General features: G+C 42.2%; 12 non-coding genes and 4 pseudogenes across 12 annotated transcripts; all 16 read left to right on the top strand.

Annotated features, from left to right (window-relative positions):
- The first annotated feature begins 27,252 nt into the window (after positions 1–27,252).
- On the top strand, positions 27,253–27,465 carry LOC130130195 (small nucleolar RNA U3). The gene has a single exon (XR_008812113.1). It is a non-coding gene; the product is annotated as a small nucleolar RNA U3 (small nucleolar RNA).
- A 3,174-nt stretch (positions 27,466–30,639) lies between these two features.
- Positions 30,640–30,852, top strand: LOC130130194 (small nucleolar RNA U3). Its single transcript, XR_008812112.1, has one exon. It is a non-coding gene; the product is annotated as a small nucleolar RNA U3 (small nucleolar RNA).
- A 3,536-nt stretch (positions 30,853–34,388) lies between these two features.
- LOC130130217 (small nucleolar RNA U3) lies at positions 34,389–34,597 on the top strand. Its single transcript, XR_008812131.1, has one exon. It is a non-coding gene; the product is annotated as a small nucleolar RNA U3 (small nucleolar RNA).
- Positions 34,598–37,666: 3,069 nt separating this feature from the next.
- Positions 37,667–37,882, top strand: LOC130130204 (small nucleolar RNA U3). The gene has a single exon (XR_008812122.1). It is a non-coding gene; the product is annotated as a small nucleolar RNA U3 (small nucleolar RNA).
- A 1,001-nt stretch (positions 37,883–38,883) lies between these two features.
- Positions 38,884–39,009, top strand: LOC130130237 (small nucleolar RNA U3; annotated as a pseudogene).
- Positions 39,010–41,185: 2,176 nt separating this feature from the next.
- LOC130130205 (small nucleolar RNA U3) lies at positions 41,186–41,397 on the top strand. Its single transcript, XR_008812123.1, has one exon. It is a non-coding gene; the product is annotated as a small nucleolar RNA U3 (small nucleolar RNA).
- Positions 41,398–47,051: 5,654 nt separating this feature from the next.
- LOC130130220 (small nucleolar RNA U3) lies at positions 47,052–47,262 on the top strand. The gene has a single exon (XR_008812132.1). It is a non-coding gene; the product is annotated as a small nucleolar RNA U3 (small nucleolar RNA).
- Positions 47,263–48,717: 1,455 nt separating this feature from the next.
- Positions 48,718–48,930, top strand: LOC130130196 (small nucleolar RNA U3). The gene has a single exon (XR_008812114.1). It is a non-coding gene; the product is annotated as a small nucleolar RNA U3 (small nucleolar RNA).
- A 1,617-nt stretch (positions 48,931–50,547) lies between these two features.
- LOC130130200 (small nucleolar RNA U3) lies at positions 50,548–50,768 on the top strand. Its single transcript, XR_008812118.1, has one exon. It is a non-coding gene; the product is annotated as a small nucleolar RNA U3 (small nucleolar RNA).
- A 937-nt stretch (positions 50,769–51,705) lies between these two features.
- LOC130130214 (small nucleolar RNA U3) lies at positions 51,706–51,881 on the top strand (annotated as a pseudogene).
- Positions 51,882–55,704: 3,823 nt separating this feature from the next.
- On the top strand, positions 55,705–55,920 carry LOC130130222 (small nucleolar RNA U3). The gene has a single exon (XR_008812134.1). It is a non-coding gene; the product is annotated as a small nucleolar RNA U3 (small nucleolar RNA).
- A 1,021-nt stretch (positions 55,921–56,941) lies between these two features.
- Positions 56,942–57,117, top strand: LOC130130218 (small nucleolar RNA U3; annotated as a pseudogene).
- Positions 57,118–59,458: 2,341 nt separating this feature from the next.
- Positions 59,459–59,670, top strand: LOC130130225 (small nucleolar RNA U3). The gene has a single exon (XR_008812136.1). It is a non-coding gene; the product is annotated as a small nucleolar RNA U3 (small nucleolar RNA).
- A 3,978-nt stretch (positions 59,671–63,648) lies between these two features.
- Positions 63,649–63,866, top strand: LOC130130187 (small nucleolar RNA U3). Its single transcript, XR_008812106.1, has one exon. It is a non-coding gene; the product is annotated as a small nucleolar RNA U3 (small nucleolar RNA).
- Positions 63,867–66,530: 2,664 nt separating this feature from the next.
- Positions 66,531–66,752, top strand: LOC130130211 (small nucleolar RNA U3). The gene has a single exon (XR_008812128.1). It is a non-coding gene; the product is annotated as a small nucleolar RNA U3 (small nucleolar RNA).
- A 935-nt stretch (positions 66,753–67,687) lies between these two features.
- On the top strand, positions 67,688–67,864 carry LOC130130226 (small nucleolar RNA U3; annotated as a pseudogene).
- The last annotated feature ends 2,274 nt before the right edge of the window (positions 67,865–70,138 follow it).

The raw sequence follows: 70,138 nt of genomic DNA, 5'->3' as shown, positions 1-70,138 counted from the left end.
CTCTGTTGCTGTGGTATTCTCTGTGCGATTGTCTGTCTGAGCTTATAAAACCCTTACACTAAGCGAAACGTATAGAAAGAAACGTCCAGTAATTTTATCCAAAACTTTTACTGTGAGAAGTTTGGTACTTTCCATCAGAAATGCCATTGCCGTGGTTAGCTTGGCTACTGCGAAGAGTTAGTCTGTTGCTGTGGTATTCTCTGTGCGATTGTCTGCCTGAGCTGATAAAACCCTTACACTAAGCGAAACCTAAAGAGCCGTCCATTAATTATATCCAAGACTTTCACTCCGAGAAGCTTGGTACTTTCCATCAGAAATGCCATTGCCGGGTTAGCTTGGCTACTGCGAAGAGTTCGTCTCTGTTGCTGTGGTATTCTCTGTGCGATTGTCTGACTGAGCTGATAAAACCCTTACACTAAGCGAAACCTAGAAAGCGCCGTCCATTAATTTTATCCAAGTCTTTCACTCCGAGAAGCTTGGTACTTTCCATCAGCAATGCCATTGCCGTGGTTAGCTTGGCTACTGCGAAGAGTTCGTCTCTGTTGCTGTGGTATTCTCTGTGTCATTGTCTGCCTGAGCTGATAAAAACCTTACACTAAGCGAAACGTATAGAAAGAAACGTCCATTAATTTTATCCAAGACTTTCACTCCGAGAAGCTTGGTACTTTCCATCAGAAATGCCATTGCCGTGGTTAGCTTGGCTACTGCGAAGAGTTCATCTCTGTTGCTGTGGTATTCTCTGTGTCATTGTCTGCCTGAGCTGATAAAACCCTGACACTAAGCGAAACGTATAGAAAGAAACGTCCATTAATTTTATCCAAGACTTTACCTCCGAGAAGCTTGGTACTTTCCATCAGAAATGCCATTGCCGTGGTTAGCTTGGCTACTGCGAAGAGTTCGTCTCTGTTGCTGTGGTATTCTCTGTGCGATTGACTGCCTGAGCTGATAAAACCCTAACGCTAAGCGAAACATGTAGAAAGAGCTGTCCATTAATTTTATCCAAAACTTTCACTCCGAGAAGCTTGGTACTTTCCATCAGAAATGCCATTGCCGTGGTTAGCTTGGCTACTGCGAAGAGTTCATCTCTGTTGCTGTGGTATTCTCTGTGCGATTGTCTGCCTGAGCTGATAAAACCCTCACACTAAGCGAAACGTATAGAAAGAAACGTCCATTAATTTTATCCAAGACTTTAACTCCGAGAAGCTTGGTACTTTCCATCAGAAATGCCATTGCCGTGGTTAGCTTGGCTACTGCGAAGAGTTCGTCTCTGTTGCTGTGGTATTCTCTGTGTGATTGACTGCCTGAGCTGATAAAACCCTAACGCTAAGCGAAACATGTAGAAAGAGCTGTCCATTAATTTTATCCAAGACTTTCACTCCGAGAAGCTTGGTACTTTCCATCAGAAATACCATTGCCGTGGTTAGCTTGGCTACTGCGAAGAGTTCATCTCTGTTGCTGTGGTATTCTCTGTGCGATTGTCTGCCTGAGCTGATAAAACCCTCACACTAAGCGAAACGTATAGAAAGAAACGTCCATTAATTTTATCCAAGACTTAAACTCGGAGAAGCTTGGTACTTTCCATCAGAAATGCCATTGCCGTGGTTAGCTTGGCTACTGCGAAGAGTTCGTCTCTGTTGCTGTGGTATTCTCTGTGCGATTGTCTGCCTGAGCTGATAAAACCCTTACACTAAGCAAAACCTAGAAAGAGCCGTCTATTAATTTTATCTAAGTCTTTCACTCCGAGAAGCTTGGTACTTTCCATCAGAAATGCCATTGCCGTGGTTAGCTTGGCTACTGCGAAGAGTTCGTCTCTGTTGCTGTGGTATTCTCTGTGCGATTGTCTGCCTGAGCTGATAAAACCCTTACACTAAGCGAAACATAGAGCCGTCCATTAATTTTATCCAAGACTTTCACTCGGAGAAGCTTGGTACTTTTCCTCAGTAATGACATTGCCTTGGTTTGCTTCGCTTCCACGAAGACTTAGTTTCTGTTGCTATTGTATTTCTGCGGGATTGTCCGACTGAACATATAAAACCCTTACTGTAAGTGAAATATGTAGAATAGCCGTTCATTAATTTTATCCAAAACTTTCACTGCAAGAAACTTGATACTTTCCATCAGGAATGCCATTGCAATAGTTAGCTTGGCTACTACAAAGAGTTGGTCTCTGTTGCTGTGGTATTCTCTGTGCGATTGTCTGTCTGAGCTTATAAAACCCTTACACTAAGCGAAACGTATAGAAAGAAACGTCCAGTAATTTTATCCAAAACTTTTACTGTGAGAAGTTTGGTACTTTCCATCAGAAATGCCATTGCCGTGGTTTGCTTGGCTACTGCGAAGAGTTAGTCTGTTGCTGTGGTATTCTCTGTGCGATTGTCTGCCTGAGCTGATAAAACCCTTACACTAAGCGAAACCTAAAGAGCCGTCCATTAATTATATCCAAGACTTTCACTCCGAGAAGCTTGGTACTTTCCATCAGAAATGCCATTGCCGGGTTAGCTTGGCTACTGCGAAGAGTTCGTCTCTGTTGCTGTGGTATTCTCTGTGCGATTGTCTGACTGAGCTGATAAAACCCTTACACTAAGCGAAACCTAGAAAGCGCCGTCAATTAATTTTATCCAAGTCTTTCACTCCGAGAAGCTTGGTACTTTCCATCAGCAATGCCATTGCCGTGGTTAGCTTGGCTACTGCGAAGAGTTCGTCTCTGTTGCTGTGGTATTCTCTGTGTCATTGTCTGCCTGAGCTGATAAAAACCTTACACTAAGCGAAACGTATAGAAAGAAACGTCCATTAATTTTATCCAAGACTTTCACTCCGAGAAGCTTGGTACTTTCCATCAGAAATGCCATTGCCGTGGTTAGCTTGGCTACTGCGAAGAGTTCATCTCTGTTGCTGTGGTATTCTCTGTGTCATTGTCTGCCTGAGCTGACAAAACCCTGACACTAAGCGAAACGTATAGAAAGAAACGTCCATTAATTTTATCCAAGACTTTACCTCCGAGAAGCTTGGTACTTTCCATCAGAAATGCCATTGCCGTGGTTAGCTTGGCTACTGCGAAGAGTTCGTCTCTGTTGCTGTGGTATTCTCTGTGCGATTGTCTGCCTGAGCTGATAAAACCCTTACACTAAGCAAAACCTAGAAAGAGCCGTCTATTAATTTTATCCAAGTCTTTTACTCCGAGAAGCTTGGTACTTTCCATCAGAAATGCCATTGCCGTGGTTAGCTTGGCTACTGCGAAGAGTTCGTCTCTGTTGCTGTGGTATTCTCTGTGCGATTGTCTGCCTGAGCTGATAAAACCCTTACACTAAGCGAAACATAAAGAGCCGTCCATTAATTATATCCAAGACTTTCACTCCGAGAAGCTTTGTACTTTCCATCAGAAATGCCATTGCCGTGGTTAGCTTGGCTACTGCGAAGAGTTCGTCTCTGTTGCTGTGGTATTCTCTGTGCGATTGTCTGCCTGAGCTGATAAAACCCTTACACTAAGCGAAACCTAGAAAGAGCCGTCTATTAATTTTATCTAAGCCTTTCACTCCGAGAAGCTTGGTACTTTCCATCAGAAATGCCATTGCCGTGGTTAGCTTGGCTACTGCGAAGAGTTCGTCTCTGTTGCTGTGGTATTCTCTGTGCGATTGTCTGCCTGAGCTGATAAAACCCTTACACTAAGCAAAACCTAGAAAGAGCCGTCTATTAATTTTATCTAAGTCTTTCACTCCGAGAAGCTTGGTACTTTCCATCAGAAATGCCATTGCCGTGGTTAGCTTGGCTACTGCGAAGAGTTCGTCTCTGTTGCTGTGGTATTCTCTGTGCGATTGTCTGCCTGAGCTGATAAAACCCTTACACTAAGCGAAACATAGAGCCGTCCATTAATTTTATCCAAGACTTTCACTCGGAGAAGCTTGGTACTTTTCCTCAGTAATGACATTGCCTTGGTTTGCTTCGCTTCCACGAAGACTTAGTTTCTGTTGCTATTGTATTTCTGCGGGATTGTCCGACTGAACATATAAAACCCTTACTGTAAGTGAAATATGTAGAATAGCCGTTCATTAATTTTATCCAAAACTTTCACTGCAAGAAACTTGATACTTTCCATCAGGAATGCCATTGCAATAGTTAGCTTGGCTACTACAAAGAGTTGGTCTCTTTTGCTGTGGTATTCTCTGTGCGATTGTCTGTCTGAGCTTATAAAACCCTTACACTAAGCGAAACGTATAGAAAGAAACGTCCAGTAATTTTATCCAAAACTTTTACTGTGAGAAGTTTGGTACTTTCCATCAGAAATGCCATTGCCGTGGTTAGCTTGGCTACTGCGAAGAGTTAGTCTGTTGCTGTGGTATTCTCTGTGCGATTGTCTTCCTGAGCTGATAAAACCCTTACACTAAGCGAAACATAAAGAGCCGTCCATTAATTATATCCAAGACTTTCACTCCGAGAAGCTTGGTACTTTCCATCAGAAATGCCATTGTCGGGTTAGCTTGGCTACTGCGAAGAGTTCGTCTCTGTTGCTGTGGTATTCTCTGTGCGATTGTCTGACTGAGCTGATAAAACCCTTACACTAAGCGAAACCTAGAAAGCGCCGTCAATTAATTTTATCCAAGTCTTTCACTCCGAGAAGCTTGGTACTTTCCATCAGCAATGCCATTGCCGTGGTTAGCTTGGCTACTGCGAAGAGTTCGTCTCTGTTGCTGTGGTATTCTCTGTGTCATTGTCTGCCTGAGCTGATAAAAACCTTACACTAAGCGAAACGTATAGAAAGAAACGTCCATTAATTTTATCCAAGACTTTCACTCCGAGAAGCTTGGTACTTTCCATCAGAAATGCCATTGCCGTGGTTAGCTTGGCTACTGCGAAGAGTTCATCTCTGTTGCTGTGGTATTCTCTGTGTCATTGTCTGCCTGAGCTGATAAAACCCTGACACTAAGCGAAACGTATAGAAAGAAACGTCCAATAATTTTATCCAAGACTTTACCTCCGAGAAGCTTGGTACTTTCCATCAGAAATGCCATTGCCGTGGTTAGCTTGGCTACTGCGAAGAGTTCGTCTCTGTTGCTGTGGTATTCTCTGTGCGATTGACTGCCTGAGCTGATAAAACCCTAACGCTAAGCGAAACATGTAGAAAGAGCTGTCCATTAATTTTATCCGTAACTTTCACTCCGAGAAGCTTGGTACTTTCCATCAGAAATGCCATTGCCGTGGTTAGCTTGGCTACTGCGAAGAGTTCATCTCTGTTGCTGTGGTATTCTCGGTGCGATTGTCTGCCTGAGCTGATAAAACCCTCACACTAAGCGAAACGTATAGAAAGAAACGTCCATTAATTTTATCCAAGACTTTAACTCCGAGAAGCTTGGTACTTTCCATCAGAAATGCCATTGCCGTGGTTAGCTTGGCTACTGCGAAGAGTTCGTCTCTGTTGCTGTGGTATTCTCTGTGCGATTGACTGCCTGAGCTGATAAAACCCTAACGCTAAGCGAAACATGTAGAAAGAGCTGTCCATTAATTTTATCCAAAACTTTCACTCCGAGAAGCTTGGTACTTTCCATCAGAAATGCCATTGCCGTGGTTAGCTTGGCTACTGCGAAGAGTTCATCTCTGTTGCTGTGGTATTCTCTGTGCGATTGTCTGCCTGAGCTGATAAAACCCTCACACTAAGCGAAACGTATAGAAAGAAACGTCCATTAATTTTATCCAAGACTTTAACTCCGAGAAGCTTGGTACTTTCCATCAGAAATGCCATTGCCGTGGTTAGCTTGGCTACTGCGAAGAGTTCGTCTCTGTTGCTGTGGTATTCTCTGTGCGATTGTCTGCCTGAGCTGATAAAACCCTTACACTAAGCAAAACCTAGAAAGAGCCGTCTATTAATTTTATCTAAGTCTTTCACTCCGAGAAGCTTGGTACTTTCCATCAGAAATGCCATTGCCGTGGTTAGCTTGGCTACTGCGAAGAGTTCGTCTCTGTTGCTGTGGTATTCTCTGTGCGATTGTCTGCCTGAGCTGATAAAACCCTTACACTAAGCGAAACATAGAGCCGTCCATTAATTTTATCCAAGACTTTCACTCGGAGAAGCTTGGTACTTTTCCTCAGTAATGACATTGCCTTGGTTTGCTTCGCTTCCACGAAGACTTAGTTTCTGTTGCTATTGTATTTCTGCGGGATTGTCCGACTGAACATATAAAACCCTTACTGTAAGTGAAATATGTAGAATAGCCGTTCATTAATTTTATCCAAAACTTTCACTGCAAGAAACTTGATACTTTCCATCAGGAATGCCATTGCAATAGTTAGCTTGGCTACTACAAAGAGTTGGTCTCTGTTGCTGTGGTATTCTCTGTGCGATTGTCTGTCTGAGCTGATAAAACCCTTACACTAAGCGAAACGTATAGAAAGAAACGTCCAGTAATTTTATCCAAAACTTTTACTGTGAGAAGTTTGGTACTTTCCATCAGAAATGCCATTGCCGTGGTTAGCTTGGCTACTGCGAAGAGTTAGTCTGTTGCTGTGGTATTCTCTGTGCGATTGTCTTCCTGAGCTGATAAAACCCTTACACTAAGCGAAACATAAAGAGCCGTCCATTAATTATATCCAAGACTTTCACTCCGAGAAGCTTGGTACTTTCCATCAGAAATGCCATTGCCGGGTTAGCTTGGCTACTGCGAAGAGTTCGTCTCTGTTGCTGTGGTATTCTCTGTGCGATTGTCTGACTGAGCTGATAAAACCCTTACACTAAGCGAAACCTAGAAAGCGCCGTCCATTAATTTTATCCAAGTCTTTCACTCCGAGAAGCTTGGTACTTTCCATCAGCAATGCCATTGCCGTGGTTAGCTTGGCTACTGCGAAGAGTTCGTCTCTGTTGCTGTGGTATTCTCTGTGTCATTGTCTGCCTGAGCTGATAAAAACCTTACACTAAGCGAAACGTATAGAAAGAAACGTCCATTAATTTTATCCAAGACTTTCACTCCGAGAAGCTTGGTACTTTCCATCAGAAATGCCATTGCCGTGGTTAGCTTGGCTACTGCGAAGAGTTCATCTCTGTTGCTGTGGTATTCTCTGTGTCATTGTCTGCCTGAGCTGATAAAACCCTGACACTAAGCGAAACGTATAGAAAGAAACGTCCATTAATTTTATCCAAGACTTTACCTCCGAGAAGCTTGGTACTTTCCATCAGAAATGCCATTGCCGTGGTTAGCTTGGCTACTGCGAAGAGTTCGTCTCTGTTGCTGTGGTATTCTCTGTGCGATTGACTGCCTGAGCTGATAAAACCCTAACGCTAAGCGAAACATGTAGAAAGAGCTGTCCATTAATTTTATCCGTAACTTTCACTCCGAGAAGCTTGGTACTTTCCATCAGAAATGCCATTGCCGTGGTTAGCTTGGCTACTGCGAAGAGTTCATCTCTGTTGCTGTGGTATTCTCGGTGCGATTGTCTGCCTGAGCTGATAAAACCCTCACACTAAGCGAAACGTATAGAAAGAAACGTCCATTAATTTTATCCAAGACTTTAACTCCGAGAAGCTTGGTACTTTCCATCAGAAATGCCATTGCCGTGGTTAGCTTGGCTACTGCGAAGAGTTCGTCTCTGTTGCTGTGGTATTCTCTGTGCGATTGACTGCCTGAGCTGATAAAACCCTAACGCTAAGCGAAACATGTAGAAAGAGCTGTCCATTAATTTTATCCAAAACTTTCACTCCGAGAAGCTTGGTACTTTCCATCAGAAATGCCATTGCCGTGGTTAGCTTGGCTACTGCGAAGAGTTCATCTCTGTTGCTGTGGTATTCTCTGTGCGATTGTCTTCCTGAGCTGATAAAACCCTCACACTAAGCGAAACGTATAGAAAGAAACGTCCATTAATTTTATCCAAGACTTTAACTCCGAGAAGCTTGGTACTTTCCATCAGAAATGCCATTGCCGTGGTTAGCTTGGCTACTGCGAAGAGTTCGTCTCTGTTGCTGTGGTATTCTCTGTGCGATTGTCTGCCTGAGCTGATAAAACCCTTACACTAAGCAAAACCTAGAAAGAGCCGTCTATTAATTTTATCTAAGTCTTTCACTCCGAGAAGCTTGGTACTTTCCATCAGAAATGCCATTGCCGTGGTTAGCTTGGCTACTGCGAAGAGTTCGTCTCTGTTGCTGTGGTATTCTCTGTGCGATTGTCTGCCTGAGCTGATAAAACCCTTACACTAAGCAAAACCTAGAAAGAGCCGTCTATTAATTTTATCTAAGTCTTTCACTCCGAGAAGCTTGGTACTTTCCATCAGAAATGCCATTGCCGTGGTTAGCTTGGCTACTGCGAAGAGTTAGTCTGTTGCTGTGGTATTCTCTGTGCGATTGTCTTCCTGAGCTGATAAAACCCTTACACTAAGCGAAACATAAAGAGCCGTCCATTAATTATATCCAAGACTTTCACTCCGAGAAGCTTGGTACTTTCCATCAGAAATGCCATTGCCGGGTTAGCTTGGCTACTGCGAAGAGTTCGTCTCTGTTGCTGTGGTATTCTCTGTGCGATTGTCTGACTGAGCTGATAAAACCCTTACACTAAGCGAAACCTAGAAAGCGCCGTCCATTAATTTTATCCAAGTCTTTCACTCCGAGAAGCTTGGTACTTTCCATCAGCAATGCCATTGCCGTGGTTAGCTTGGCTACTGCGAAGAGTTCGTCTCTGTTGCTGTGGTATTCTCTGTGTCATTGTCTGCCTGAGCTGATAAAAACCTTACACTAAGCGAAACGTATAGAAAGAAACGTCCATTAATTTTATCCAAGACTTTCACTCCGAGAAGCTTGGTACTTTCCATCAGAAATGCCATTGCCGTGGTTAGCTTGGCTACTGCGAAGAGTTCATCTCTGTTGCTGTGGTATTCTCTGTGTCATTGTCTGCCTGAGCTGATAAAACCCTGACACTAAGCGAAACGTATAGAAAGAAACGTCCATTAATTTTATCCAAGACTTTACCTCCGAGAAGCTTGGTACTTTCCATCAGAAATGCCATTGCCGTGGTTAGCTTGGCTACTGCGAAGAGTTCGTCTCTGTTGCTGTGGTATTCTCTGTGCGATTGACTGCCTGAGCTGATAAAACCCTAACGCTAAGCGAAACATGTAGAAAGAGCTGTCCATTAATTTTATCCGTAACTTTCACTCCGAGAAGCTTGGTACTTTCCATCAGAAATGCCATTGCCGTGGTTAGCTTGGCTACTGCGAAGAGTTCATCTCTGTTGCTGTGGTATTCTCGGTGCGATTGTCTGCCTGAGCTGATAAAACCCTCACACTAAGCGAAACGTATAGAAAGAAACGTCCATTAATTTTATCCAAGACTTTAACTCCGAGAAGCTTGGTACTTTCCATCAGAAATGCCATTGCCGTGGTTAGCTTGGCTACTGCGAAGAGTTCGTCTCTGTTGCTGTGGTATTCTCTGTGCGATTGACTGCCTGAGCTGATAAAACCCTAACGCTAAGCGAAACATGTAGAAAGAGCTGTCCATTAATTTTATCCAAAACTTTCACTCCGAGAAGCTTGGTACTTTCCATCAGAAATGCCATTGCCGTGGTTAGCTTGGCTACTGCGAAGAGTTCATCTCTGTTGCTGTGGTATTCTCTGTGCGATTGTCTTCCTGAGCTGATAAAACCCTCACACTAAGCGAAACGTATAGAAAGAAACGTCCATTAATTTTATCCAAGACTTTAACTCCGAGAAGCTTGGTACTTTCCATCAGAAATGCCATTGCCGTGGTTAGCTTGGCTACTGCGAAGAGTTCGTCTCTGTTGCTGTGGTATTCTCTGTGCGATTGTCTGCCTGAGCTGATAAAACCCTTACACTAAGCAAAACCTAGAAAGAGCCGTCTATTAATTTTATCTAAGTCTTTCACTCCGAGAAGCTTGGTACTTTCCATCAGAAATGCCATTGCCGTGGTTAGCTTGGCTACTGCGAAGAGTTAGTCTGTTGCTGTGGTATTCTCTGTGCGATTGTCTTCCTGAGCTGATAAAACCCTTACACTAAGCGAAACATAAAGAGCCGTCCATTAATTATATCCAAGACTTTCACTCCGAGAAGCTTGGTACTTTCCATCAGAAATGCCATTGCCGGGTTAGCTTGGCTACTGCGAAGAGTTCGTCTCTGTTGCTGTGGTATTCTCTGTGCGATTGTCTGACTGAGCTGATAAAACCCTTACACTAAGCGAAACCTAGAAAGCGCCGTCCATTAATTTTATCCAAGTCTTTCACTCCGAGAAGCTTGGTACTTTCCATCAGCAATGCCATTGCCGTGGTTAGCTTGGCTACTGCGAAGAGTTCGTCTCTGTTGCTGTGGTATTCTCTGTGCGATTGTCTGACTGAGCTGATAAAACCCTCACACTAAGCGAAACGTATAGAAAGAAACGTCCATTAATTTTATCCAAGACTTTAACTCCGAGAAGCTTGGTACTTTCCATCAGAAATGCCATTGCCGTGGTTAGCTTGGCTACTGCGAAGAGTTCGTCTCTGTTGCTGTGGTATTCTCTGTGCGATTGTCTGCCTGAGCTGATAAAACCCTTACACTAAGCAAAACCTAGAAAGAGCCGTCTATTAATTTTATCTAAGTCTTTCACTCCGAGAAGCTTGGTACTTTCCATCAGAAATGCCATTGCCGGGTTAGCTTGGCTACTGCGAAGATTTCGTCTCTGTTGCTGTGGTATTCTCTGTGCGATTGTCTGACTGAGCTGATAAAACCCTTACACTAAGCGAAACCTAGAAAGCGCCGTCCATTAATTTTATCCAAGTCTTTCACTCCGAGAAGCTTGGTACTTTCCATCAGCAATGCCATTGCCGTGGTTAGCTTGGCTACTGCGAAGAGTTCGTCTCTGTTGCTGTGGTATTCTCTGTGTCATTGTCTGCCTGAGCTGATAAAAACCTTACACTAAGCGAAACGTATAGAAAGAAACGTCCATTTATTTTATCCAAGACTTTCACTCCGAGAAGCTTGGTACTTTCCATCAGAAATGCCATTGCCGTGGTTAGCTTGGCTACTGCGAAGAGTTCATCTCTGTTGCTGTGGTATTCTCTGTGTCATTGTCTGCCTGAGCTGATAAAACCCTCACACTAAGCGAAACGTATAGAAAGAAACGTCCATTAATTTTATCCAAGACTTTACCTCCGAGAAGCTTGGTACTTTCCATCAGAAATGCCATTGCCGTGGTTAGCTTGGCTACTGCGAAGAGTTCGTCTCTGTTGCTGTGGTATTCTCTGTGCGATTGTCTGCCTGAGCTGATAAAACCCTTACACTAAGCGAAACATAGAGCCGTCCATTAATTTTATCCAAGACTTTCACTCGGAGAAGCTTGGTACTTTTCCTCAGTAATGACATTGCCTTGGTTTGCTTCGCTTCCACGAAGACTTAGTTTCTGTTGCTATTGTATTTCTGCGGGATTGTCCGACTGAACATATAAAACCCTTACTGTAAGTGAAATATGTAGAATAGCCGTTCATTAATTTTATCCAAAACTTTCACTGCAAGAAACTTGATACTTTCCATCAGGAATGCCATTGCAATAGTTAGCTTGGCTACTACAAAGAGTTGGTCTCTGTTGCTGTGGTATTCTCTGTGCGATTGTCTGTCTGAGCTTATAAAACCCTTACACTAAGCGAAACGTATAGAAAGAAACGTCCAGTAATTTTATCCAAAACTTTTACTGTGAGAAGTTTGGTACTTTCCATCAGAAATGACATTGCCGTGGTTAGCTTGGCTACTGCGAAGAGTTCGTCTCTGTTGCTGTGGTATTCTCTGTGCGATTGTCTGCCTGAGCTGATAAAACCCTTACACTAAGCGAAACATAGAGCCGTCCATTAATTTTATCCAAGACTTTCACTCCGAGAAGCTTGGTACTTTCCATCAGAAATGCCATTGCCGTGGTTAGCTTGGCTACTGCGAAGAGTTCGTCTCTGTTGCTGTGGTATTCTCTGTGCGATTGTCTGCCTGAGCTGATAAAACCCTTACACTAAGCGAAACCTAGAAAGAGCCGTCTATTAATTTTATCTAAGTCTTTCACTCCGAGAAGCTTGGTACTTTCCATCAGAAATGCCATTGCCGTGGTTAGCTTGGCTACTGCGAAGAGTTCGTCTCTGTTGCTGTGGTATTCTCTGTGCGATTGACTGCCTGAGCTGATAAAACCCTAACGCTAAGCGACACATGTAGAAAGAGCTGTCCATGAATTTTATCCAAAACTTTCACTCCGAGTAGCTAGGTACTTTTCATCAGAAATGCCATTGCCGTGGTTAGCCTGGCTATTGCGAAGAGTTCGTCTCTGTTGCTGAGGTATTCTCTGTGCGATTGTCTGCCTGAGCTGATAAAACCCTTACACTAAGCGAAACATAGAGCCGTCCATTAATTTTATCCAAGACTTTCACCACGAGAAGCTTGGTACTTTCCATCAGAAATGCCATTGCTGTGGTTAGCTTGGCTACTGCGAAGAGTTCGTCTCTGTTGCTGTGGTATTCTCTGTGCGATTTTCTGCCTGAGCTGATAAAACCCTTAAGCTAAGCAAAACCTAGAAAGAGCCGTCTATTAATTTTATCTAAGCCTTTCACTCCGAGAAGCTTGGTACTTTCCATCCGAAATGCCATTGCCGTGGTTAGCTTGGCTACTGCGAAGAGTTCGTCTCTGTTGCTGTGGTATTCTCTGTGCGATTGACTGCCTGAGCTGATAAAACCCTAACGCTAAGCGAAACATGTAGAAAGAGCTGTCCATTAATTTTATCCGTAACTTTCACTCCGAGAAGCTTGGTACTTTCCATCAGAAATGCCATTGCCGTGGTTAGCTTGGCTACTGCGATGAGTTCATCTCTGTTGCTGTGGTATTCTCTGTGCGATTGTCTGCCTGAGCTGATAAAACCCTCACACTAAGCGAAACGTATAGAAAGAAACGTCCATTAATTTTATCCAAGAGTTTCACTCCGAGAAGCTTGGTACTTTCCATCAGAAATGCCATTGCCGTGGTTAGCTTGGCTACTGCGAAGAGTTCGTCTCTGTTGCTGTGGTATTCTCTGTGCGATTGTCTGCCTGAGCTGATAAAACCCTTACACTAAGCGAAACATAGAGCCGTCCATTAATTTTATCCAAGACTTAAACTCGGAGAAGCTTGGTACTTTCCATCAGAAATGCCATTGCCGTGGTTAGCTTGGCTACTGCGAAGAGTTCGTCTCTGTTGCTGTGGTATTCTCTGTGCGATTGACTGCCTGAGCTGATAAAACCCTAACGCTAAGCGAAACATGTAGAAAGAGTTGTCCATTAATTTTATCCAAAACTTGAACTCCGAGAAGCTTGGTACTTTCCATCAGAAATGCCATTGCTGTGGTTAGCTTGGCTACTGCGAAGAGTTCGTCTCTGTTGCTGTGGTATTCTCTGTGCGATTGACTGCCTGAGCTGATAAAACCCTAACGCTAAGCGAAACATGTAGAAAGAGCTGTCCATTAATTTTATCCAAAACTTTCACTCCGAGAAGCTTGGTACTTTCCATCAGAAATGCCATTGCCGTGGTTAGCTTGGCTACTGCGAAGAGTTCATCTCTGTTGCTGTGGTATTCTCTGTGCGATTGTCTGCCTGAGCTGATAAAACCCTCACACTAAGCGAAACGTATAGAAAGAAACGTCCATTAATTTTATCCAAGACTTTAACTCCGAGAAGCTTGGTACTTTCCATCAGAAATGCCATTGCCGTGGTTAGCTTGGCTACTGCGAAGAGTTCGTCTCTGTTGCTGTGGTATTCTCTGTGCGATTGTCTGCCTGAGCTGATAAAACCCTTACACTAAGCAAAACCTAGAAAGAGCCGTCTATTAATTTTATCTAAGTCTTTCACTCCGAGAAGCTTGGTACTTTCCATCAGAAATGCCATTGCCGTGGTTAGCTTGGCTACTGCGAAGAGTTCGTCTCTGTTGCTGTGGTATTCTCTGTGCGATTGTCTGCCTGAGCTGATAAAACCCTTACACTAAGCGAAACATAGAGCCGTCCATTAATTTTATCCAAGACTTTCACTCGGAGAAGCTTGGTACTTTTCCTCAGTAATGACATTGCCTTGGTTTGCTTCGCTTCCACGAAGACTTAGTTTCTGTTGCTATTGTATTTCTGCGGGATTGTCCGACTGAACATATAAAACCCTTACTGTAAGTGAAATATGTAGAATAGCCGTTCATTAATTTTATCCAAAACTTTCACTGCAAGAAACTTGATACTTTCCATCAGGAATGCCATTGCAATAGTTAGCTTGGCTACTACAAAGAGTTGGTCTCTGTTGCTGTGGTATTCTCTGTGCGATTGTCTGTCTGAGCTTATAAAACCCTTAAACTAAGCGAAACGTATAGAAAGAAACGTCCAGTAATTTTATCCAAAACTTTTACTGTGAGAAGTTTGGTACTTTCCATCAGAAATGCCATTGCCGTGGTTAGCTTGGCTACTGCGAAGAGTTAGTCTGTTGCTGTGGTATTCTCTGTGCGATTGTCTGCCTGAGCTGATAAAACCCTTACACTAAGCGAAACATAAAGAGCCGTCCATTAATTTTATCCAAGACTTTCACTCCGAGAAGCTTTGTACTTTCCATCAGAAATGCCATTGCCGTGGTTAGCTTGGCTACTGCGAAGAGTTCGTCTCTGTTGCTGTGGTATTCTCTGTGCGATTGTCTGCCTGAGCTGATAAAACCCTTACACTAAGCGAAACCTAGAAAGAGCCGTCTATTAATTTTATCTAAGCCTTTCACTCCGAGAAGCTTGGTACTTTCCATCAGAAATGCCATTGCCGTGGTTAGCTTGGCTACTGCGAAGAGTTCGTCTCTGTTGCTGTGGTATTCTCTGTGCGATTGTCTGCCTGAGCTGATAAAACCCTTACACTAAGCGAAACATAGAGCCGTCCATTAATTTTATCCAAGACTTTCACTCGGAGAAGCTTGGTACTTTTCCTCAGTAATGACATTGCCTTGGTTTGCTTCGCTTCCACGAAGACTTAGTTTCTGTTGCTATTGTATTTCTGCGGGATTGTCCGACTGAACATATAAAACCCTTACTGTAAGTGAAATATGTAGAATAGCCGTTCATTAATTTTATCCAAAACTTTCACTGCAAGAAACTTGATACTTTCCATCAGGAATGCCATTGCAATAGTTAGCTTGGCTACTACAAAGAGTTGGTCTCTGTTGCTGTGGTATTCTCTGTGCGATTGTCTGTCTGAGCTTATAAAACCCTTAAACTAAGCGAAACGTATAGAAAGAAACGTCCAGTAATTTTATCCAAAACTTTTACTGTGAGAAGTTTGGTACTTTCCATCAGAAATGCCATTGCCGTGGTTAGCTTGGCTACTGCGAAGAGTTAGTCTGTTGCTGTGGTATTCTCTGTGCGATTGTCTGCCTGAGCTGATAAAACCCTTACACTAAGCGAAACATAAAGAGCCGTCCATTAATTTTATCCAAGACTTTCACTCCGAGAAGCTTTGTACTTTCCATCAGAAATGCCATTGCCGTGGTTAGCTTGGCTACTGCGAAGAGTTCGTCTCTGTTGCTGTGGTATTCTCTGTGCGATTGTCTGCCTGAGCTGATAAAACCCTTACACTAAGCGAAACCTAGAAAGAGCCGTCTATTAATTTTATCTAAGCCTTTCACTCCGAGAAGCTTGGTACTTTCCATCAGAAATGCCATTGCCGTGGTTAGCTTGGCTACTGCGAAGAGTTCGTCTCTGTTGCTGTGGTATTCTCTGTGCGATTGTCTGCCTGAGCTGATAAAACCCTTACACTAAGCGAAACATAGAGCCGTCCATTAATTTTATCCAAGACTTTCACTCGGAGAAGCTTGGTACTTTTCCTCAGTAATGACATTGCCTTGGTTTGCTTCGCTTCCACGAAGACTTAGTTTCTGTTGCTATTGTATTTCTGCGGGATTGTCCGACTGAACATATAAAACCCTTACTGTAAGTGAAATATGTAGAATAGCCGTTCATTAATTTTATCCAAAACTTTCACTGCAAGAAACTTGATACTTTCCATCAGGAATGCCATTGCAATAGTTAGCTTGGCTACTACAAAGAGTTGGTCTCTGTTGCTGTGGTATTCTCTGTGCGATTGTCTGTCTGAGCTTATAAAACCCTTACACTAAGCGAAACGTATAGAAAGAAACGTCCAGTAATTTTATCCAAAACTTTTACTGTGAGAAGTTTGGTACTTTCCATCAGAAATGCCATTGCCGTGGTTAGCTTGGCTACTGCGAAGAGTTAGTCTGTTGCTGTGGTATTCTCTGTGCGATTGTCTGCCTGAGCTGATAAAACCCTTACACTAAGCGAAACCTAAAGAGCCGTCCATTAATTATATCCAACACTTTCACTCCGAGAAGCTTGGTACTTTCCATCAGAAATGCCATTGCCGGGTTAGCTTGGCTACTGCGAAGAGTTCGTCTCTGTTGCTGTGGTATTCTCTGTGCGATTGTCTGCCTGAGCTGATAAAACCCTTACACTAAGCGAAACCTAAAGAGCCGTCCATTAATTATATCCAAGACTTTCACTCCGAGAAGCTTGGTACTTTCCATCAGAAATGCCATTGCCGGGTTAGCTTGGCTACTGCGAAGAGTTCATCTCTGTTGCTGTGGTATTCTCTGTGTCATTGTCTGCCTGAGCTGATAAAACCCTGACACTAAGCGAAACGTATAGAAAGAAACGTCCATTAATTTTATCCAAGACTTTACCTCCGAGAAGCTTGGTACTTTCCATCAGAAATGCCATTGCCGTGGTTAGCTTGGCTACTGCGAAGAGTTCGTCTCTGTTGCTGTGGTATTCTCTGTGCGATTGACTGCCTGAGCTGATAAAACCCTAACGCTAAGCGAAACATGTAGAAAGAGCTGTCCATTAATTTTATCCAAAACTTTCACTCCGAGAAGCTTGGTACTTTCCATCAGAAATGCCATTGCCGTGGTTAGCTTGGCTACTGCGAAGAGTTCATCTCTGTTGCTGTGGTATTCTCTGTGCGATTGTCTGCCTGAGCTGATAAAACCCTCACACTAAGCGAAACGTATAGAAAGAAACGTCCATTAATTTTATCCAAGACTTTAACTCCGAGAAGCTTGGTACTTTCCATCAGAAATGCCATTGCCGTGGTTAGCTTGGCTACTGCGAAGAGTTCGTCTCTGTTGCTGTGGTATTCTCTGTGCGATTGACTGCCTGAGCTGATAAAACCCTAACGCTAAGCGAAACATGTAGAAAGAGCTGTCCATTAATTTTATCCAAGACTTTCACTCCGAGAAGCTTGGTACTTTCCATCAGAAATACCATTGCCGTGGTTAGCTTGGCTTCTGCGAAGAGTTCATCTCTGTTGCTGTGGTATTCTCTGTGCGATTGTCTGCCTGAGCTGATAAAACCCTCACACTAAGCGAAACGTATAGAAAGAAACGTCCATTAATTTTATCCAAGACTTTAACTCCGAGAAGCTTGGTACTTTCCATCAGAAATGCCATTGCCGTGGTTAGCTTGGCTACTGCGAAGAGTTGGTCTCTGTTGCTGTGGTATTCTCTGTGCGATTGTCTGCCTGAGCTGATAAAACCCTTACACTAAGCAAAACCTAGAAAGAGCCGTCTATTAATTTTATCTAAGTCTTTCACTCCGAGAAGCTTGGTACTTTCCATCAGAAATGCCATTGCCGTGGTTAGCTTGGCTACTGCGAAGAGTTCGTCTCTGTTGCTGTGGTATTCTCTGTGCGATTGTCTGCCTGAGCTGATAAAACCCTTACACTAAGCGAAACATAGAGCCGTCCATTAATTTTATCCAAGACTTTCACTCGGAGAAGCTTGGTACTTTTCCTCAGTAATGACATTGCCTTGGTTTGCTTCGCTTCCACGAAGACTTAGTTTCTGTTGCTATTGTATTTCTGCGGGATTGTCCGACTGAACATATAAAACCCTTACTGTAAGTGAAATATGTAGAATAGCCGTTCATTAATTTTATCCAAAACTTTCACTGCAAGAAACTTGATACTTTCCATCAGGAATGCCATTGCAATAGTTAGCTTGGCTACTACAAAGAGTTGGTCTCTGTTGCTGTGGTATTCTCTGTGCGATTGTCTGTCTGAGCTTATAAAACCCTTACACTAAGCGAAACGTATAGAAAGAAACGTCCAGTAATTTTATCCAAAACTTTTACTGTGAGAAGTTTGGTACTTTCCATCAGAAATGCCATTGCCGTGGTTAGCTTAGCTACTGCGAAGAGTTAGTCTGTTGCTGTGGTATTCTCTGTGCGATTGTCTGCCTGAGCTGATAAAACCCTTACACTAAGCGAAACATAAAGAGCCGTCCATTAATTATATCCAAGACTTTCACTCCGAGAAGCTTGGTACTTTCCATCAGAAATGCCATTGCCGGGTTAGCTTGGCTACTGCGAAGAGTTCGTCTCTGTTGCTGTGGTATTCTCTGTGCGATTGTCTGACTGAGCTGATAAAACCCTTACACTAAGCGAAACCTAGAAAGCGCCGTCCATTAATTTTATCCAAGTCTTTCACTCCGAGAAGCTTGGTACTTTCCAACAGCAATGCCATTGCCGTGGTTAGCTTGGCTACTGCGAAGAGTTCGTCTCTGTTGCTGTGGTATTCTCTGTGTCATTGTCTGCCTGAGCTGATAAAAACCTTACACTAAGCGAAACGTATAGAAAGAAACGTCCATTAATTTTATCCAAGACTTTCACTCCGAGAAGCTTGGTACTTTCCATCAGAAATGCCATTGCCGTGGTTAGCTTGGCTACTGCGAAGAGTTCATCTCTGTTGCTGTGGTATTCTCTGTGTCATTGTCTGCCTGAGCTGATAAAACCCTGACACTAAGCGAAACGTATAGAAAGAAACGTCCATTAATTTTATCCAAGACTTTACCTCCGAGAAGCTTGGTACTTTCCATCAGAAATGCCATTGCCGTGGTTAGCTTGGCTACTGCGAAGAGTTCGTCTCTGTTGCTGTGGTATTCTCTGTGCGATTGTCTGCCTGAGCTGATAAAACCCTTACACTAAGCAAAACCTAGAAAGAGCCGTCTATTAATTTTATCTAAGTCTTTTACTCCGAGAAGCTTGGTACTTTCCATCAGAAATGCCATTGCCGTGGTTAGCTTGGCTACTGCGAAGAGTTCGTCTCTGTTGCTGTGGTATTCTCTGTGCGATTGTCTGCCTGAGCTGATAAAACCCTTACACTAAGCGAAACATAAAGAGCCGTCCATTAATTATATCCAAGACTTTCACTCCGAGAAGCTTTGTACTTTCCATCAGAAATGCCATTGCCGTGGTTAGCTTGGCTACTGCGAAGAGTTCGTCTCTGTTGCTGTGGTATTCTCTGTGCGATTGTCTGCCTGAGCTGATAAAACCCTTACACTAAGCGAAACCTAGAAAGAGCCGTCTATTAATTTTATCTAAGCCTTTCACTCCGAGAAGCTTGGTACTTTCCATCAGAAATGCCATTGCCGTGGTTAGCTTGGCTACTGCGAAGAGTTCGTCTCTGTTGCTGTGGTATTCTCTGTGCGATTGTCTGCCTGAGCTGATAAAACCCTTACACTAAGCAAAACCTAGAAAGAGCCGTCTATTAATTTTATCTAAGTCTTTCACTCCGAGAAGCTTGGTACTTTCCATCAGAAATGCCATTGCCGTGGTTAGCTTGGCTACTGCGAAGAGTTCGTCTCTGTTGCTGTGGTATTCTCTGTGCGATTGTCTGCCTGAGCTGATAAAACCCTTACACTAAGCGAAACATAGAGCCGTCCATTAATTTTATCCAAGACTTTCACTCGGAGAAGCTTGGTACTTTTCCTCAGTAATGACATTGCCTTGGTTTGCTTCGCTTCCACGAAGACTTAGTTTCTGTTGCTATTGTATTTCTGCGGGATTGTCCGACTGAAAATATAAAACCCTTACTGTAAGTGAAATATGTAGAATAGCCGTTCATTAATTTTATCCAAAACTTTCACTGCAAGAAACTTGATACTTTCCATCAGGAATGCCATTGCAATAGTTAGCTTGGCTACTACAAAGAGTTGGTCTCTGTTGCTGTGGTATTCTCTGTGCGATTGTCTGTCTGAGCTTATAAAACCCTTACACTAAGCGAAACGTATAGAAAGAAACGTCCAGTAATTTTATCCAAAACTTTTACTGTGAGAAGTTTGGTACTTTCCATCAGAAATGCCATTGCCGTGGTTAGCTTGGCTACTGCGAAGAGTTAGTCTGTTGCTGTGGTATTCTCTGTGCGATTGTCTTCCTGAGCTGATAAAACCCTTACACTAAGCGAAACATAAAGAGCCGTCCATTAATTATATCCAAGACTTTCACTCCGAGAAGCTTGGTACTTTCCATCAGAAATGCCATTGCCGGGTTAGCTTGGCTACTGCGAAGAGTTCGTCTCTGTTGCTGTGGTATTCTCTGTGCGATTGTCTGACTGAGCTGATAAAACCCTTACACTAAGCGAAACCTAGAAAGCGCCGTCAATTAATTTTATCCAAGTCTTTCACTCCGAGAAGCTTGGTACTTTCCATCAGCAATGCCATTGCCGTGGTTAGCTTGGCTACTGCGAAGAGTTCGTCTCTGTTGCTGTGGTATTCTCTGTGTCATTGTCTGCCTGAGCTGATAAAAACCTTACACTAAGCGAAACGTATAGAAAGAAACGTCCATTAATTTTATCCAAGACTTTCACTCCGAGAAGCTTGGTACTTTCCATCAGAAATGCCATTGCCGTGGTTAGCTTGGCTACTGCGAAGAGTTCATCTCTGTTGCTGTGGTATTCTCTGTGTCATTGTCTGCCTGAGCTGATAAAACCCTGACACTAAGCGAAACGTATAGAAAGAAACGTCCAATAATTTTATCCAAGACTTTACCTCCGAGAAGCTTGGTACTTTCCATCAGAAATGCCATTGCCGTGGTTAGCTTGGCTACTGCGAAGAGTTCGTCTCTGTTGCTGTGGTATTCTCTGTGCGATTGACTGCCTGAGCTGATAAAACCCTAACGCTAAGCGAAACATGTAGAAAGAGCTGTCCATTAATTTTATCCGTAACTTTCACTCCGAGAAGCTTGGTACTTTCCATCAGAAATGCCATTGCCGTGGTTAGCTTGGCTACTGCGAAGAGTTCATCTCTGTTGCTGTGGTATTCTCGGTGCGATTGTCTGCCTGAGCTGATAAAACCCTCACACTAAGCGAAACGTATAGAAAGAAACGTCCATTAATTTTATCCAAGACTTTAACTCCGAGAAGCTTGGTACTTTCCATCAGAAATGCCATTGCCGTGGTTAGCTTGGCTACTGCGAAGAGTTCGTCTCTGTTGCTGTGGTATTCTCTGTGCGATTGACTGCCTGAGCTGATAAAACCCTAACGCTAAGCGAAACATGTAGAAAGAGCTGTCCATTAATTTTATCCAAAACTTTCACTCCGAGAAGCTTGGTACTTTCCATCAGAAATGCCATTGCCGTGGTTAGCTTGGCTACTGCGAAGAGTTCATCTCTGTTGCTGTGGTATTCTCTGTGCGATTGTCTGCCTGAGCTGATAAAACCCTCACACTAAGCGAAACGTATAGAAAGAAACGTCCATTAATTTTATCCAAGACTTTAACTCCGAGAAGCTTGGTACTTTCCATCAGAAATGCCATTGCCGTGGTTAGCTTGGCTACTGCGAAGAGTTCGTCTCTGTTGCTGTGGTATTCTCTGTGCGATTGTCTGCCTGAGCTGATAAAACCCTTACACTAAGCAAAACCTAGAAAGAGCCGTCTATTAATTTTATCTAAGTCTTTCACTCCGAGAAGCTTGGTACTTTCCATCAGAAATGCCATTGCCGTGGTTAGCTTGGCTACTGCGAAGAGTTCGTCTCTGTTGCTGTGGTATTCTCTGTGCGATTGTCTGCCTGAGCTGATAAAACCCTTACACTAAGCGAAACATAGAGCCGTCCATTAATTTTATCCAAGACTTTCACTCGGAGAAGCTTGGTACTTTTCCTCAGTAATGACATTGCCTTGGTTTGCTTCGCTTCCACGAAGACTTAGTTTCTGTTGCTATTGTATTTCTGCGGGATTGTCCGACTGAACATATAAAACCCTTACTGTAAGTGAAATATGTAGAATAGCCGTTCATTAATTTTATCCAAAACTTTCACTGCAAGAAACTTGATACTTTCCATCAGGAATGCCATTGCAATAGTTAGCTTGGCTACTACAAAGAGTTGGTCTCTGTTGCTGTGGTATTCTCTGTGCGATTGTCTGTCTGAGCTGATAAAACCCTTACACTAAGCGAAACGTATAGAAAGAAACGTCCAGTAATTTTATCCAAAACTTTTACTGTGAGAAGTTTGGTACTTTCCATCAGAAATGCCATTGCCGTGGTTAGCTTGGGTACTGCGAAGAGTTAGTCTGTTGCTGTGGTATTCTCTGTGCGATTGTCTTCCTGAGCTGATAAAACCCTTACACTAAGCGAAACATAAAGAGCCGTCCATTAATTATATCCAAGACTTTCACTCCGAGAAGCTTGGTACTTTCCATCAGAAATGCCATTGCCGGGTTAGCTTGGCTACTGCGAAGAGTTCGTCTCTGTTGCTGTGGTATTCTCTGTGCGATTGTCTGACTGAGCTGATAAAACCCTTACACTAAGCGAAACCTAGAAAGCGCCGTCCATTAATTTTATCCAAGTCTTTCACTCCGAGAAGCTTGGTACTTTCCATCAGCAATGCCATTGCCGTGGTTAGCTTGGCTACTGCGAAGAGTTCGTCTCTGTTGCTGTGGTATTCTCTGTGTCATTGTCTGCCTGAGCTGATAAAAACCTTACACTAAGCGAAACGTATAGAAAGAAACGTCCATTAATTTTATCCAAGACTTTCACTCCGAGAAGCTTGGTACTTTCCATCAGAAATGCCATTGCCGTGGTTAGCTTGGCTACTGCGAAGAGTTCATCTCTGTTGCTGTGGTATTCTCTGTGTCATTGTCTGCCTGAGCTGATAAAACCCTGACACTAAGCGAAACGTATAGAAAGAAACGTCCATTAATTTTATCCAAGACTTTACCTCCGAGAAGCTTGGTACTTTCCATCAGAAATGCCATTGCCGTGGTTAGCTTGGCTACTGCGAAGAGTTCGTCTCTGTTGCTGTGGTATTCTCTGTGCGATTGACTGCCTGAGCTGATAAAACCCTAACGCTAAGCGAAACATGTAGAAAGAGCTGTCCATTAATTTTATCCGTAACTTTCACTCCGAGAAGCTTGGTACTTTCCATCAGAAATGCCATTGCCGTGGTTAGCTTGGCTACTGCGAAGAGTTCATCTCTGTTGCTGTGGTATTCTCGGTGCGATTGTCTGCCTGAGCTGATAAAACCCTCACACTAAGCGAAACGTATAGAAAGAAACGTCCATTAATTTTATCCAAGACTTTAACTCCGAGAAGCTTGGTACTTTCCATCAGAAATGCCATTGCCGTGGTTAGCTTGGCTACTGCGAAGAGTTCGTCTCTGTTGCTGTGGTATTCTCTGTGCGATTGACTGCCTGAGCTGATAAAACCCTAACGCTAAGCGAAACATGTAGAAAGAGCTGTCCATTAATTTTATCCAAAACTTTCACTCCGAGAAGCTTGGTACTTTCCATCAGAAATGCCATTGCCGTGGTTAGCTTGGCTACTGCGAAGAGTTCATCTCTGTTGCTGTGGTATTCTCTGTGCGATTGTCTTCCTGAGCTGATAAAACCCTCACACTAAGCGAAACGTATAGAAAGAAACGTCCATTAATTTTATCCAAGACTTTAACTCCGAGAAGCTTGGTACTTTCCATCAGAAATGCCATTGCCGTGGTTAGCTTGGCTACTGCGAAGAGTTCGTCTCTGTTGCTGTGGTATTCTCTGTGCGATTGTCTGCCTGAGCTGATAAAACCCTTACACTAAGCAAAACCTAGAAAGAGCCGTCTATTAATTTTATCTAAGTCTTTCACTCCGAGAAGCTTGGTACTTTCCATCAGAAATGCCATTGCCGTGGTTAGCTTGGCTACTGCGAAGAGTTCGTCTCTGTTGCTGTGGTATTCTCTGTGCGATTGTCTGCCTGAGCTGATAAAACCCTTACACTAAGCGAAACATAGAGCCGTCCATTAATTTTATCCAAGACTTTCACTCGGAGAAGCTTGGTACTTTTCCTCAGTAATGACATTGCCTTGGTTTGCTTCGCTTCCACGAAGACTTAGTTTCTGTTGCTATTGTATTTCTGCGGGATTGTCCGACTGAACATATAAAACCCTTACTGTAAGTGAAATATGTAGAATAGCCGTTCATTAATTTTATCCAAAACTTTCACTGCAAGAAACTTGATACTTTCCATCAGGAATGCCATTGCAATAGTTAGCTTGGCTACTACAAAGAGTTGGTCTCTGTTGCTGTGGTATTCTCTGTGCGATTGTCTGTCTGAGCTTATAAAACCCTTACACTAAGCGAAACGTATAGAAAGAAACGTCCAGTAATTTTATCCAAAACTTTTACTGTGAGAAGTTTGGTACTTTCCATCAGAAATGCCATTGCCGTGGTTAGCTTGGCTACTGCGAAGAGTTAGTCTGTTGCTGTGGTATTCTCTGTGCGATTGTCTGCCTGAGCTGATAAAACCCTTACACTAAACGAAACATAAAGAGCCGTCCATTAATTATATCCAAGACTTTCACTCCGAGAAGCTTGGTACTTTCCATCAGAAATGCCATTGCCGGGTTAGCTTGGCTACTGCGAAGATTTCGTCTCTGTTGCTGTGGTATTCTCTGTGCGATTGTCTGACTGAGCTGATAAAACCCTTACACTAAGCGAAACCTAGAAAGCGCCGTCCATTAATTTTATCCAAGTCTTTCACTCCGAGAAGCTTGGTACTTTCCATCAGCAATGCCATTGCCGTGGTTAGCTTGGCTACTGCGAAGAGTTCGTCTCTGTTGCTGTGGTATTCTCTGTGTCATTGTCTGCCTGGGCTGATAAAAACCTTACACTAAGCGAAACGTATAGAAAGAAACGTCCATTAATTTTATCCAAGACTTTCACTCCGAGAAGCTTGGTACTTTCCATCAGAAATGCCATTGCCGTGGTTAGCTTGGCTACTGCGAAGAGTTCATCTCTGTTGCTGTGGTATTCTCTGTGTCATTGTCTGCCTGAGCTGATAAAACCCTCACACTAAGCGAAACGTATAGAAAGAAACGTCCATTAATTTTATCCAAGACTTTACCTCCGAGAAGCTTGGTACTTTCCATCAGAAATGCCATTGCCGTGGTTAGCTTGGCTACTGCGAAGAGTTCGTCTCTGTTGCTGTGGTATTCTCTGTGCGATTGTCTGCCTGAGCTGATAAAACCCTTACACTAAGCGAAACATAGAGCCGTCCATTAATTTTATCCAAGACTTTCACTCGGAGAAGCTTGGTACTTTTCCTCAGTAATGACATTGCCTTGGTTTGCTTCGCTTCCACGAAGACTTAGTTTCTGTTGCTATTGTATTTCTGCGGGATTGTCCGACTGAACATATAAAACCCTTACTGTAAGTGAAATATGTAGAATAGCCGTTCATTAATTTTATCCAAAACTTTCACTGCAAGAAACTTGATACTTTCCATCAGGAATGCCATTGCAATAGTTAGCTTGGCTACTACAAAGAGTTGGTCTCTGTTGCTGTGGTATTCTCTGTGCGATTGTCTGTCTGAGCTTATAAAACCCTTACACTAAGCGAAACCTAGAAAGAGCCGTCTATTAATTTTATCTAAGCCTTTCACTCCGAGAAGCTTGGTACTTTCCATCAGAAATGCCATTGCCGTGGTTAGCTTGGCTACTGCGAAGAGTTCGTCTCTGTTGCTGTGGTATTCTCTGTGCGATTGTCTGCCTGAGCTGATAAAACCCTTAAGCTAAGCAAAACCTAGAAAGAGCCGTCTATTAATTTTATCCAAGTCTTTCTCCCCGAGAAGCTTGGTACTTTCCATCAGAAATGCCATTGCCGTGGTTAGCTTGGCTACTGCGAAGAGTTCATCTCTGTTGCTGTGGTATTCTCTGTGCGATTGTCTGCCTGAGCTGATAAAACCCTCACACTAAGCGAAACGTATAGAAAGAAACGTCCATTAATTTTATCCAAGACTTTAACTCCGAGAAGCTTGGTACTTTCCATCAGAAATGCCATTGCCATGGTTAGCTTGGCTACTGCGAAGAGTTCGTCTCTGTTGCTGTGGTATTCTCTGTGCGATTGTCTGCCTGAGCTGATAAAACCCTTACACTAAGCAAAACCTAGAAAGAGCCGTCTATTAATTTTATCTAAGTCTTTCACTCCGAGAAGCTTGGTACTTTCCATCAGAAATGCCATTGCCGTGGTTAGCTTGGCTACTGCGAAGAGTTCGTCTCTGTTGCTGTGGTATTCTCTGTGCGATTGTCTGCCTGAGCTGATAAAACCCTTACACTAAGCGAAACATAAAGAGCCGTCCATTAATTTTATCCAAGACTTTCACTCCGAGAAGCTTGGTACTTTCCATCAGAAATGCCATTGCCGTGGTTAGCTTGGCTACTGCGAAGAGTTCGTCTCTGTTGCGGTGGTATTCTCTGTGTGATTGTCTGCCTGAGCTGATAAAACCCTTACACTAAGCGAAACGTATAGAAAGAAACGTCCATTAATTTTATCCAAGACTTTCACTCCGAGAAGCTTGGTACTTTCCATCAGAAATGCCATTGCCGTGGTTAGCTTGGCTACTGCGAAGAGTTCGTCTCTGTTGCTGTGGTATTCTCTGTGCGATTGTCTGCCTGAGCTGATAAAACCCTTACACTAAGCGAAACATAGAGCCGTCCATTAATTTTATCCAAGACTTTCACTCCGAGAAGCTTGGTACTTTCCATCAGAAATGCCATTGCTGTGGTATTCTCTGTGCGATTGACTGCCTGAGCTGATAAAACCCTAACGCTAAGCGAAACCTGTAGAAAGAGCTGTCCATTAATTTTATCCAAAACTTTCACTCCGAGAAGCTTGGTACTGTCCATCAGAAATGCCATTGCCTTGGTTAGCTTGGCTACTGCGAAGAGTTCGTCTCTGTTGCTGTGGTATTCTCTGTGCGATTGTCTGCCTGAGCTGATAAAACCCTTACACTAAGCTAAACATATAGAAAGAATCGTCCATTAATTTTATCCAAGACTTTCACTCCGAGAAGCTTGGTACTTTCCATCACAAATGCCATTGCCGTGGTTAGCTCTGCTACTGCGAAGAGTTCGTCTCTGTTGCTGTGGTATTCTCTGTGCGATTGTCTGCCTGAGATGATGAAACCCTTACCCCAACCGTAACCGAAAGATATAGAGCCATCCGTTACGTTTAGCAAAACCTAATCCTACTTTCGGGGATAAGTTCTTTTAGTTTTATCGTGAGAAATGTTTTTCTAAAGTGAGTTCCGCCACCCACGATGATGAGCTGGGGTGCTTCTTCCTGAGCGCTAATGTGGTACAGAGAAGTGGTTTAATCACAAGCTCTGTGCCTTAGATGATGTTCAATGTTCCTTTCATGGGAGCATCAAGAGAAGGGGCATGTTCTGAGTGGTAAAAAGGAAAAAAGTGCAGAAATTCATCAATTTGATCTAAACCTTAGTCTTAACTCTTAAAACATTAAATTGCAATTGCAGAAAAATTAAATTTAAAAAACACTTGTATGTTCCAAACCCCACCAACAACATTTCAAGTTTAAAACGGGATAAAGTAATCAAGATATAAGACAATGGGAGATCAGTTGTAACGAATAAACACCCAAATTGCCCCTAGACTTAACCAATCAAACTCTATCCCTAACCGTAATCTTTGGGGTATTTCTAATCCAGCACTTGGGCATTGGCGGAGGTGCTCAGTTGACATGTGTTGGCTCTGGCATTCAACCCTAACCATAAAGTTAACCTAGTATTTTCAATCTGAAATGCCCTTGCCGTGGTTAGCTTGGCTACCGCGAAGAGTTGGTCTCTGTTGCTGTGGTATTCTCTGTGCGATTGACTGCCTGAGCTGTCAAGACGCTAAGCGAAACATGTAGAAAGAGCCGTCCATTAATTTTATCCAAAACTTTCACTCCGAGAAGCTTGCTACTTTCCATCAGAAATGCCATTGCCGTGGTTAGCTTGGCTACTGCGAAGAGTTCGTCTCTGTTGCTGTGGTATTCTCTGTGCGATTGTCTGACTGAGCTGATAAAACCCTTACACTAAGCGAAACCTAGAAAGAGCCGTCCATTAATTCTATCCAAGTCTTTCACTCCGAGAAGCTTGGTACTTTCCATCAGAAATGCCATTGCCGTGGTTAGCTTGGCTACTGCGAAGAGTTCGTCTCTGTTGCTGTGGTATTCTCTGTGCGATTGACTGCCTGAGCTGATAAAACCCTAACGCTAAGCGAAACATGTAGAAAGAGCGGTCCATTAATTTTATCCAAAACTTTCACTCCGAGAAGCTTGGTACTTTCCATCAGAAATGCCATTGCCGTGGTTAGCTAGGCTACTGTGAAGAGTTCATCTCTGTTGCTGTGGTATTCTCTGTGTCATTGTCTGCCTAAGCTGATAAAACCCTTACACTAAGCGAAATATGTGGAAAGAGCTGTCCAGTAATTTTATCTAAAACTTTCACTCAGAGAATCTTGATACTTTTCCTCAGTAATGACATTGCCTTGGTTTGCTTCGCTTCCACGAAGAGTGAGTTTCTGTTGCTATTGTATTTCTGCGGGATTGTCCGACTGAACATATAAAACCCTTACTGTAAGTGAAATATGTAGAATAGCCGTTCATTAATTTTATCCAAAACTTTCACTGAATGAAACTTGATACTTTCCATCAGGAATGCCATTGCCGTGGTTAGCTTGGCTACTGCGAAGAGTTCGTCTCTGTTGCTCTGGTATTCTCTGTGCGATTGTCTGACTGAGCTGATAAAACCCTTACACTAAGCGAAACCTAGAAAGAGCCGTCCATTAATTCTATCCAAGTCTTTCACTCCGAGAAGCTTGGTACTTTCCATCAGAAATGCCATTGCCGTGGTTAGCTTGGCTACTGCGAAGAGTTCGTCTCTGTTGCTGTGGTATTCTCTGTGCGATTGACTGCCTGAGCTGATAAAACCCTAACGCTAAGCGAAACATGTAGAAAGAGCTGTCCATGAATTTTATCCAAAAGTTTCACTCGGAGTAGCTAGGTACTTTCCATCAGAAATGCCATTGCCGTGGTTAGCCTGGCTATTGCGAAGAGTTCGTCTCTGTTGCTGTGGTATTCTCTGTGCGATTGTCTGCCTGAGCTGATAAAACCCTTACACTAAGCGAAACCTAGAAAGAGCCGTCTATTAATTTTATCTAAGCCTTTCACTCCGAGAAGCTTGGTACTTTCCATCAGAAATGCCATTGCCGTGGTTAGCTTGGCTACTGCGAAGAGTTCGTCTCTGTTGCTGTGGTATTCTCTGTGCGATTGTCTGCCTGAGCTGATAAAACCCTTAAGCTAAGCAAAACCTAGAAAGAGCCGTCTATTAATTTTATCCAAGTCTTTCTCCCCGAGAAGCTTGGTACTTTCCATCAGAAATGCCATTGCCGTGGTTAGCTTGGCTACTGCGAAGAGTTCGTCTCTGTTGCTGTGGTATTCTCTGTGCGATTGTCTGCCTGAGCTGATAAAACCCTTACACTAAGCAAAACCTAGAAAGAGCCGTCTATTAATTTTATCTAAGTCTTTCACTCCGAGAAGCTTGGTACTTTCCATCAGAAATGCCATTGCCGTGGTTAGCTTGGCTACTGCGAAGAGTTCGTCTCTGTTGCTGTGGTATTCTCTGTGCGATTGTCTGCCTGAGCTGATAAAACCCTTACACTAAGCGAAACATAAAGAGCCGTCCATTAATTTTATCCAAGACTTTCACTCCGAGAAGCTTGGTACTTTCCATCAGAAATGCCATTGCCGTGGTTAGCTTGGCTACTGCGAAGAGTTCGTCTCTGTTGCGGTGGTATTCTCTGTGTGATTGTCTGCCTGAGCTGATAAAACCCTTACACTAAGCGAAACGTATAGAAAGAAACGTCCATTAATTTTATCCAAGACTTTCACTCCGAGAAGCTTGGTACTTTCCATCAGAAATGCCATTGCCGTGGTTAGCTTGGCTACTGCGAAGAGTTCGTCTCTGTTGCTGTGGTATTCTCTGTGCGATTGTCTGCCTGAGCTGATAAAACCCTTACACTAAGCGAAACATAGAGCCGTCCATTAATTTTATCCAAGACTTTCACTCCGAGAAGCTTGGTACTTTCCATCAGAAATGCCATTGCTGTGGTATTCTCTGTGCGATTGACTGCCTGAGCTGATAAAACCCTAACGCTAAGCGAAACCTGTAGAAAGAGCTGTCCATTAATTTTATCCAAAACTTTCACTCCGAGAAGCTTGGTACTGTCCATCAGAAATGCCATTGCCTTGGTTAGCTTGGCTACTGCGAAGAGTTCGTCTCTGTTGCTGTGGTATTCTCTGTGCGATTGTCTGCCTGAGCTGATAAAACCCTTACACTAAGCGAAACATATAGAAAGAATCGTCCATTAATTTTATCCAAGACTTTCACTCCGAGAAGCTTGGTACTTTCCATCACAAATGCCATTGCCGTGGTTAGCTCTGCTACTGCGAAGAGTTCGTCTCTGTTGCTGTGGTATTCTCTGTGCGATTGTCTGCCTGAGATGATGAAACCCTTACCCCAACCGTAACCGAAAGATATAGAGCCATCCGTTACGTTTAGCAAAACCTAATCCTACTTTCGGGGATAAGTTCTTTTAGTTTTATCGTGAGAAATGTTTTTCTAAAGTGAGTTCCGCCACCCACGATGATGAGCTGGGGTGCTTCTTCCTGAGCGCTAATGTGGTACAGAGAAGTGGTTTAATCACAAGCTCTGTGCCTTAGATGATGTTCAATGTTCCTTTCATGGGAGCATCAAGAGAAGGGGCATGTTCTGAGTGGTAAAAAGGAAAAAAGTGCAGAAATTCATCAATTTGATCTAAACCTTAGTCTTAACTCTTAAAACATTAAATTGCAATTGCAGAAAAATTAAATTTAAAAAACACTTGTATTGTTCCAAACCCCACCAACAACATTTCAAGTTTAAAACGGGATAAAGTAATCAAGATATAAGACAATGGGAGATCAGTTGTAACGAATAAACACCCAAATTGCCCCTAGACTTAACCAATCAAACTCTATCCCTAACCGTAATCTTTGGGGTATTTCTAATCCAGCACTTGGGCATTGGCGGAGGTGCTCAGTTGACATGTGTTGGCTCTGGCATTCAACCCTAACCATAAAGTTAACCTAGTATTTTCAATCTGAAATGCCCTTGCCGTGGTTAGCTTGGCTACCGCGAAGAGTTGGTCTCTGTTGCTGTGGTATTCTCTGTGCGATTGACTGCCTGAGCTGTCAAGACGCTAAGCGAAACATGTAGAAAGAGCCGTCCATTAATTTTATCCAAAACTTTCACTCCGAGAAGCTTGCTACTTTCCATCAGAAATGCCATTGCCGTGGTTAGCTTGGCTACTGCGAAGAGTTCGTCTCTGTTGCTGTGGTATTCTCTGTGCGATTGTCTGACTGAGCTGATAAAACCCTTACACTAAGCGAAACCTAGAAAGAGCCGTCCATTAATTCTATCCAAGTCTTTCACTCCGAGAAGCTTGGTACTTTCCATCAGAAATGCCATTGCCGTGGTTAGCTTGGCTACTGCGAAGAGTTCGTCTCTGTTGCTGTGGTATTCTCTGTGCGATTGACTGCCTGAGCTGATAAAACCCTAACGCTAAGCGAAACATGTAGAAAGAGCGGTCCATTAATTTTATCCAAAACTTTCACTCCGAGAAGCTTGGTACTTTCCATCAGAAATGCCATTGCCGTGGTTAGCTAGGCTACTGTGAAGAGTTCATCTCTGTTGCTGTGGTATTCTCTGTGTCATTGTCTGCCTAAGCTGATAAAACCCTTACACTAAGCGAAATATGTGGAAAGAGCTGTCCAGTAATTTTATCTAAAACTTTCACTCAGAGAATCTTGATACTTTTCCTCAGTAATGACATTGCCTTGGTTTGCTTCGCTTCCACGAAGAGTTAGTTTCTGTTGCTATTGTATTTCTGCGGGATTGTCCGACTGAACATATAAAACCCTTACTGTAAGTGAAATATGTAGAATAGCCGTTCATTAATTTTATCCAAAACTTTCACTGAATGTAACTTGATACTTTCCATCAGGAATGCCATTGCAATAGTTAGCTTGGCTACTGCGAAGAGTTCGTCTCTGTTGCTGTGGTATTCTCTGTGCGATTGTCTGCCTGAGCTGATAAAACCCTTACACTAAGCAAAACCTAGAAAGAGCCGTCTATTAATTTTATCTAAGTCTTTCACTCCGAGAAGCTTGGTACTTTCCATCAGAAATGACATTGCCGTGGTTAGCTTGGCTACTGCGAAGAGTTCGTCTCTGTTGCTGTGGTATTCTCTGTGCGATTGTCTGCCTGAGCTGATAAAACCCTTACACTAAGCGAAACATAGAGCCGTCCATTAATTTTATCCAAGACTTCCACTCGGAGAAGCTTGGTACTTTTCCTCAGTAATGACATTGCCTTGGTTTGCTTCGCTTCCACGAAGAGTTAGTTTCTGTTGCTATTGTATTTCTGCGGGATTGTCCGACTGAACATATAAAACCCTTACTGTAAGTGAAATATGTAGAATAGCCGTTCATTAATTTTACCCAAATCTTTACCTCCAAGAAGCTCGGTACTTTCCATCAAAAATGCCATTGACGTGATTAGCTTGGCTACCACGAAGAGTTATTCTCTGTTGGTGTTGTATTTCTGTGGGATTGTCCGCCTGAACAGATAAAACCCTGATCTTAAGTGAAATTTGTAGCAAGAGGCGTCCAGTAATGTTATCCAAAACTTTCACACCGAGAAGCTTGGTACTTTCCATCAGGAATGCCATTGCCGTAGTTGGCTTGGCTACTACGAAGAGTTAGTCTCTGTTGCTGTGGTGTTCTCTGTGCGATTGACTGCCTGAGCTGATACAACGCTAAGCGAAACATGTAGAAAGAGCCGTCCATTAATTTTATCCAAAACTTTCACTCCGAGAAGCTTGGTACTTTCCATCAGAAATGCCATTGCCGTGGTTAGCTTGGCTACTACGAAGAGTTGGTCTCTGTTGCTGTGGTATTCTTTGTGCAATTGTCTGCCTGAGCTGATAAAACCCTTGCACTAAGCGAAACATATAGAAAGAAACGTCCATTAATTTTAACCAAGACTTTCACTCCGAGAAGCTTGGTACTTTCCATCAGAAATGCCATAGCTGTAGTTAGCTTGGCTACTATGAAGTTAGTCTCTGTCGCTGAGGGTTTGTCCGCCTGAGCAGGTAAAACTCTTACCCCAACCCAACTGAAACATGTAGAAAGAACCATCCGTTTATTTTACCCAAAACTATTGCTGCGACAAGCTCGCTGCTGTCCATCAGAAGTGCCATTGCTATGGTTGGCTTGGCTACCACCAAGACTGTCTATTGCTGTGGTATTTCTATGGGATTATCTGGCTGAGCAGATAAAACCCTTACTCTTAAGTGAAACATGTGGAAAGAGTCATCTGTTACTTCCTTCCGGAACTATCACTCCGAGAAGCTCGGTACTTTCCATCAGAAATGACTTTGCTGTGGTTAGTTTGGCTACTATGAAGAGTTAGTCTCTGTTGCCGTGGTATTTTCTGTGGGATTGTCTGCCTGAGCAGATAAAACCATAACCGTAACTCTACTGTAACCAAAAGATGTGGAACGACCCAACCCTTGATTTCATCCAAAGATTTTATTCCGAGCAGCTCCGTACATTCCATCTGAAATGCCATTACTGTGGTTAGCTTGTCTATCGAAGTTATTCTCTGTTGCATTGGTATTCTCTAAGATTTTCTGCCTTAGCAGCTAAAACCCTATCCCAACCGAAACATCTAGACAGAGCAATCCGTTAATTTTATCTGAAACTATCACTCCATGTTCAGAAATGCTACTGTGAAGAGGTAGTTGATGTGGTATTGTCTGTTGTATTGTTTGCCTGAGCAGACAAAACTCTTAGCCTAACTCATCCCTAAACGAAAGATATAGAAAGAGCAATCTGTTAATTTTATCCAAACCTTTCAGTTGGAAAAGCTCAGTATTTTCCATCAGAACTGATTTTGTCATGGATAGCTTGGCTACTGCTAAGAGTTATTGTCTGTTGTATTTTTTTTTGTGGGATTGTCTGACTGAGCACATAAGCCCAAACCTTATCTCAAGTGAAACATGTAGAAAGCTCTCTTTGTTCATTTTATGCAAATCTTTTACTCTGAAAAGCTCAGTATTTTCCATCAGAAATACCATTGCCGTGGTTAGCTTGGCTACTGCGACGAGTTGGTGTCTTGCTGTGGTATTCTCTGTAGGATTGTGTGCCAGAGCAGATGAAACCTTTGCCCAACCCTAATCGAAAAACATAGTCATCCGTTACGTTTAGCCAAACCTAATCCTACTTTGGGGGTTAAGTTTAGTTTTATCGTGAGAAATGTTTTTCTAAAGTGAGTCCCGCCACCCACGACGATGAGCTGGGGTACTTCTTCCTGAGCACTAAGCGGGTACAGAGAAGTGGTTTAATCACAAGCTCTGTGCTTTAGATGATGTTCAATGTTTCTTTCATGGGAGCATCAAGAGAAGGGGCATGTTCTGAGTGGTAAAAAATGCAGAAATTCATCAATTTGATCTAAACCTAAACCTTAGTCTTAACTCTGAAAACATTAAATTGCAATTGCAGAAAAGTTCAATTTAAAAAAACAAAAAACAAACAAAAAAACACTTGTATTGTTTCAAATCCCACCAACACTTTTCAAGTTTAAAACGGGACAAAGTAATCAAGATATAAGACAATGGGAGATCAGTTGTAACGACTAAACACCCAAATTGCCCCTAGACTTAACCAATCAAACTCTATCCCTAACCCTAATCCTTGGGGTATTTCTAATCCAGCACTTGGGCATTGGCGGAGGTGCTCAGTTGACATGTGTTGGCTCTGGCATTCAACCCTAACCATAAAATTAACCTAGTATTTTCAATCTGAAATGCCCTTGCCGTGGTTAGCTTGGCTACCGCGAAGAGTTGGTCTCTGTTGCTGTGGTATTCTCTGTGCGATTGTCTGCCTGAGCTTATAAAACCCTTACACTAAGCGAAACTTATAGAAAGAGCCGTCCATTAATTTTATCCAAGACTTTCACTCCGAGAAACTTGGTACTTTCCATCAGAAATGCCATTGCCGTGGTTAGCTTGGCTACTGCGAAGAGTTAGTCTCTGTTGCTGTGGTATTCTCTGTGCGATTGTCTGCCTGATCTGATAAAACTCTTACACTAAGCGAAACATATAGAAAGGGCCGTCCATTAATTTTATCCAAGACTTTCACTCCGAGAAGCTTGGTACTTTCCATCAGAAATGCTGTTGCCGTGGTTAGCTTGGCTACCGAGAAGAGTTGGTCTCTGTTAATGTGGGGTTTTCTGTTGGATTTGCTGCCTGAGCAGATAAAACCTTTACCCTAATACAAACCCCAACCAAAACGTGTTGAAAGAGCCGTCTGTTAGTTTTATCCAAAACTTGCATACCGAGAAGCTCTGTACTTTCCATCAGAAATGTTGTTAGCTTGGCAACCTCCAAGACAGTGTCTGTTGCTAGGGTATTATTTGTGGGATTAATTCTTAGCAGGAGCCAAGCTAACCACGGCAATGGTATATCTGGTGTTTCGGAGCTTTTGGTTCAGATATAATTAGCGGCTGGCTCTTTCTACATCTTTTTGTAAGGGTTGGGATAGGTTTAGCATAAGGGTTTTATCTGCTTAGGCAGACAGTCTCTGTTGCTATTGTGTTTCTGCGGGATTTTCCGACTGAACAGATAAAACCCTTACTATAAGTGAAATATGTAGAATAGCCGTTCATTAACTTTATCCACAAGTTTCACTGCAAGAAACTTGATACTTTTCATCAGGAATGCCATTGCCGTAGTTAGCTTTGCTACCACGAAGAGTTAGTCTCTGTTGCTATTGTATTTCTGCGGGATTGTCCGACTGAACAGATAAAACCCTTACCATAAATGAAACATTTAGAAAGAGGCGTCCATTAATTTTACCCAAAATTTTCACTCCGAGAAGCTTGGTACTTTCCATCAGTACTGCCATTTAAGTAGTTAGTTTGGCTACTACGAAGAGTTAGACTCTGTTGTTGTGGTGTTCTCTGTGTGACTGTCTGCCTGAGCTGATAAAACCCTTACACGAAGCGAAACATGTAGAAAGAGCTGTCCAGTAATTTTATGCAAAACTTTCACTCCGAGAATCTTGGTACTTTCCTTCAGTAATGCCATTGCCCTGGTTTGCTTGGCTACCACAAAGAGTTAGTCTCTCTTGTTGTTGTATTTCTGCGGGATTGTCCGTCTGAACAGATAAAACTCTTACTATAAATGAAACATTTAGAAAGAGCCATCCATTAATATTATCCAAAACTTTCACTCCAAGAAGCTTGGTACTTTCCATCTGGGTTGCCGTAGTTAGCTTGGGTACTACGAAGAGTTAGTCTCTGTTGCTGTGGTATTCTCTGTGCGATTGTCTGCCTGAGCTGATAAAACCCTTACCCTAAGTGAAACATGTAGAAACAGCCTCCATGAAATTTTTTTTCCGAAGCTGTCACTCAAACCCGGTACTTGAAAAGAGCAGTGCCATTGCTGCGGTTAGCTTAGCTACGACAAAGTTAGTCTCTGTTGCTGTGGGATTGTCTGTCTGAGTAGGTAAAACACTTGCGCTAACCTAATCAGAACATTGTAGCAAGAGCATACGTCAATAAGATCCAAAACTGTCACTCCGAGAAGCTGGGTACTTTCCATCCGAAATGCCATTGCGATGGTGAGCTTTGCTACTGCGAAGGGTTGGTCTCTGTTGCTGTGAGATTGTTTGCCTGAGCACATAAAACCCTTAACCAATCCCAAACCCTACCTCAACCAAAACATGAAGAAAGTCAGTTAGTTTGATCCAAAATTTTGAGTACGAGAAAGTCGGTACTTCAGAATTTTCATTGCTGTGTTTAGCTTGGCTACCGTGAACTGTTAGTCTCTGTTGCTTTGTTATTCTGTGTGGGATTGTCTGCCTGAGCAGGTAAAACACTTACCCTAAACCAACCGAAACATGTAGAAAGAGCCATCCGTTTACTTTACCCAAAACTATCGCTTCGAGAAGCTTGCTACTCTCCATCAGAAATGCCATTGCCATGGTTGGCTTGGCTACCACCAAGACTGTCTGTTGCTGTGGTATTTCTTTGGGATTATCTGGCTGAGCAGATAAAACCCTTACTCTTACGTGAAACATGTAGAAAGAGTCATCTGTTAATTTCATCCGGAACTATCACCCCGAGAAGCTCGGTACTTTCCATCAGAAATGACTTTGCTGTGGTTAGTTTGGCTACTATGAAGAGTTAGTCTCTGTTGCTGTGGTATTTTCTTTGGGATTGTGTGGCTGAGCAGATAAAACCCTTAACCTAACCCAAATCCTACCTCAAGCGAAACATGTAGAAAGCGCTGTCCGTTAATTTTATGCAAAGCTTTTACTCTGAGAAGCTCTCTACTTTCCATCAGAAATACCATTGCTGTGGTTAGCTTGGCTACTGCGACGAGTTGGTCTCTATTGCTGTGGTATTGTCTGTAGGATTGTCTGCCAGAGCAGATAAAACTCTTACCGTAACCGAAAGATAGAGCCATGCATAGAGTTTATCAAAACCCAACAGTAATTTCGGGAATAATTTCTTTAGTTTTTATCTTGAGAAATGTTTTTCTAAAGTGCGAGTCCCGCCACTCACCATGAAGAGCCTGGGGTGCTTCTCCCTGACCGCGAAGCAGGTACAGAGAAGTGGTTTAATCACTCACTCTGTGCTTTTGGTGACCGATCAGTGTTGCTTTTATGGAGTTATCAAGAGGAAGGAGCATGTTCGGTGTGGTAAAAAGGAGGGGCAAAAATGTAGAAATTCATCAACTTTATCTAAACCTACCCCTAAAACTTAGTCCTAACCCTAAAAACATGACAATTGTAAAAGTGCAATTCAATAAAAGAAACCCACTTGTATTGCTGCAAACCCCACCAACAACTTTTCAAGTTTAAAACGGGATAAACTAATCAAGAGGGAAGACAATGGGGGATCAAGTGTAAAAAATAAACGACCTCCAAATAGATCCTATAGTCAATCGATCACAGTCTCTCCAAATTCGTAACCCTAAACCTGGGGGTATCTGTAAGCCAGTATTTGGGCATTGTTGAGGCGCCTGGTTGACATATGTTGGCTCTGGCATCAATTCTCTAACCGTTACCTTTCACTCGGAGAAGCCTAGTATTTTACATCAAAAATGTCATTGTCATGGTTGGCGTGGCTAACATGAAGAGTTAATCTCTGTTGCTGTGGGATTTTCTGCCTGAGCAGGTACAACCTTTAACACAAACCCTACCCTTACGTGTTGAAAGAGCCTTATGTTGATTTTTATCCGAAGCTCTGTACTTTCCATCAGAAATGCCATTGCAATGGTTAGCTTGGCAACCGCCAAGACAGTCTCTGTTGCTATGGTATTCTTTGTGGGATTAATTCTTGGCAGAAGTCAAGCTAACCACGGCAATGGTATTTGACGGAAAATACTGTCACGGAGCTTAAGGTTTGGATATAATTAACGGATGGCTCATTCTACATCTTTCTGTAAGGGTTGAGATAGGTTTAGTGTAAGAGTTTTATCTGCTCAGGCAAACAGTGTCTGTTGCTGTGGTATTCTCTGTGGAAGTACTTTTGAGTAGGAAAAACCCTCACTGTAACCCTACGCCAACCCTGGCCAAAAGATGTAGAAAGAGACGGCCATTAATTTTATCCAAAACTTTTATTTCGAGAAGCTCGGTACTTTCCATCAGAAATGCCATTTCCATCAAATTATGCAAACCTAATCCTAACCAAAAGATTCAGAAGACTACACTTTCAGCGGTCATTTCTGTCGTTCTTGGCTTGAAAAATGTTTCTAAGTGTGAGTCCGCCACCCACGATGATGAGCTGCGGTGCTTCTTCCTGAGCATGAAGCAGGTACAGAGAAGTGATTTGATTACAAGCTCTGAACGGTAAAAGAAAAAAATTGAGAAAGCCATCAATTACTTTTATTTTAAACCTAACCCTAAAAACATTAAACTGCAATAGCGGTGAACTTCAATTAAAAAAAAAATCACTTATAATGCTCCAAACCCCACCAATAACTTTTCAAGTTTAAAACCGGATAAACGGTGGATAATCTCAAGCTGTGTGCATTTGAGGCAAGATGCATCCTCTGATTGGTAAAATGGAGAAATCTATCAATTTTATTGAAACATAACTTTAAAAACAAACTGCCATAGCAGAGAACTTCAATTTAAAAAAAAAATCATTTATAATGCTCCAAACTTCACCAGCAATTTTTCAAGTTTAACACGGGATAAACTAATCAAAATACAGGACAGTGGCAGATCAGTTGTAAAGAACAAAAAACATCCAAATTGAACCCATCAATCTCTCCATAACTCTCATATTGGGGTATCGCTAAGCCAGCGCTTGGGCACTGTCCGTCTGAGCAGAAAAACTTGACACTAAACTCAAACACTACGTCAACCGAAACGTGTAGCAAGGACCATCCGGTGGTTTTTATCCAAAACTTTTACTACGAGAAGCTTGGTTCTTTCCTTCAGGAATGCAATTGGCATGGTTAGCTTGGCTACTGCGACGAGTTGGTCTCTATTGCTGTGGTATTCTCTGTGCGATTGTCTGCCTGAGCTGATAAAACTCTTACCATAAGTGAAACATGTAGAAAGAGCCTTCCATTAATTTTATCCAAAACTTTCACTCCGAGAAGCTTGGTACTTTCCATCAGAAATGCCATTGCTGTGGTTAGTTTGGCTACTGCGAAGATTTAGTCTCTGTTGCTGTGAGATTGTTTGCCTGAGTAGATAAAACCCTTACCCAATCCCAAACCCTACCTCAACCAAAACATGAAGAAAGTCATCAGTTGATTTGATCCAAAATTGACTACGAGAAAGTCGGTACTTTATCTCAAAATTGTCATTTCTGTGTTTAGCTTGGCTACCGCGAAGTGATAGTCTCTGTCGCTGTGGGATTGTCTGCCTGAGCAGGTAAAACACTTACCCTAACCCAACCAAAACATGTAGAAAGAACCATCCATTTATTTTACCCAAAACTGTCGCTGCGACAAGCTCGCTGCGCTCCATCATAAATGCCATTGCCGTGGTTTGCTTGGCTACCACCAACACTGTCTGGTACTGTGGTATTTCTATGGGATTATCCGGCTGAGCAGATAAAACCCGTTCTCTTAAGTGAAACATGTAGAAAGAGTCATCTGTTAATTTCATCCGGAACTATCACTCCGAGAAGCTCGGTACTTTACATCAGAAATGACTTTGCTGTGGTTAGTTTGGCTACTATGAAGAGTTAGACTCTGTTGCTGTGGTATTCCCTGTTTAATTGTCTACCTGAGCTGATAAAACACTTGCCCTCAGCGAAACATGTAGAAGGAGCCGTCCATTAATTTTCTCCAAAGATTTTATTCCGAGCACTCGGTACATTCCATCAGAAATACCATTACCGTGGTTAGCTTGTCTATCGAAGTTATTCTCTGTTGCAGTGGTATTCTCTAAGACTTTCTGCCTTAGCAGGTGAAACCCTATCCCGACCGAAACATCTAGAAAGAGCAATCCGTTAATTTTATCTGAAACTATCACTCCATGTTCAGAAATGCTACTGCGAAGAGGTAGTCGCTGTTGATGTGGTATTGTCTGTTGTATTGTTTGCCTGAGCAGACAATACTCTTAGCCTAACTCATCCCTAAACGAAAGATGTAGAAAGAGCAATCTGTTAATTTTCTCCAAACCTTTCAGTTGGAAAATCTCAGTATTTCCATCAGAAATGACTTTGTCATGGATAGCTTGGCTACTGCTAAGAGTTATTCTCTGTTGTAGTATTTTTTTTGTGGGATTGTCTGACTGAGCAGATAAGCCCTAACCCAAAGCTTATCTCAAGTGAAACATGTAGAAAGCTCTCTTCGTTCATTTTATGCAAATCTTTTACTCTGAAAAGCTCAGTACTTTCCATCAGAAATGCCATTGCTGTGGTTAGCTTGGCTACTGTGACGAGTTGGGGTCTTCCTGTGGTATTCTCTGTAGGATTGTGTGCTAGAGCAGATGAAACCCTAACCCAAAGATATAGAGACATCCGTTACGTTTGGCCAAACCTAATCCTACTTTCGGGGATAAGTTCTTTAGTTTTATCGTGAGAAATGTTTTTCTAAAGTGAGTCCCGCCACCCACGATGATGAGCTGGGGTGCTGCTTCCTGAGCGCTAAGCAGGTACAGAGACGTGGTTTAGTCACAAGCTCTGTGCTTTAGATGATATTCAATGTTCCTTTCATGGGAGCATCAAGAGAAGGGGCATGTTCTGAAAGGTAAAAAGGAAAAAAGTGCACAAAATCATCAATTTGATCTAAACCTAAACCTTAGTCTTAACTCTTAAAACATGAAATTGCAATTGCAGAAAAGTTCAATTAAAAAAAACAAACAAAAACACTTGTATTGTTTCAAACCCCACCAACAACTTTTCAAGTTTAAAACGGGATAAAGTAATCAAGATATAAGACAATGGGAGATCAGTTGTAACGAATAAACACCCAAATTGCCCCTAGACTTAACCAATCAAACGCTATCCATATCCCTAATCCTGGGTGTATTTCTAATCCAGCACTTGGGCATTGGCAGAGGTGCTCAGTTGACATGTGTTGGCTCTGGCATTCAGCCATAACCATAAAGTTAACCTAGTATTTTCAATCTGAAATGCTGTTGCCGTGGTTAGCTTGGCTACCGCGAAGAGTTGGTCTCTGTTGCTGTGGGGTTTTTGTGGGATTTGCTGCCTGAGCAGATAAAACCTTTACCCTAATACAAACCCAAACGTGTTGAAAGAGCTGTCTGTTAGTTTTATCCAAATCTTGCATACCAGGAAGCTCTGTACTTTCCATCAGAAATGCTATTGTTGGCTTGGCAACCTCCAAACCAGTCTCTGTTGCTATGGTATTATTTGTGGGATTAATTCTTAGCAGGAGCCAAGCTAACCACGGCAATGGTATTTCTGGTGGAATATACTGAGTGTTTCGGAGCTTTTGGTTCAGACATAATTAGCGGCTGGCTCTTTTTGTAAGGGTTGGGATAGGTTTAGTATAAGGGTTTTATCTGCTTAGGCAGACAGTCTCTATTGCTGTTGTATTTCTGCGGGATTGTCTGCCTGAACAGATAAAACCGTTACCATAAGTGAAACATTTAGAAAGAGCCGTCCATTAATGTTATCCAAAACTGTCACTCCGAGAAGCTTGGTACTTTCCATCAGGAATACCATTGCTGTAGTTAGCTTGGGTACTACGAAGAGTTAGTCTCTGTTGCTGTGATATTCTTTGTGCGATTGTCTGCCTGAGCTGATAAAACCCTTATACTAAGCGAAACATGTAGAAAGAGCTGTCTAGTAATTTTATCCAAAACTTTCACTCCGAGAATATTGGTACTTTTCTTCAGTAATGCCATTGCCCTGGTTTGCTTGGCTACCACAAAGAGTTACTCTCTGTTGCTGTTGTATTTCTGCGCGATTGTCCGCCTGAACAGATAAAACCCTTACCATAAGTGAAACATGTAGAAAGAGCCATCCAATAATGTTATCCAAAACTTTCACTCCGAGAATCTTTGTACCTTCCCTCAGTAATGACATTGCCTTGGTTTGCTTCGCTACAGTGAAGAGTTAGTCTCTGTTTCTATTGTTTCTGCGGGATTGTCCGACTGAACAGATAAAACCCTTACCGTAAGTGAAACATTTAGAAAGAGGCGTCCATTAATGTTATACAAAACTTTCATACCGAGAAGCTTGGTACTTTCCATCAGGAATGCCATTGCCGTAGTTAGCTTTGCTACTACGAAGAGTTAGTCTCTGTTGCTGTGGTGTTCTCTGTGTGATTGACTGCCTGAGCTGATAAAACGCTAAGTGAAACATGTAGAAAGAGCTGTCCATTAATCTTACCCAAAATTTTCACTCCGAGAAGCTTGGTACTTAAGTAATGCCATTGCCCTGGTTTGCTTGGCTACCATGAAGAGTTAGTCTGTTGCTATTTGTGTTTCTGCGGGATTGTCCGACTGAACAGATAAAACCCTTACCATAAGTGAAACATGTAGAAAGAGCTGTCCAATGTTATCCAAAACTTTCACTTCGAGAAGCTTGGTACTTTCCATCAGTACTGCCATTGCCGTAGCTAGCTTGGCTACTATGAAGAGTTGGACTCTGTTGCTGTGGTGTTTTCTGTGCGATTGTCTGCCTGAGCTGATAAAACCCTTACACTAAGCGAAACATGTAGAAAGAGCTGTCCAGTAATTTTATCCAAAACTTTCACTCCGAGAATCTTGGTACTTTCCTTCAGTAATGCCATTGCCCTGGTTTGCTTGGCTACTGCGAAGAGTTAGTCTACGTTGCTCTGGTATTCTCTGTGCGATTGACTGCCTGAGCTGATAAAACCCTTATACTAACTGAAATATGTTGAAAGAGCCGTTCGGTAATTTTATTCAAAATTTTTACTACGAGTACCTCTACTTTCCATCATAAATGCCATTGCCGTGGTTAGCTTGGCTACAATGAAGAGTTGGTCTGTGTTGTTATGGTATTGTCTGTGCGATTATCTGCTTAAACAGGTAACACACTTACCCTAACCCAACCAAAACATGTAAGAAGAGCCATCCGTTAATTTTGTCAAACTTTCACTCCAAGATGCTCGGTTTTTCCTTCAAAAATGCCATTGCCATGGTTACCTTGGCTACCACGAAGAGTTAATTCTCTGTCGCTGTTGTATTTCTGAGGGATTGTCCGCCTAAACAGATAAACCCCTTACTCTAAGCGAAACATTTAGAAAGCACTCCGTTTATTTAATCCAAAATTTTCAGTCGAACAAGCTCGGTTCTTTCCTTCAGAAATGCCATTGCTGTGGTTAGCTTCGCTACTACGAAGAGTTAGTCTCTGTTGCTGTGGTATTCTCTGTGCGATTGTCTGCCTGAGCAGATAATGCCCTTACAACTAAGCGAAATATATAGAAAAAGCCATCCAGTAATTTTATCCAAAACTTTTACTACGAGTAGCTTGGTACTTTCCATCAGAAATTCCATTTTCGTAATTAGCTTGGTTACAATGAAGAGTTGGTCTCTGTTGCTGTTGTATTTCTGCGATTGTCTGCTTAAACAGGTAACACACTTGCCCTAACCCAACCAAAACATGTAGGAAGAGCCGTCCGTTAATTTTATGCAAAACATTCAGTCCAAGAAGCTCGGTTCTTTGCTTCAGAAATTCCATTGCCGTGGTTAGCTTGGTTACCATGAAGAGTTGGTCTCTGTTGCTGTTGTATTTCTGAGGGATTGTCCGCCTAAATGGATAAAACGCTTACACTAAGCGAAATATGTAAAAACGCCGGGCATTAATTTTACCCAAATCTTTCCCTCCAAAAAGCTTGGTACTTTCCATCAGAAATGCCATTGCTGTGGTTAGCTTGGCTACCACAAAGAGTTAGTCTCTGTTGTTGTTGTTTTTTTCTGTGGGTTTGTCCGCCTGAACAGATAAAACCCTTACCGTAAATGAAACATGTAGAAAGAGCCGTCCATTAATGTTATACAAAACTTTCACTCCGAGAAGCTTGGTACTTTCCATCAGGAATGCCATTGCCGTAGTTAGCTTGGCTACTGCCAAGAGTTAGTCTCTGTTGCTGTGGTATTCTCTGTGTGATTGTCTGCCTGAGCTGATAAAACCCTTACACTAAGCGAAAGACGTAGAAAGAGCTGTTCAGTAATTTTATCCAAAACTTTCACTCCGAGAATATTGGTACTTTTCTTAAGTAATGCTATTGCCCTGGTTTGCTTGGCTAGCACAAAGAGTTGGTCTCTGTTGTATTTCTGCGCGATTGTCCCACTGAACAGATAAAACCCTTACGCTAAGCGAAACATGTAGAAAGAGCCGTCCATTAATTTCATCCAAAACTTTCACTCTGAGAAGCTTGGTACTTTCCATCAGTAATGCCATTGCTGTGTTAAGCTTGGCAACTACGAAGAGTTAGTCTTTGTTGTTGTGGTGTTCTCTGTGTGATTGTCTGCCTAAGCTGATATAACCCTTACACTAAGCAAAATATGGGAAAGAGCTGTCCAGTAATTTTATCCAAAACTTTCACTCCGAGAATCTTGGTACTTTACTTCAGTAATGCAATTGCCCTGGTTTGCTTGGCTACCATGAAGAGTTAGTCTCTGTTGCTATTGTGTTTCTGCGGGATTGTCCGACTGAACAGATAAAACCTTTACTATAAGTGAAATATGTAGAATAGCCTTTCATTAATGTTATCCAAAACTTTCACTGCAAGAAACTTGATACTTTCCATCAGGAATGCCATTGCCGTAGTTAGCTTGGCTACCACGAAGAGTTAGTCTCTGTTGCTGTTGTATTTCTGCGGGATTGTCCGACTGAACAGATAAAACCCTTACCCTAAGTGAAACATTTAGAAAGAGGCGTCCATTAATGTTATCCAAAACTTTTACTGTGAGAAGTTTGGTACTTTCCATCAGGAATGCCATTGCTGTGGTTAACCTGGCTACTGTGAGGAGTTAGTCTCTGTTGCTGTGGTATTGTCTGTGCGATTGTCTGCCTGAGCTGATAAAACCCTTACACTAAGCGAAACATAGAGCCGTCCATTAATTTTATCCAAGACTTTCACTCCGAGAAGCTTGGTACTTTCCATCAGGAATGCCATTGCCGTAGTTAGCTTGGCTACTACGAAGAGTTAGTCTCTGTTGCTGTGGTGTTTTCTGTGTGACTGACTGCTTGAGCATATAAAACGCTAAGCAAAACATGTAGATAGAGCCGTCTATTAATTTTACCCAAAATTTTCACTCCGAGAAGCTTGGTACTTTCCATCAGTACTGCCATTGCCGTAGTTAGCTTGGCTACTACGAAGAGTTGGTCTCTGTTGCTGTTGTATTTCTGCGGGATTGTCCGTCTGAACAGATAAAACCCTTACTATAAATGAAACATTTAGAAAGAGCCGTCCATTAATATTATCCAAAACTTTCACTCCAACAAGCTTGGTACTTTCCATCAGGAATGCTGTTGCCGTAGTTGGCTTGGCTACTACAAAGAGTTAGTCTCTGTTGCTGTGGTATTCTCTGTGCGATTGTCTGCCTGAGCTGATAAAACCCTTACCCTAAGCGAAACATGTAGAAAGAGCTGTCCAGTAATTTTATCTATAACTTTCACTCCGAGAATCTTGGTACTTTCCTTCAGTAATGCCATTGCCCTGGTTTGCTTGGCTACCACAAAGAGTTAGTCTCTGTTGCTGTTGTATTTCTGCGGGATTGTCCGTCTGAACAGATAAAACCCTTACTATAAATGAAACATTTAGAAAGAGCCCTCCATTGATATTATCCAAAACTTTCACTCCAACAAGCTTGGTACTTTCCATCAGGAATGCTGTTGCCGTAGTTAGCTTGGCTACTACGAATTGTTAGTCTCTGTTGCTGTGGTATTCTCTGTGCGATTGTCTGCCTGAGCTGATAAAACCCTTACCCTAAGTGAAACATGTAGAAACGGCCTCCGTGAAAAAATTTTTCCGAAGCTGTCACTCAAACCCGGTACTTGAAAAGAGCAGTGCCATTGCTGTGGTTAGCTTGGCTACGACGAAGTTAGTCTCTGTTGCTGTGGGATTGTCTGTCTGAGCAGGTAAAACACTTGCGCTAACCTAATCGGAACATTGTAGCAAGAGCATACGTCAATAAGATCCAAAACTGTCACTCCGAGAAGCTGGGTACTTTCCATCCGAAATGCCATTGGCGTGGTGAGCTTGCTCCTGCGAAGGGTTAGTCTCTGTTGCTGTGATTGTTTGCCTGAGCACATAAAACCCTTATCCAATCCCAAACCCTACCTCAACCAAAACATGAAGTCAGTTAGTTTGATCCAAAATTTTGAGTACGAGAAAGTCGGTACTTTTATTTCAGAATTTTCATTGCTGTGTTTAGCTTGGCTACCGTGAAGTGTTAGTCTCTGTTGCTTTGATATTCTGGGATAATTTCTTTAGTTTTTATCTTGAAATGTTTTTCTAAAGTGCGAGTCCCGCCACTCACCATGATGAGCCTGGGGTGCTTCTCCCTGACCGCGAAGCAGGTACAGAGAAGTGGTTTAATCACTCACTCTAGGCTTTTGGTGACCGTTCTGTGTTGCTTTTAAGGAGTTATCAAGAGGAAGGAGCCTGTTCGGTGTGGTAAAAAGGAGCGGCAAAAATGTAGAAATTCATCAATTTTATCTAAACCTACCCCTAAAACTTAGTCCTAACCCTAAAAACATGACAATTGTAGCAGTGCAATTCAATAAAAGAAATCCACTTGTATTGCTGCAAACCCCACCAACAACTTTTCAAGTTTAAAACGGGATAAACTAATCAAGAGGGAAGACAATGGGGGATCAAGTGTAAAGAATAAACAACCTCCAAATAGATCCTATACTCAATCGATCAAACTCTCTCCAAATTCGTAACCCTAAACCTGGGGGTATCTGTAAGCCAGTATTTGGGCATTGTTGAGGCGCCTGGTCGACATGTGTTGGCTCTGGCATTCAATTCTCTAACCCTTACCTTTCACTCGGAGAAGGCTAGTATTTCCCATCAAAAATGCCATTGCCATGGTTGGCGTGGCTAAAATGAAGAGTTAATCTCTGTTGCTGTGGGATTGTCTGTCTGAGCAGGTAAAACACTTGCGCTAACCTAATCGGAACATTGTAGCAAGAGCATATGTCAATAAGATCCAAAACTGTCACTCTGAGAAGCTGGGTACTTTCCATCAGAAATGCCATTGCCGTGGTGAGCTTTGCTACTGCAAAGGGTTAGTCTCAGTTGCTGTGAGATTGTTTGCCTGGGCACATAAAACCCTTAACCAAATCCTACCTCAACCAAAACATGAAGAAGGTCAGTTAGTTAGATCCAAAATTTTGAGTACGAGAATGTCGGTACTTTATTTCAGAATTTTCATTGCTGTGTTTAGCTTGGCTACCGTGAAGTGTTAGTCTCTGTTGCTTTGCTATTCTGTGTGGGATTGTCTGCCTGAGCAGGTAAAACACTTACCCTAAACCAACCGAAACATGTAGAAAGAGCCATCCGCTTATTTTACCCGAAACTATCGCTGCGAGAAGCTTGCTACTCTCCATCAGAAATGCCATTGCCATGGTTGGCTTGGCTACCACCAAGACTGTCTGTTGCTGCGGTATTTCTGTGGGATTATCTGGCTGAGCAGATAAAACCCTTACTCTTACGTGAAACATGTAGAAAGAGTCGTCTGTTAATTTTATCCGGAACTATCACTCCGAGAAGCTCGGTACTTAACATCAGAAATGACTTTGCTGTGGTTAGTTTGGCTACTATGAAGAGTTAGTCTCTGTAGGTGTGGTATTTTCTTTGGGATTGTGTGGCTGAGCATATAAAACCCTTAACCTAACCCAAATCCTACCTCAAGCGAAACATGTAGAAAGCACTGTCCGTTAATTTTATGCAAAGCTTTACTCTGAGAAGCTCTCTACTTTCCATCAGAAATACCATTGCTGTGGTTAGCTTGGCTACTGCGACGAGTTGGTCTCTATTGCTGTGGTATTGTCTGCCAGAGCAGATAAAACTCTTACCCCAACCGTAACCGAAAGATATGGAGCCATCCATTGAGTTTATCAAAATCTAATACCAAGTTCGGGGATAATTTCTTTAGTTTTTATCTTGAGAAATGTTTTTCTAAAGTGCGAGTCCCGCCACCCACCATGATGAGCTGGGGTGCTTCTTCCTGAGCGCTAAGCGGGTACAGAGAAGTTGTTTAATCACAAGCTCTGTGCTTTAGATGACGTTCAATGTTCCTTTTATGGGAGCATCAAGAGAAGGGGCATGTTCTGAGTGGTAAAAAGGAAAAAAGTGCAGAAATTCATCAATTTGATCTAACTCTAAACCTTACTCTTAACTCTTAAAACATTAAATTACAATTGCAGAAAAGTTCAATTTGAAAAAAAAAAAAAAACAAACACTTGTATTGTTCCAAACCCCACCAACAACTTTTCAAGTTTAAAATGGGATAAAGTAATCAAGATATAAGACTGGGAGATCAGTTGTAATGAATAAACTCCCAAATTGCCCCCAGACTTAACCAATCAAACTCTATCCATATCCCTAACCCGAATCCTGGGGGTATTTCTAATCCAGCACTTGGGCATTGGCGGAGGTGCTCAGTTGACATGTGTTGGCTCTGGCATTCAACCCTAACCATAAAGTTAACCTAGTATTTTCAGTGTGAAATGCCGGAGCCGTGGTTAGCTTGGCTACCGCGAAGAGTTGGTCTCTTGCTGTGGGGTTTTCTGTGGGATTTGCTGCCTGAGCAGGTAGAACCTCTACCCTAATACAAACCCCAACCCAAACGTGTTGAAAGAGCCGTCTGTTAATTTTATCCAAATTTTGCATACCGAGAAGCTCTGTACTTCGCATCAGAAATGCCACTGCAGTGATTAGTTTGGCAACCGCCAAGACAGTCTCTGTTGCTATGGTATTTGTGGGATTAATTCTTAGCAGGAGCCAAGCTAACCATGGCAATGGTATTTCTGGTGGAAGATACAGAGTGTTTCGGAGCTTGTGGTTCGGATATAATTAGCGGCTGGCTCTTTTTGTAAGGGTTGGGATAGGTTTAGTATAAGGGTTTTATCTGCTTAGGCAGACAGTCGCTGTTGTATTTCTGCGGGATTGTCCGCCTGAACAGGTAAAACCCTTACCATAAGTGAAACATGTAGAAAGACGCGTCCATTAATGTTAACCAAAACTTTCACTCCGAGAAGCTTGGTACTTTCCATCAGGAATGCCATTGCCGTAGTTAGCTTGGCTACGACAAAGAGTTTTTCTCTGTTGCTGTGGTGTTCTCTGTGTGAATGACTGCCTGAGCTGATAAAACGCTAAGCGAAACATGTAGAAAGAGCCATCCGTTTATTTTAGCCAAAGCTATCGCTGTGAGAAGCTTGCTACTCTCCATCAGAAATGCCATTGGCTACCACCAAGACTGTCTGTTGCTGTGGTATTTTTTGGGATTCTCTGGCTGAGCAGATAAACCCTTACTCTTACGTGAAACATGTAGAAAGAGTCGTCTGTTAATTTCATCCGGAACTATCACTCCGAGAAGCTCGGTACTTAACATCAGAAATGACTTTGCTGTGGTTAGTTTGGCTACTATGAAGATTTGGTCTCTGTTACTGTGGTGTTTTCTTTGGGATTGTGTGGCTGAGCAGATAAAACCCTAACCCAAATCCTACCTCAAGTGAAATATTTAGAAAGCGCTGTCCGTTAATTTTATGCAAAGCTTTTACTCTGAGAAGCTCTCTACTTTCCATCAGAAATACCATTGCCGTGGTTAGCTTGGCTACTGCGACGAGTTGGTCTCTATTGCTGTGGTATTGTCTGTAGGATTGTCTGCCAGAGCAGATAAAACTCTTACCCCAACCGTAACCGAAAGATATAGAGCCATCCATTGAGTTTATCAAAACCTAATACTAATTTCAGAGATAATTTCTTTAGTTTTTATCTTGAGAAATGTTTTTCTAAAGTGCGAGTCCCGCCACTCACCATGATGAGCCTGGGGTGCTTCTCCCTGACCGCGAAGCAGGTACAGAGAAGTGGTTTAATCACTCACTCTGTGCTTTTGGTGACCGTTCAGTGTTGCTTTTATGGAGTTATCAAGAGGAAAGAGCATGTTCGGTGTGGTAAAAAGGAGGGGCAAAAATGTAGAAATTCATCAATTTTATCTAAACCTACCCCTAAAACTTAGTCCAAACCCTAAAAACATGACGATTGTAGAAGTGCAATTCAATAAAAAAACCCACTTGTATTGCTGCAAACCCCACCAACAACTTTTCAAGTTTAAAACGGGATAAACTAATCAAGAGGGAAGACAATGGGGGATCAAGTGTAAAGAATAAACAACCTCCAAATAGATTCTATACCCAATCCATCAAACGCTCTCCAAATTCGTAACCCTAAACCTGGGGGTATCTGTAAGCCAGTATTTGGGCATTGTTGAGGCGCCTGGTTGACATGTGTTGGCTCTGGCATTCAATTCTAACCCTTACCTTTCACTCGGAGAAGCCTAGTATCTCCCATCAAAAATGCCATTGCCATGGTTGGCGTGGCTAACATGAAGAGTTAATCTCTGTTGCTGTGGGATTTTCTGCCCGAGCAGGTAAAACCTTTACCTTAACACAAACCCTACCCTTAGGTGTTGAAAGAGCCGTATGTTGATTTTTATCCAAACCTTTCACACTGAGAAGCTCTGTACTTTCCATCAGAAATGCCATTGCAATGGTTAGCTTGGCAACTGCCAAGACAGTCTCTGTTGCTATGGTATTCTTTGTGGGATTAATTCTTAGCAGAAGTCAAGCTAACCACGGCAATGGTATTTGACGGAAAATACTGTCACGGAGCTTAAGGTTTGGATATAATTAACGGATGGCTCTTTCTACATCTTTCTGTAAGGGTTGGGATAGGTTTAGTATAAGAGTTTTATCTGCTCAGGCAGACTGTCTGTTGCTGTGGTATTGTTTGTGGAACTACTTTTGAGTAGGAAAAACCCTCTGTAACCCTACGCCAACCCTGGCCAAAAGATGTAGAAAGAGACGGCCATTAATTTTATCCGAAAGATTCAGAAGACTACACTTTCAGCGGTCATTTCTGTCGTTCTTGGTTTGAAAAATGTTTAAGTGTGAGTCCACCACCCACGATGATGAGCTACGGTGCTTCTTCCTGAGCATGAAGCAGGTACAGAGAAGTGATTTGATTACAAGCTCTGTCCTTTTGAGGCAAAGAGCGTGCTCTGAGTGGTAAAAGAAAAAAATTGAGAAAGCCATCAATTACTTTTATTTTAAACCTAACCCTAAAAACATTAAACTGCAATAGCAGTGAACTTCAATTAAAAAAAAAAGATTTATAATGCTCCAAACCTCACCAGCAGATTTTCAAGTTTAACACGGGATAAACTAATCAAGATACAGGACAGTGGCAGATCAGTTGTAAAGAAGAAAAAAAACATCCAAATTGAACCCATCAATCTCTCCATAACTCTCATATTGGGGTATCGCTAAGCCAGCGGTTGGGCACTGTCCGCCTGGGCAGAAAAACTTGACCCTAAACTCAAACACTACGTCAACCAAAACATGTAGCAAGGACCATCCGTTGATTTTTATCCAAAACGTTTACTACGAGAAGCTTGGTTCTTTCCTTCAGGAATGCAATTGGCGTGGTTAGCTTGGCTACTGCGAAGAGTTAGTCTCTATTGCTGTGATATTCTCTGTGCGATTGACTGCCTGAGCTGATAAAACCCTTATACTAAGTGAAATATGTTGAAAGAGCCGTTCGGTAATTTTATTCAAAATGTTTACTACGAGTACCTCTACTTTCCATCATAAATGCCATTGCCGTGGTTAGTTTGGCTACAATGAAGTTGATCTCTGTTGCTATGGTATTCTCTGTGCGATTATCTGCTTAAACAGGTAACACACTTACCCTAACCCAACCAAAACATGTAGGAAGAGCCATCCGTTAATTTTGTCCAAAACTTTCACTCCAAGATGCTCGGTTTTTCCTTCAAAAATGCCATTGCCGTGGTTACCTTGGCTACCACGAAGAGTTAGTCTCTGTCGCTGTTGTATTTCTGAGGGATTGTCCGCCTAAACAGATAAACCCCTTACTCTAAGCGAAACATTTAGAAAGCACTCCGTTTATTTCATCCAAAATTTTCAGTCGAACAAGCTCGGTTCTTTCCTTCAGAAATGCCATTGCTGTGGTTAGCTTCGCTACTGCGAAGAGTTAGTCTCTGTTGCTGTGGTATTCTCTGTGCGATTGTCTGCCTGAGCAGATAATGCCCTTACAACTAAGCGAAATATATAGAAAAAGCCGTCCAGTAATTTTGTCCAAAACTTTTACTACGAGTAGCTTGGCACTTTCCATCAGAAATTCCATTTTCGTAGTTAGCTTGGTTACAATTAAGAGTTGGTCTCTGTTGCTGTTGTATTTCTGCGATTGTCTGCTTAAACAGGTAACACACTTGCCCTAACCCAACCAAAACATGTAGGAAGAGCCGTCCGTTAATTTTATGCAAAACATTCAGTCCAAGAAGCTCGGTTCTTTGCTTCAGAAATTCCATTGCCGTGGTTAGCTTGGTTACCACGAAGAGTTGGTCTCTGTTGCTGTTGTATTTCTGAGGGATTGTCCGCCTAAATGGATAAAACGCTTACACTAAGCGAAATATGTAAAAACGCCGGGCTTTAATTTTACCCAAATCTTTCCCTCCAAAAAGCTTGGTACTTTCCATCAGAAATGCCATTGCTGTGGTTAGCATGGCTACCACGAAGAGTTAGTCTCTGTTGTTGTTGTTTTTCTGTGGGTTTGTCCGCCTGAACAGATAAAACCCTTACCGTAAGTGAAACATGTAGAAAGAGCCGTCCATTAATGTTATACAAAACTTTCACTCCGAGAAGCTTGGTACTTTGCATCAGGAATGCCATTGCCGTAGTTAGCTTGGCTACTACGAAGAGTTAGACTCTGTTGCTGTGGTGTTCTCTGTGTGATTGTCTGCCTGAGCTGATAAAACCCTTACACTAAGCGAAACATGTAGAAAGAGCTGTCCAGTAATTTTATCCAAAACTTTCTCTCCGAGAATATTGGTATTTTTCTTAAGTAATGCCATTGCCCTGGTTTGCTTGGCTAGCACAAAGAGTTAGTCTCTGTTGCTGTTGTATTTCTGCGCGATTGTCCGACTGAACAGATAAAACCCTTACCATAAGTGAAACATGTAGAAAGAGCCGTCCAATAATGTTATCCAAAACTTTCACTTCGAGAAGCTTGGTACTTTCCCTCAGTAATGACATTGCCTTGGTTTGCTTTGCTACCATGAAGAGTTGGTCTCTGTTTCTATTGTGTTTATGCGGGATTGTCCGACTCGACAGATAAAACCCTTACACTAAGTGAAACATGTAGAAAGAGCCGTCCAGTAATTTTATGCAAAACTTTCACTCCGAGAAGCTTGGTACTTTCCATCTGAAATGCCATTGCTGTAGTTAGCTTGGCTACTACGAAGAGTTAGTCTCTGTTGCTGTTGTATTTCTGCGGGATTGTCCGTCTGAACAGATAAAACCCTTACTATAAATAAAACATTTAGAAAGAGCCGTCCATTAATATTATCCAAAACTTTCACTCCAACAAGCTTGGTACTTTCCATCAGGAATGCTGTTGCCGTAGTTGGCTTGGCTACTACGAAGAGTTAGTCTCTATTGCTGTGGTATTTTCTGTGCGATTGCCTGCCTGAGCTGATAAAACCCTTACCCTAAGCGAAACATTTAGAAAGAGCCGTCCATTAATATTATCCAAAACTTTCATTCCAACAAGCTTGGTACTTTCCATCAGGAATGCTGTTGCCGTAGTTAGCTTGGCTACTACGAAGAGTTAGTCTCTGTTGCTGTGGTGTTCTCGGTGCGATTGTCTGCCTGAGCTGATAAAACCCTTACCCTAAGTGAAACATGTAGAAACGGCCTCCGTGAAATTTTTTTTCCGGAGCTTTTTCCAAACCCGGTACTTGAAAAGAGCAGTGCCATTGCTGTGGTTAGCTTGGCTACGACGAAGTTAGTCTCTGTTGCTGTGGGATTGTCTGTCTGAGCAGGTAAAACACTTGCGCTAACCTAATCGGAACATTGTAGCAAGAGCATACGTCAATAAGATCCAAAACTGTCACTCCGAGAAGCTGGGTACTTTCCATCCGAAATGCCATTGGCGTGGTGAGCTTGCTCCTGCGAAGGGTTAGTCTCTGTTGCTGTGAGATTGTTTGCCTGAGCACATAAAACCCTTAACCAATCCCAAACCCTACCTCAACCAAAACATGAAGTCAGTTAGTTTGATCCAAAATTTTGAGTACGAGAAAGTCGGTACTTTATTTCAGAATTTTCATTGCTGTGTTTAGCTTGGCTACCGTGAAGTGTTAGTCTCTGTTGCTTTGATATTCTGTGTGGGATTGTCTGCCTGAGCAGGTAAAACAATTACCCTAAACCAACCGAAACGTGTAGAAAGAGCCATCCGTTTATTTTACCCAAAACTATCGCTGCGAGAAGCTTGCTACTCTCCATCAGAAATGCCATTGCCATGGTTGGCTTGGCTACCACCAAGACTGTCTGTTGCTGTGGTATTTCTTTGGGATTATCTCGCTGAGCAGATAAAACCCTTACTCTTACGTGAAACATGTAGAAAGAGTCGTCTGTTAATTTCATCCGGAACTATCACTCCGAGAAGCTCGGTACTTTCCATCAGAAATGACTTTGCTGTGGTTAGTTAGGCTACTCTGAAGAGTTAGTCTCTGTTGGTGTGGTATTTTCTTTGGGTTTGTGTGGCTGAGCAGATAAAACCCTTAACCTAACCCAAATCCTACCTCAAGCAAACATGTAGAAAGCGCTGTCCGTTAATTTTATGCGAAACTTTTACTCTGAGAAGCTCTCTACTTTCCATCAGAAATACCATTGTCGTGGTTAGCTTGGCTACTGCGACGAGTTGGTCTCTATTGCTGTGGTATTGTCTGTAGGATTGTCTGCCAGAGCATATAAAACTCTTACCCCAACCGTAACCGAAAGGTATAGAGCCATCCATTGAGTTTATCAAAACCCAACAGTAATTTCGGGGATAATTTCTTTAGTTTTTATCTTGAGAAATGTTTTTCTAAAGTGCGAGTCTCGCCACTCACCATGATGAGCCTGGGGTGCTTCTCCCTGACCGCGAAGCAGGTACAGAGAAGTTGTTTAATCACTCACTCTGGGCTTTTGGTGACCGTTCAGTGTTGCTTTTAAGGAGTTATCAAGAGGAAGGAGCCTGTTCGGTGTGGTAAAAAGGAGGGGCAAAATGTAGAAATTCATCAATTTTATCTAAACCTACCCCTAAAACTTAGTCCTAACCCTAAAAACATGACCATTGTAGAAGTGCAATTCAATAAAAGAAATCCACTTGTATTGCTGCAAACCCCACCAACAACTTTTCAAGTTTAAACGGGATAAACTAATCAAGAGGGAAGACAATGGGGGATCAAGTGTAAAGAATAAACAACCTCCAAACAGATCCTATACTCAATCGATCAAACTCTCTCCAAATTCGTAACCCTAAACCTGGGGGTATCTGTAAGCCAGTATTTGGGCATTGTTGAGGCGCCTGGTTGACATGTGTTGGCTCTGGCATTCAATTCTCTAACCCTTACCTTTCACTCGGAGAAGCCTAGTATTTCCCATCAAAAATGCCATTGCCATGGTTGGCGTGGCTAACATGAAGAGTTCATCTCTGTTGCTGTGGGATTTTCTGCCTGAGCAGGTAAAACCTTTACCTTAACACAAACCCTACCCTTACGTGTTGAAAGAGCCGTATGTTGATTTTTATCCAAACCTTTCACACCGAGAAGCTCTGTACTTTCCATCAGAAATGCCATTGCAATGGTTAGCTTGGCAACCGCCAAGACAGTCTCTGTTGCTATGGTATTCTTTGTGGGATTAATTCTTAGCAGAAGTCAAGCTAACCACGGCAATGGTATTTGACGGAAAATACTGTCACGGAGCTTAAGGTTTGGATATAATTAATGGATGGCTCTTTCTACATCTTTCTGTAAGGGTTGGGATAGGTTTAGTATAAGAGTTTTATCTGCTCAGGCAGACAGTGTCTGCTGCTGTGGTATTCTCTGTGGAACTACTTTTGAGTAGGAAAAACCCTCATTGTAACCCTATGCCAACCCTGGCCAAAAGATGTAGAAAGAGACCTCCATTAATTTTATCCAAAACTTTCATTTCGAGAAGCTCGGTACTTTCCATCAGAAATGCCATTTCCATCAAATTATGCCAACCTAATCCTAACCAAAAGATTCAGAAGACTACACTTTCAGCGGTCATTTCTGTCGTTCTTGGCTTGAAAAATGTTTCTAAGTGTGAGTCCGCCACCCACGATGATGAGCTGCGGTGCTTCTTCCTGAGCATGAAGCAGGTACAGCGAAGTGATTTGATTACAAGCTCTGTGCTTTTGAGGCAGAGTGTGCTCTGAGTGGTAAAAGAAAAAAATTGAGAAAGCCATCAATTACTTTTATTTTAAACCTAACTCTAAAAACATTAACCTGCAATAGCAGTGAATTTCAATTAAAAAAAAAAAATCACTTATGCTCCAAACCCCATCAACAACTTTTCAAGTTTAAATCAGGATAAACGGTGGATAATCTCAAGCTGTGTGCTTTTGAGGCAAGATGCATCCTCTGATTGGTAAAATGGAGAAATCTATTTTATTGAAACATAACTCTAACAACAAACTGCCATAGCAGAGAACTTCAATTTAAAAAAAAAAAAAGATTTATAATGCTCCAAACCTCACCAGCAATTTTTCAAGTTTAACACGGGATAAACTAATCAAAATACAGGACAGTGGCAGATCAGTTGTAAAGAACAAAAAATATCCAAATTGAACCCATCAATCTCTCCATAACTCTCATATTGGGGTATCGCTGAGCCAGTGCTTGGGCACTGTCCGCCTGAGCAGAAACACTTGACACTAAACTCAAACACTATGTCAACCGAAACATGTAGCAAGGACCATCCATTGATTTATTTCCAAAACTTTTACTACGAGAAGCTTGGTTCTTTCCTTCAGGAATGCAATTGGCGTGGTTAGCTTGGCTACTGCGAAGAGTTAGTCTTTATTGCTGTGGTATTCTCTGTGCGATTGTCTGCCTGAGCTGATAAAACCCTTACACTAAGCGAAAGATATAGAAAGAGCTGTCAGTTAATTTTATCCAAGACTTTCACTCCGAGAAGCTTGGTACTTTCTGTCAGAAATGCCATTGCCGTGGTTACCTTGGCTACTGCGAAGAGTTAGTCTCTGTTGCTGTGGTATTCTCTGTGCGATTGTCTGCCTGAGCTGATAAAACCCTTAAACTAAGCGAAACATGGAAGGAGCCGTCCGTTAATTTTATCCAAGACTTTCACTCCGAGAAGCTTGGTACTTTCCATCAGAAATCCGATTGCCGTGGTTAGCCTGGCTACTGCGAAGAGTTAGTCTCTGTTGCTCTGAGATTGTTTGCCTGAGTAGATAAAACCCTTAACCAATCCCAAACCCTACGTCAACCAAAACATGAAGAAAGTCATCAGTTAATTTGATCCAAAATTGACTACGAGAATTCGGTACTTTATTTCAAAATTGTCATTTCTGTGTTTAGCTTGGCTACCGCGAAGTGGTAGTCTCTGTCGCTGTGGGATTGTCTGCCTGAGCAGGTAAAACACTGACCCTAACCCAACCCAAACATGTATGTAGAAAGAACCATCCGTTTATTTTACCCAAAACTATCGCTGCGACAAGCTCGCTGCTCTCCGTCAGAAATGCCATTGCCGTGGTTGGCTTGGCTACCACCAACACTGTCTGGTACTGTGGTACTTCTATGGGATTATCCGGCTGAGCAGATAAAACCCTTTCTCTTAAGTGAAACATGTAGAAAGAGTCATCTGTTAATTTCATCCGGAACTATCACTCCGAGAAGCTCGGTACTTTACATCAGAAATGACTTTGTTGTGGTTAGTTTGGCTACTATGAAGAGTTAGACTCTGTTGCTGTGGTATTCTCTGTTTGATTGTCTACCTGAGCTGATAAAACACTTACCCTAAGCGAAACATGTAGAAGGAGCCGTCCATTAATTTTATCACAAGATTTTATTCTGAGCAGCTTGGTACATTCCATCAGAAATACCATTACCGTGGTTAGCTTGTGTATCGAAGTTATTCTCTGTTGCAGTGGTATTCTCTGTAAGATTTTCTGCTTTAGCAGGTGAAACCCTAACCCTATCCCAACCGAAACATCTAGAAAGAGCAATACATTAATTTTATCTGAAACTATCACTCCATGTTCAGAAATGTTACTGCGAAGAGGTAGTCGCTGTTGATGTGGTATTGTCTGTTGTATTGTTTGCCTGAGCAGACAATACTCTTAGCCTAACTCATCCCTAAACGAAAGATGTAGAAAGGGCAATCTGTTAATTTTATCCAAACCTTTCAGTTGGAAAATCTCAGTATTTCCATCAGAAATGACTGTCATGGATAGCTTGGCTACTGCTAAGAGTTATTCTCTGTTGTCGTATTTTTTTGTGGGATTGTCTGACTGAGCAGATAAGCCCTAACCCAAACCTTATCTCAAGTGAAACATGTAGAAAGCTCTCTTTGTTCATTTTATGCAAATCTTTTACTCTGAAAAGCTCAGTACTTTCCATCAGAAATGCCATTGCCATGGTTAGCTTGGCTACTGCGACGAGTTGGTGTCTTCCTGTGGTATTCTCTGTAGGATTGTGTGCCAGAGCAGATGAAACCCTTACCCTAACCCAAAGATAGAGCCATCCGTTACGTTTAGCCAAACCTAATCCTATTTTCAGGGATAGGTTCTTGAGTTTTATCGTGAGAAATGTTTTTCTAAAGTGAGTCCCGCCACCCACGACGATGAGCTGGGGTACTTCTTCCTGAGCGCTAAGCGGGTACAGAGACGTGGTTTAGTCACAAGCTCTGTGCTTTAGATGATGTTCAATGTTCCTTTCATGGGAGCATCAAGAGAAGGGGCATGTTCTGAATGGTAAAAAGTAAAAAAGTGCAGAAAATCATCAATTTGATCTAAACCTTAGTCTTAACTCTTAAAACATTAAATTGCAATTGCAGAAAAGTTCAATTAAAAAAAAAACAAACAAAAAACACTTGCATTGTTTCAAACCCCACCAACAACTTTTCAAGTTTAAAACGGGATAAAGTAATCAAGATATAAGACAAAGGGAGATCAGTTATAACGAATCAACACCCAATTTGCTCCTAGACTTAACCAATCTATCCATATCCCTAATCCTGGGTGTATTTCTAATCCAGCACTTGGGCATTGGCAGAGGTGCTCAGTTGACATGTGTTGGCTCTGGCATTCAATCCTAACCATAAAGTTAACCTAGTATTTTCAATCTGAAATGTTGTTGCTGTGGTTAGCTTGGCTACTGCCAAGAGTTGGTCTCTGTTGCTGAGGGGTTTTCTGTGGGATTTGCTGCCTGAGCAGATAAAGCCTTTACCCTAATACAAACCCAACCCAAACGTGTTGAAAGAGCCGTCTGTTAGTTTTATCCAAATCTTGCATACCAAGAAGCTCTGTACTTTCCATCAGAAATGCTATTGTTGGCTTGGCAACCTCCAAGACAGTCTCTGTTGCTATGGTATTATTTGTGGGATTAATTCTTAGCAGGAGCCAAGCTAACCACGGCAATGGTATTTCTGGTGGAATATTCTGAGTGTTTCGGAGCGTTTGGTTCAGATATAATTAGCGGCTGGCTCTTCATGTTTTTGTAAGGGTTGGGATAGGTTTAGTATAAGGGTTTTATCTGCTTAGGCAGACAGTCTCTATTGCTGTTGTATTTCTGCGAGATTGTCTGCCTGAACAGATAAAACCCTTACCATAAGTGAAACATTTAGAAAGAGCCGTCCATTAATGTTATCCAAAACTGTCACTCCGAGAAGCTTGGTACTTTCCATCAGGAATGCCATTGCTGTAGTTAGCTTGGGTACGACAAAGAGTTAGTCTCTGTTGCTGTGGTGTTCTCTGTGTGATTGACTGCCTGAGCTGATAAAACCCTTATACTAACTGAAATATGTTGAGAGAGCCGTTCAGTAATTTTATTCAAAATTTTTACTACGAGTACCTCTAATTTCCATCATAAATGCCATTGCTGTGGTTAGCTTGGCTACAATGAAGAGTTAGTCTCTGTTGCTATGGTATTCTCTGTGCGATTATCTGCTTAAACAGGTAACACACTTGCCCTAACCCAACCAAAACATGTAAGAGCCATCCGTTAATTTTGTCCAAAACTTTCACTCCAAGATGCTCGGTTTTTCCTTCAAAAATGCCATTGCCATGGTTACCTTGGCTACCACGAAGAGTTAAGTCTCTGTCGCTGTTCTATTTCTGAGGGATTGTCCGCCTAAACAGATAAACCCATTGCTCTAAGCGAAACATATAGAAAGCACTCCGTTTATTTCATCCAAAATTTTCAGTCGAAGGTCGGTTCTTTCCTTCAGAAATGCCATTGCGGTGGTCAGCTTCGCTACTGCGAAGAGTTGGTCTCTGTTGCTGTGGTATTCTCTGTGCGATTGTCTGCCTGAGCAGATAATGCCCTTACAACTAAGCGAAATATATAGAAAAAGCCGTCCAGTAATTTTATCCAAAACTTTTACTACGAGTAGCTTTGTACTTTCCATCAGAAATTCCATTTTCGTAGTTAGCTTGGCTACAATGAAGAGTTAGTCTCTGTTGCTGTTGTATTTCTGCGATTGTCTGCTTACACAGGTAACATACTTGCCCTTACCCAACCAAAACTTGTAGGAAGAGCCGTCCGTTAATTTTATGCAAAACATTCAGTCCAAGAAGCTCGGTTCTTTGCTTCAGAAATTCCATTGCCGTGGTTAGCTTGGCTACCACGAAGAGTTGGTCTCTGTTGCTGTTGTATTTCTGAGGGATTGTCCGCCTAAATGGATAAAACGCTTACACTAAGCGAAATATGTAAAAACGCCGGGCATTAATTTTACCCAAATCTTTCCCTCCAAAAAGCTTGGTACTTTCCATCAGAATTGCCATTGCTGTGGTTAGCTTGGCTACCACGAAGAGAGTTAGTCTCTGTTGTTGTTGTATTTCTGTGGGTTTGTCCGCCTGAACAGATAAAACCCTTACCGTAAGTGAAACATGTAGAAAGAGCCGTCCATTAATGTTATACAAAACTTTCACTCCGAGAAGCTTGGTACTTTGCATCAGGAATGCCATTGCCGTAGTTAGCTTGGCTACTACGAAGAGTTAGACTCTGTTGCTGTGGTGTTCTCTGTGTGATTGTCTGCCTGAGCTGATAAAACCCTTACACTATGCGACACATGTAGAAAGAGCTGTCCAGTAATTTTATCCAAAGCTTTCACTCCGAGAATCTTGGTACTTTTCTTCAGTAATGCCATTGTCCTGGTTTGCTTGGCTACCACAAAGAGTTAGTCTCTGTTGCTGTTGTATTTCTGCGCGATTGTCCGACTGAACAGATAAAACCCTTACCATAAGTGAAACATGAAGAAAGAGCCGTCCAATAATGTTATCCAAAACTTTCACTTCGAGAAGCTTGGTACTTCCCATCAGGAATGCCATTTCCGTAGTAAGCTTGGCTACTACGAAGATTTAGTCTCTGTTGCTGTGGTGTTCTCTGTGCGATTGACTGCCTGAGCTGATAAAACACTAATGCTAAGCGAAACATGTACAAAGAGCTGTCCATTAATGTTATCCAAAACTTTCACTCCGAGAAGCTTGGTACTTTCCATCTGAAATGCCATTCCCATGGTTAGCTTGGCTACTGCGAAGAGTTGGTGTCTGTTGCTATGGTATTCTCTGTGCGATTGACTGCCTGAGCTGATGAAACCCTTACGCTAAGCGAAACATGTAGAAAGAGCCGTCCATTAATTTTATCCAAAACTTACTCTGAGAAGCTTGGTACTTTCCATCAGTAATGCCATTGCTGTGTTGAGCTTGGCAACTACGAAGAGTTAGTCTCTGTTGCTGTGGTGTTCTCTGTGTAATTGTCTGCCTAAGCTGATATAACCCTTACACTAAGCGAAATATGTGGAAAGAACTGTCCAGTAATTTTATCCAAAACTTTCACTCCGAGAATCTTGGTACCTTCCCTCAGTAATGACATTGCCTTGGTTTGCTTCGCTACCATGAAGACTTAGTCTCTGTTTCTATTGTGTTTCTGCGGGATTGTCCGACTGAATAGATAAAACCCTTACTATAAGTGAAATATGTAGAATAGCCTATCATTAATTGTATCCAAAACTTTCACTGCAAGAAACTTGGTACGTTCCATCAGGAATGCCATTGCCGTAGTTAGCTTGGCTACTACGAAGAGTTAGTCTCTGTTGCTGTGGTGTTCTCTGTGTGATTGACTGCCTGAGCTGATAAAACGCTAAGCGAAACATGTAGAAAGAGCCATCCGTTTATTTTACCCAAAACTATTGCTGCGAGAAGCTTGCTACTCTCCATCAGAAATGCCATTGCCATGGTTGACTTGGCTACCAGCAAGACTGTCTGTTGCCGTGGTATTTCTTTGGGATTATCTGGCTGAGCAGATAAAACCCTTACTCTTACGTGAAACATGTAGAAAGAGTCGTCTGTTAATTTCATCCGGAACTATCACTCCGAGAAGCTCGGTACTTTCCATCAGACATGACTTTGCTGTGGTTAGTTTGGCTACTATGAAGAGTTTGTCTCTGTTGGTGTGGTATTTTCTTTGGGATTGTGTGGTTGAGCAGATAAAACCCTTAACCTAACCCAAATCCTACCTCAAGCGAAACATGTAGAAAGCACTGTCCGTTAATTTTATGCAAAGCTTTTACTCTGAGAAGCTCTCTACTTTCCATCAGAAATACCATTGCTGTGGTTAGCTTGGCTACTGCGACGAGTTGGTCTCTATTGCTGTGGTATTGTCTGCCAGAGCATATAAAACTCTTACCCCAACCGTAACCGAAAGATATGGAGCCATCCATTGAGTTTATCAAAATCTAATACTAAGTTCGGGGATAATTTCTTTAGTTTTTATCTTGAGAAATGTTTTTCTAAAGTGCGAGTCCCGCCACCCACCATGATGAGCTTGGGTGCTTCTTCCTGAGCGCTAAGCGGGTACAGAGAAGTTGTTTAATCACAAGCTCTGTGCTTTAGATGACGTTCAATGTTCCTTTTATGGGAGCATCAAGAGAAGGGGCATGTTCTGAGTGGTAAAAAGGAAAAAAGTGCAGAAATTCATCAATTTGATCTAACCCTAAACCTTACTCTTAACTCTTAAAACATTAAATTGTAATTGCAGAAAAGTTCAATTTGAAAAAAAAAACAAAACAAACAAACGACAAACACTTGTATTGTTCCAAACCCCACCAACAACTTTTCAAGTTTAAAACGGGATAAAGTAATCAAGATATAAGACTGGGAGATCAGTTGTAATGAATAAACACCCAAATTGCCCCCAGACTTAACCAATCAAACTCTATCCATATCCCTAACCCGATTCCTGGGGGTATTTCTAATCCAGCACTTGGGCATTGGCGGAGGTGCTCAGTTGACATGTGTTGGCTCTGGCATTCAACCCTAACCATAAAGCTAACCTAGTATGTTCAGTGTGAAATGCCGGAGCCGTGGTTAGCTTGGCTACCGCGAAGAGTTGGTCTCTTGCTGTGGGGTTTTCTGTGGGATTTGCTGCCTGAGCAGGTAGAACCTCTACCCTAATACAAACCCCAACCCAAACGTGTTGAAAGAGCCGTCTGTTAATTTTATCCAAATTTTGCATTCCGAGAAGCTCTGTACTTCGCATCAGAAATGCCACTGCAGTGATTAGTTTGGCAACCGCCAAGACAGTCTCTGTTGCTATGGTATTATTTGTGGGATTAATTCTTAGCAGGAGCCAAGCTAACCACGGCAATGGTATTTCTGGTGGAAGATACGGAGTGTTTCGGAGCTTGTGGTTCGGATATAATTGGCGGCTGGCTCTTTCTACATGTTTTTGTAAGGGTTGGGATAGGTTTAGTATAAGGGTTTTATCTGCTTAGGCAGACAGTCTCTGTTGCTGTTGTATTTCTGCGAGATTGTCCGCCTGAACAGATAAAACCCTTACCATAAGTGAAACATGTAGAAAGACGCGTCCATTAATGTTAACCAAAACTTTCACTCCGAGAAGCTTGGTACTTTCCATCAGGAATGCCATTGCCGTAGTTAGCTTGGCTACTACAAAGAGTTTTTCTCTGTTGCTGTGGTATGTTCTGTGCAATTGACTGCCTGAGCTGATAAAACCCTTACAATTAAGCGAAATATGTAGACGGAGTCGTCCATTAATTTCTTCCAAAACTATTACTCCATGGCTACAATGAAGAGTTTGACTTTGTTGCTCTGGTATTCTCTGTGTGATTGTTTGGCTGATAAAACCCTTACAATTAAGCGAAAAATGTAGAAAGAGCCGTCCATTAATTTTATCTAAAACGTATACTCTGAGAGGTTTGGTACTTTCCATCAGAAATGCCATTGCCGTGGTTAGCTTGGCTACCACGAAGAGTTGGTCTCTGTTGCTATTGTAATATCTGCAGGATTGTCCGCCTGAACAGATAAAATCCTTACTATAAATGAAACATTTAGAAAGAGCCGTCCATTAATGTTATCCAAAACTTTCACTCCGAGAAGCTTGGTAATTTCCATCAGTAATGCCATTTGCTGTAGTTAGCTTGGCTACTACGAAGAGTTAGTCTCTGTTGCTGTGGTATTCTCTGTGCGATTGTCTGCCTGAGCTGATAAAACCCTTACGCTAAGTGAAACATGTAGAAACAGCCTCCGTGAAATTTTTTTCCGATACTGTCACTCAGAAAGTCGGTACTTGAGAAGAGCAGTGCCATTGCTGTATTTAGCTTGGTTACGATGAAGTTAGTCTCTGTTGCTGTGGGATTGTCTGCCTGAGGAGGTAAAACACTTATGCTAACTAAAACGAAACGTTGTAGAAAGAGCTTACGTCAGTAAGATCCAAAACTGTCACTCCGAGAAGCTGGGTACTTTCCATCAGAAATGCCATTGCCGTGGCGAGCTTTGCTACTGCGAAGGGTTAGTCTCTGTTGCTGTGAGATAGTTTTCCTGAGCTGATAAAACCCTCAACCAAAACATGAAGAAAGTCAGTTAGTTTGATCTAAAATTTCGAGTACGAATAAGTTGGTACTTAATTTCTGAATTTTCCTTGCTGTGTTTAGCTTGGCTACCGTGAAGTGTTAGTCTCTGTTGCTGTGCTATTTTGTGTGGGATTGTCTGCCTGAGCAGGTAAAACACTTACACTAAACCAACTGAAACATGTAGAAAGAGCCATCCGTTTATTTTAGCCAAAGCTATCGCTGTGAGAAGCTTGCTACTCTCCATCAGAAATGCCATTGGCTACCACCAAGACTGTCTGTTGCTGTGGTATTTTTTGGGATTATCTGGCTGAGCAGATAAAACCCTTACTCTTACGTGAAACATGTAGAAAGAGTCGTTTGTTAATTTCATCCGGAACTATCACTCCGAGAAGCTCGGTACTTAACATCAGAAATGACTTTGCTGTGGTTAGTTTGGCTACTATGAAGAGTTTGTCTCTGTTACTGTAGTGTTTTCTTTGGGATTGTGTGGCTAAGCAGGTAAAACCCTTACCCTAACCCAAATCCTACCTCAAGCGAAATATGTAGAAAGCGCTGTCCGTTAATTTTATGCAAAGCTTTTACTCTGAGAAGCTCTCTACTTTCCATCAGAAATACCATTGCCGTGGTTAGCTTGGCTACTGCGACGAGTTGGTCTCTATTGCTGTGGTATTGTCTGCCAGAGCAGATAAAACTCTTACCCCAACCGTAACCGAAAGATATAGAGCCATCCATTGAGTTTATCAAAGCCTAATACTAATTTCAGAGATAATTTCTTTAGTTTTTATCTTGAGAAATGTTTTTCTAAAGTGCGAGTCCCGCCACTCACCATGATGAGCCTGGGGTGCTTCTCCCTGACCGCGAAGCAGGTACAGAGAAGTGGTTTAATCACTCACTCTGTGCTTTTCGTGACCGTTCAGTGTTGCTTTTATGGAGTTATCAAGAGGAAGGAGCCTGTTCGGTGTGGTAAAAAGGAGGGGCAAAAATGTAGAAATTCATCAATTTTATTTAAACCTACCCCTAAAACTTAGTCCAAACCCTAAAAACATGACGATTGTAGAAGCGCAATTCAATAAAAGAAACCCACTTGTATTGCTGCAAACCCCACCAACAACTTTTCAAGTTTAAAACGGGATAAACAAGAGGGAAGACAATGGGGGATCAAGTGTAAAGAATAAACAACCTCCAAATAGATCCTATACCCAATCCATCAAACTCTCTCCAAATTCGTAACCCTAAACCTGGGGGTATCTGTAAGCCAGTATTTGGGCATTGTTGAGGCGCCTGGTTGACATGTGTTGGCTCTGGCATTCAATTCTAACCCTTACCTTTCACTCGGAGAAGCCTAGTATCTCCCATCAAAAATGCCATTGCCATGGTTGGCGTGGCTAACATGAAGAGTTAAAATCTGTTGCTGTGGGATTTTCTGCCCGAGCAGGTAAAACCTTTACCTTAACACAAACCCTACCCTTACGTGTTGAAAGAGCCGTATGTTGATTTTTATCCAAACCTTTCACACCGAGAAGCTCTGTACTTTCCATCAGAAATGCCATTGCAATGGTTAGCTTGGCAACTGCCAAGACAGTCTCTGTTGCTATGGTATTCTTTGTGGGATTAATTCTTAGCAGAAGTCAAGCTAACCACGGCAATGGTATTTGATGGAAAATACTGTCACGGAGCTTACGGTTTGGATATAATTAACGGATGGCTCTTTCTACATCTTTCTGTAAGGGTTGGGATAGGTTTAGTGTAGGAGTTTTATCTGCTCAGGCAGACTGTCTGTTGCTGTGGTATTGTTTGTGGAACTACTTTTGAGTAGGAAAAACCCTCACTGTAACCCTACGCCAACCCTGGCCAAAAGATTTAGGAAGAGACGGCCATTAATTTTATCCAAAAGATTCAGAAGACTACACTTTCAGCGGTCATTTCTGTCGTTCTTGGTTTGAAAAATGTTTAAGTGTGAGTCCACCACCCACGATGATGAGCTACGGTGCTTCTTCCTGAGCATGAAGCAGGTACAGAGAAGTGATTTGATTACAAGCTCTGTCCTTTTTGAGACAGAGAGCGTGCTCTGAGTGGTAAAAGAAAAAAAATTGAGAAAGCCATCAATTACTTTTATTTTAAACCTAACCCTAAAAACATTAAACTGCAATAGCAGTGAACTTCAACTAAAAAAAAAAATCTCTTATAATGCTCCAAACCTCACCAGCAATTTTTCAAGTTTAACACGGGATAAACTAATCAAGATACAGGACAGTGGCAGATCAGTTGTAAAGAAGAAAAAAACATCCAAATTGAACCCATCAAGCTCTCCATAACTCTCATATTGAGGTATCGCTAAGCCAGCGGTTGGGCACTGTCCGCCTGAGCAGAAAAACTTGACCCTAAACTCAAACACTACGTCAACCAAAACATGTAGCAAGGACCATCCGTTGATTTTTATCCAAAACGTTTACTACGAGAAGCTTGGTTCTTTCCTTCAGGAATGCAATTGGCGTGGTTAGTTTGGCTACTGCGAAGAGTTAGTCTCTATTGCTGTGATATTCTCTGTGCGATTGACTGCCTGAGCTGATAAAACCCTTATACTAAGTGAAATATGTTGAAAGAGCCGTTCGGTAATTTTATTCAAAATGTTGACTACGAGTACCTCTACTTTCCATCATAAATGCCATTAGCGTGGTTAGTTTGGCTACAATGAAGTTAGTCTCTGTTGCTATGGTATTCTCTCTGCGATTATCTGCTTAAACAGGTAACACACTTACCCTAACCCAACCAAAACATGTAAGAAGAGCCATCCGTTAATTTTGTCCAAAACTTTCACTCCAAGATGCTCGGTTTTTCCTTCAAAAATGCCATTGCCGTGGTTACCTTGGCTACCACGAAGAGTTAGTCTCTGTCGCTGTTGTATTTCTGAGGGATTGTCCGCCTAAACAGATAAACCCCTTACTCTAAGTGAAACATTTAGAAAGCACTCCGTTAATTTCATCCAAAATTTTCAGTTCTTTCCTTCAGAAATGCCATTGCAGTTGTTAGCTTCGCTACTGCGAAGAGTTAGTCTCTGTTGCTGTGGTATTCTCTGTGCGATTTGTCTACATGAGCAGATAATGCCCTTACAACTAAGCTAAATATATAGCAAAAGCCGTCCAGCGATTTTATCCAAAACTTTTACGAGTAGCTTGGTACTTTCCATCAGAAATTCCATTTTCGTAGTTGGCTTGGCTACAATGAAGAGTTAGTCTTTGTTACTGTGGTGTTCTCTGTGCGATTGACTGCCTGAGCTGATAAAACGCTAAGTGAAACATGTACAAAGAGCCGTCCATTAATTTTATCCAAAACTTTCACTCTGAGAAGCTTCGTACTTTCAATCAGTAATACCATTGCCGTAGTTAGCTTGGCTACTACGAAGAGTTAGACTCTGTTGCTGTGATGTTCTGTGTGATTGTCTGCCTGAGCTGATAAAATCCTTACACTAAGCGAAATATGTAGAAATGGCTGTCCAGTAATTTTATCCAAAACTTGCACTCCGAGAAGCTTGTTACTTTCCATTAGAAATGCCGTTGCCGTAGTTAGCTTGGCTACTGCGAAGAGTTAGTCTCTGTTGCTGTGGTTTTCTCTGTGCGATTGTCTGTCTGAGCCGATAAAACCCTTAGATCTAAGCGAAACATGTAGAAAGAGCCGTCCATTAATTTTATCCAAAACTTTCACTCCGAGAATCTTGGTACTTACCCTCAGTAATGACATTGCCCTGGTTTGCTTGGCTACCACGAAGAGTTAGTCTCTGTTGCTATTGTATTTCTGCGGGATTGTCTGACTGAACAGATAAAACCCTTACACTAAGCGAAATATGTAGAAAGAGCTGTCCAGCAATTTTTTCCAAAACTTTAACTCCGAGAAACTTGGTACATTCCATCAGGAATGCCATTGCCGTAATTAGCTTGGCTACCATGAAGAGTCTCTCTGTTGCTGTTGTATTTTTGCGGGATTGTCCGACTGAACAGATGAAACCCTTACCATAAGTGAAACATGTAGACAGTGCCGTCCATTAATGTTATCCAAAACCTTCACTCCGAGAAGCTTGGTACTTTTCATCAGAAATGCCATTGCCGTAATGAGCTTGGCTACTGCGAAGAGTTAGTCTCTGTTGCTGAGGTAGTCTCTGTGCGATTGTGTGCCTGAGCTGATAAAACCCTTACCCTAAGTGAAACATGTAGAAACGGCCTCTGTCAATTTTTTGCCCCGAAAGTATCACTCAGAAGCTTGGTACTTGAGAAGAGCAGTGCCATTGCTGTGGTTAGCTTGTCTACGATGAAGTAATTCTCTGTTGCTGTGGGATTGTTTGCCTGAGCAGGTAAAT

The sequence above is a fragment of the Lampris incognitus genome, chromosome 19 (genome assembly GCF_029633865.1).
Source record: "Lampris incognitus isolate fLamInc1 chromosome 19, fLamInc1.hap2, whole genome shotgun sequence".
NCBI lineage: Eukaryota > Metazoa > Chordata > Actinopteri > Lampriformes > Lampridae > Lampris > Lampris incognitus.
This window is presented reverse-complemented; position numbering and strand designations above follow the sequence as displayed.